This window comes from Saimiri boliviensis, chromosome 7 (assembly GCF_048565385.1).
Source record: "Saimiri boliviensis isolate mSaiBol1 chromosome 7, mSaiBol1.pri, whole genome shotgun sequence".
Classification (NCBI taxonomy): domain Eukaryota; kingdom Metazoa; phylum Chordata; class Mammalia; order Primates; family Cebidae; genus Saimiri; species Saimiri boliviensis.
The window spans coordinates 64,275,160-64,346,223 of NC_133455.1; the positions used below are offsets into that span (position 1 = coordinate 64,275,160).

The 71,064-nt window shown below is 44.8% G+C and overlaps 2 protein-coding genes, 1 long non-coding RNA gene and 1 other non-coding gene across 5 annotated transcripts; 2 read left to right on the forward strand and 2 right to left on the reverse strand.

Annotated features, from left to right (window-relative positions):
* Positions 1–220: 220 nt before the first annotated feature.
* On the reverse strand, positions 221–4,107 carry LOC101046265 (tubulin alpha-1B chain). The gene is made up of 4 exons (XM_010349772.3): positions 3,997–4,107; positions 1,954–2,176; positions 1,680–1,828; positions 221–1,375 (listed from the first exon to the last, which is right to left on the reverse strand). The coding sequence occupies exons 1-4, from the start codon at positions 3,997–3,999 to the stop codon at positions 395–397; spliced, it is 1,356 nt and encodes a 451-aa protein (XP_010348074.2). The 5' UTR covers positions 4,000–4,107; the 3' UTR covers positions 221–394.
* Positions 4,108–4,310: 203 nt separating this feature from the next.
* On the forward strand, positions 4,311–24,641 carry LOC141585109 (uncharacterized). Its single transcript, XR_012518427.1, has 2 exons — positions 4,311–7,653; positions 16,106–24,641. It is a non-coding gene; the product is annotated as an uncharacterized LOC141585109 (long non-coding RNA).
* Positions 24,642–33,229: 8,588 nt separating this feature from the next.
* Positions 33,230–37,573, reverse strand: TUBA1A (tubulin alpha 1a). 2 transcript variants are annotated; one of them, XM_039472275.2, is made up of 4 exons: positions 37,469–37,573; positions 35,023–35,245; positions 34,749–34,897; positions 33,230–34,425 (listed from the first exon to the last, which is right to left on the reverse strand). In XM_039472275.2, exons 1-4 carry the CDS (start codon positions 37,469–37,471, stop codon positions 33,445–33,447), a joined length of 1,356 nt encoding a protein of 451 aa, XP_039328209.1. In that variant the 5' UTR covers positions 37,472–37,573; the 3' UTR covers positions 33,230–33,444. The 2 variants fall into 2 exon arrangements, with proteins under 2 accessions (XP_039328209.1, XP_039328210.1); XM_039472276.2 differs by lacking the exon at positions 37,469–37,573 and adding an exon at positions 36,924–36,942.
* Positions 37,574–54,047: 16,474 nt separating this feature from the next.
* LOC120365113 (U6 spliceosomal RNA) lies at positions 54,048–54,155 on the forward strand. The gene has a single exon (XR_005580132.1). It is a non-coding gene; the product is annotated as a U6 spliceosomal RNA (small nuclear RNA).
* The last annotated feature ends 16,909 nt before the right edge of the window (positions 54,156–71,064 follow it).

A 71,064-nucleotide genomic window follows, 5' to 3' on the forward strand; every position in this document is an offset into this window, starting at 1 on the left:
CCAAACTATGGCCCACGGGCCCCCCGCTGCACTTCAAGAAGGGGCACCTCTTTCATTGGTGGTCAGTGAGAGGAGCACAGTATGTGGTGGCCCTACAACGGTCTGAGGGACAGTGAACTGGCCCACTGTGTAAAAAGTTTAGGGACGCCTGCTCTATACTGCAAGTGCAGATGAATCCCCAAAACCAAGGCACTTATAGAAAAAACACAGGAGACAAAGCTTTTGATGTTAATGACTTTACTTTGAGACATGATGGAAAAATTACAGGTACACATGGAAAAGACATGATGACTGAGTGAAAACAATCTAACCAGAAAGCTTTAATGCCTGTCAGCTATGTTGAAGCTGAAATTCTGGGAGCATGACATGCTGCAGGGCCAAAAGGAATGGATAATTAGTATTCCTCTCCTTCTTCTTCACCCTCTCCTTCAACAGAATCCACACCAACCTCCTCATAATCCTTCTCAAGGGCAGCCATGTCCTCACGGGCCTCAGAAAACTCTCCTTCCTCCATCCCCTCACCCACGTACCAGTGAACAAAGGCACGCTTGGCATACATCAGGTCAAACTTGTGGTCCAGGCGAGCCCAGGCCTCGGCAATGGCTGTAGTGTTGCTCAGCATGCACACAGCTCTCTGTACCTTGGCCAGGTCTCCACCAGGCACCACGGTGGGAGGCTGGTAGTTGATGCCAACCTTGAAGCCAGTGGGGCACCAATCCACAAACTGGATGCTGCGCTTGGTCTTGATGGTGGCGATGGCAGCATTGACATCTTTGGGAACCACATCACCACGGTACAACAGGCAGCAAGCCATGTATTTACCATGGCGAGGGTCACATTTCACCATCTGGTTGGCTGGCTCAAAGCAGGCATTGGTGATCTCGGCTACAGAAAGCTGTTCATGGTAGGCTTTCTCAGCGGAGATGACAGGGGCATATGTGGCCAGAGGAAAGTGGATGCGGGGATAGGGCACCAGGTTGGTCTGGAATTCTGTCAGGTCAACATTCAGGGCTCCATCAAATCTCAGGGAAGCAGTGATGGAGGACACGATCTGGCTAATAAGGCGGTTAAGGTTAGTGTAGGTTGGGCGTTCGATATCGAGGTTTCTACGACAGATGTCATAGATGGCCTCGTTGTCTACCATGAAGGCACAATCAGAGTGCTCCAGGGTGGTGTGGGTGGTGAGGATGGAGTTGTAGGGCTCAACTACAGCTGTGGAAACCTGGGGCGCCGGGTAGATGGAGAACTCCAGCTTGGACTTCTTGCCGTAATCAACTGAGAGCCGTTCCATGAGCAGGGAGGTGAACCCAGAACCAGTTCCCCCACCAAAGCTGTGGAAAACCAAGAAGCCCTGGAGACCGGTGCACTGGTCGGCCTGTAGGAAAAAAAAAAAAAGAAAAATATTTTAATGCCAGGAGACTTTCTCTTAGAAAATCTGTTTAAACTTCTTTAGATTATGAACCTAACATTGATGTAAGCATGAGGAATTGGTAAAACAGACATATACACAATCTGTCCATAACCTAGGGATCATCTGATTTGTAAGTCCAATTAATACAGAAGCAGCCTATTCCACATTTTGGTAGGTGCCAAAGAATGAATGATGCCAGTCACTCCACCCAACTTGCACTGGAATTATCTCACTGCACTCTAAATGCATATTTATATATGGTGTTTACCAGTTTACGAATTCGGTCCAACACGAGGTCAATGATCTCCTTGCCAATGGTGTAGTGCCCTCGGGCATAGTTATTGGCAGCATCTTCCTTGCCTGTGATGAGCTGCTCAGGGTGGAAGAGCTGGCGGTAGGTGCCAGTTCGAACTTCATCTGCAGAAGGAGGGAGAGAAGGACAGAGGGACTGGGTGAGTGAGTGAGTGACCAGCAGAGCCCCCAGGACAGACCTCCTGTCCCAGCACCCTGTGATCTCACTTGGGTTACTGAGGCCAACTCACCAATGACCGTGGGTTCCAGGTCTACAAACACTGCCCGGGGCACGTGCTTGCCGGCACCTGTCTCACTGAAGAAGGTGTTGAAGGAGTCATCTCCTCCCCCAATGGTCTTGTCACTTGGCATCTGACCATCGGGCTGGATGCCATGTTCCAGGCAGTAGAGCTCCCAGCAGGCATTGCCAATCTGGACACCAGCCTGGCCAACGTGGATGGAGATGCACTCACGCTGTGGGCATGAAAAAAAGATATCACAGCTTAATCTATTGGTGACTGTCAAGTGAAACAAAATACTCATGCAATCTTTATTTTTAGAGATAAGGTCTGTCGCTCAGGTTTGAGTGCAGTAGTGCCGTCCAAGTTCACTGCAGCCTCAACCTCCTGAGCTCATCCCCCAACTCCAGCCTCCAGGGCAGCTGGGACCATAGGCACAGGCCACCACGCCTGGCTAATTTTTTCTTTTTTGGTAGAGATGAGGTCTGGTTGTGCTATCCAGGCTATCACATAATCTTAAAAAAAAAAAAAAATTTCCGTTTTTAAAGTGACATAAGATGTATTACTCTTTTGAGAACGGCTACATTATAGGGTCTACATCGCTTTTAATGCATGCTACCTTCCCATTCTAAACGGGGGAGGCCTTCCTCCAGATCACAACAGCTTAGTCACAGCTTCCTCCTTTGGAGGACCAAGACAGGAAGGTGGGCATCCAGCCAGCGTTCCGGCCCCAGAATCCCACTTTAGACTGCGTGGCCACATTTCCGGGCAGCTCCTAGCACAGGAAGCACGTGACCAGACCAGTGCAGAAGAAATGTCTGTCTGCAGGGACAAAGGGTGGGGCTATGCGGCACAGGATGAATGAGCAATTCAGGGCGCGCGCTCCCGCGCCCCCCGGCGGCGCTGCAGAGGCACGAAATGGCCACGTCTGCAAAGGCGCTGCCCAGGCTGCCCATCCTCCCTTGCCCGCCTCGAGCTCAGCCTAACACCACCACAGCAGTCTGAGCGCAGTAGGGGATTATCGGCGGCCCAGATCTGGGCCAAGATCCGATTTCCGTTCCCTCAAAATCCCTCACTGGCACCACCTGCTTCCCTGAATTCCTAACGCAGCAGGGAGAGACAGGTGGCCTCTAAAGGCTGCTGTTAACTAACTGTCCTAATACACTGGTATAGAGTGGTACACTTCCTCACATTCCTCTTATTGCCTTTTTTTATTTTTTGAGATGGAGTCTGGCTCTGTCGCCCAGGCTGGATTGCAGTGGCACGATCTCTGCTCACTGCAACTTCCACCTCCCAGATTCAAGCGATTCGCCAGTCTCAGCCTCCCGAGTAGCTGGGACTACAGGCGTGCACCACCAAGCCCGGCCAATTTTTGCATTTTTAGTGGAGACAGGGCTTCACCATGTTGGCCAGGCTGATCTCAAACTCCTGACCTCAGGTGATCCACCGCGCCCGGCCCCTCTTACTGCTTCCATTAAAAAAAAAAAAAAAAAAGAACCCTTCAGATCAACAGGAGACACGCCCTGAAGCCCTAGTCGCGCCGCGACCAGCGCGCGTGCGCAGATCGCAGTGGCGGTTTCCCGCCCTGGAGCGGCGGGAAGGTAACGGTCGCGCGTGCGCGCTTTTGTCTGCAGCGCCTTCCCACCCCCGCTTTTCGCGATCAAGAGGAAGTGAGGGCTAGAAGAGGCCGCGCGCGCGTCCACCCAAGGCGGGGGAAGGGTATGCGCTGGAAAGGGCTGCTGGGACTCGAGGTGCCGCGCCCAGGACAGAGTTACGCGCTAAAAGAGAGCTCCGGATAAGGCGGAGGGCTGAGCCCTCCCATCCCTTCCAGAGTCCGAGAAAAAATCCTGGCGCCCCTCAACCTTTCCGGGCCCCCGCCATCTACAAAGACCGAGGTCTCACGACTCCGGATCTGGCCTCTTGTCTCGCTTTCCGCCCTCCAAACGGACGGCTCTTGGGCCAGCCCTCCCCGGCTGTATGCAGGCCCCCCGCACCCCGCCGACTCACTTATCCCTGCTGCCCTGAAAGCGGCCGGGAGCCGCGCGGCGCACTCACCATAGTGGCTAGGGATTAGGAGGCGAAGGCGACAGGAGCAGACACCGGGTCCCGGTTACCGTCCCCGACAAGCTAAGAGTCGAGGTAAGTAACGCACTGGGGCGGGGCGGGCGCTGGAGCCTCTTAAGTAGTGGCTGCGGAGGGGCGGGCGGGTACAGGCGGTGCCGCGGCCGGGAGCCCCTCCTCCGGCCCGGCGCGCCCACTCGGCGCCCGACCTGGCCGCCGCAGAGGCGGGCTCCAGTCCCGAGCCCCCTCCCCTCGCGTGGCCGCGGGGCGGGGTCCGCCGCGCCTCCGGGCCGCGCGCTCCAGTGCTGCAGTGTGCGGCGCATGGCTGCGAGGGCCTGGCGGGGGGCGGGCGCGAGTCGGAAAGACACCGATCGGGGAATGGGCGGCGAGGCTTGCCTTAATTCGGAGGAAGCCTAGGACTTGGGAGAGCCATGCAATTTGAAAGATGAGGCAGAAACTGAAATGCAGAAACTTGTGGTTCGGATAGCTCAGCTGATTAATGCATATTGCCACAGTTTGTGAGTTTTGCCCTTTTATTTTCTCAGTTCGTTCTGTACTTACCTGATAATGTGAAAAATAGGAGCTTTAGAAAACCGAATAGGTGTGCTTGGTTTACTGTAATGACTTGTTCTTGAAAGTAAGGGTACCAAACGCTGGAAGCAAATAATATTTCAGTCATTCGAAGAATAGTGCCCAAATATTTAACATTGAAGCTGTTAAAAGAGCAGAGTAGGCCCGAATTTTGGATCGAAGCCATCAACTTTATGGAACAGCCCTAGGGGCTTTTTGAAAAGGAGATTTAAAAACACATTTCAGAGGTGATAGCTGAGTTAAGGAGGTGAGAAAAAACTTGGATAGGGAGGAAATAAGTGGACACTGAAGGATGTTAGGAAGCAGGGATTCCTTGTTCAATTTAGGAGTTTTGTAAATAAGACTGCTTGGCCTTGTGTCAAGATACATCACTTGGTTATAGCTTAGTGCTTGGAGGCCCACATTATAGGAGTAGACTAGTTCTCCCTCCGCCCCGCCCGTGGAAAATCTATTTCAAGACCATAAAGCACATTGCTAATCCTTGGAAATGCAGAAGGTGGTTAGGTTTAAAATGTGACTTTAAAATGGTCCTAGCAGAAACCTATTGATGTTACTATTCAAAATATCTGCCCTGTATATGGGAAACAAAAAGGTAAAACCTAAAACACTAGAAATTCATAGTTCATCTTCAGTTACTAGCCTATTGAGATTTGGTAAAGCCTTCATTCTTAATTTCAGACAAATAAATTTATGTGGTTAATAAGCGTGTATTTTGTAATGAGGTCTGTGTGTGTGTGTGTGTGTGTGTGTGTGTGTGTGTCTACCCATCTGAACCTGACCTGGAAACCAGGAGGTTCTTGTTTATTTCTGGTAAATATTTTTGGTAGTCTTATTAAAGACATTTGATTCAAAATCCAAATTTGCACACAGTTTTCCAACTGGGTAGAGAAGGCAGGAATGTTTGAATATTGTTCTCATTTATTTTTTCCTCTTATTCTTTAAAAAAAATTAAGCCAGTCAAATTTAGAAGTGGGGGATTGTATACCAATTTTAGTGACACTGATGTTAATAAGTTCTGATAACCTACTACCATTGGACCACCCCCAGTGTTACTTATTCTTAAAAGGAGTCTGAAAATAATTAGCTTGCTTTAACTGGAAGAACGAATGTTAGGGAACCACCCTGCTGAACTCCATTTTGCTGTTGGCTCTGGATAAAAGCTATTTTATCCAGAAATATAGAAATATAGAAACCAAAATAGGTTTCTAGACATTCTGAAGCCACCCTTCTACCCTAACCACCTAATGTATTTCCAAGGATTAGTGATGTAGTTTATGATCTTGGAATAGATTTTTCTGGGGGAGGGGAGAACCTCCCTTGTAGCTCTCTGCAGATTATCAGAGTCACCACTGCAGGGATTTGCTCCTGTGGGCCTATATGTCTCCCCAGATACCTTTCTAAAATTATTAGCATTGTTATCTGTGTATTCCCCTGTAGTGAATGAGGAAGTATTTGAGGGTTTTGTTTTTGTTTTTGTTTTTGTTTTGTCCTTAATAATACGTCAGGTTTCACAGAATAATCAAACTAAAAGAGAACTTTATTTTTTGACCGAAACTCTGTATCCAAACAACAACAACAACAACAAAAAACAACCGTATATTGTTTTTTTTTGTTGTTTTTTTTTTTTTTTTTGAGACAGAGTGTCGCTCTTGTTACCCAGGCTGGAGTGCAATGGCACGATCTCGGCTCACCGCAACCTCCGCCTCCTGGGTTCAGGCAATTCTCCTGCCTCAGCCTCCTGAGTAGCTGGGACTACAGGCACACGCCACCATGCCCAGCTAATTTTTTGTATTTTTAGTACAGACGGGGTTTCACCACGTTGACCAGGATGGTCTCGATCTCTCGACCTCGTGATCCACCCGCCTCGGCCTCCCAAAGTGCTGGGATTACAGGCTTGAGCCACCGCGCCCGGCACAACCGTATATTGTTATTCAGTATTTGAACATCTGAACATTTTGTTGTCTTAGGAGTTTGTCCTTGCTGGCATTATTAAACTGCTTCCTTAGCTGTGAACACCGTATGACTGTGGGTTGTATCTGGAAAGGAATATGCTTTGCTAGTTTTATTATGGAATTGATTTTGAAATTGTGGTACCCAAGCTCTTTTTTCTTTGATAGGGAGTCTCACTCTGTCGCCAGGCTGGAGTGCAGTGGTGTGATCTCGGCTCACTGCAACCTCCGCCTCTTGGGTTCAAGCAATTCTCCTGCCTCAGCCTCTCAAATAGCTGGGACTACAGGCATGTGCCACCATGCCCAGCTAATTTTTGTATTTTTAATAGAGACAGGCTTTCACCACGTTGGCCAGGATGACCTCGAGCTCTTGACTTTGTGATCTGCCTGCCTTGACCTCCCAAAGTGCTGGAATTACAGGCATGAGCCATGGTGCCTGGCTTCTTCTTTTTTTTTTTTTTTTCCTTTGAGACAGAGTTTCACTCTTGTTGCCCAGGTTGGAATGCAGTGGAGTGATCTCGGCTCACTGTAACCTCCACCTCCTGGGTCCAAGTGGTTCTCTTGCCTCAGCCTCCCAAGTAACAGGGATTACAAGCACCTGCTACCATGCCCAGCAAATTTTTGTATTTTTAGCAGAGAGGCGGCTTCACCATGTTGGCCAGGCTAGTCTTGAATTCAGGTGATCTTCCCGCCTCGGCCTCCCAAAGTGCTGGGGTTACAGGCATGAGCCACCGTGCCTGGCCAAGTTACCCTAGCTCTTATGTTCCTGTTTCCCTAACATAATACTTCCTCTACTTATGAGAGAACTCCTAATCTTAAAGGGAGATGAAGGTCATTTTTTGTAACTTCTTCCTGCTGAGAGTGGACATTGATCTTTGGGATAGGATTCTCTCATAAGGATTTGCAGTCAGCTTCATGATGTTCTGATGGTTCTTTTCTTTGTTTTTGTTTTGTTTTGTTTGTTTTGTTTTGACAAAGTTTTGCTCTGTTGCCAGGCTAGAGTGCAGTGGCATGGTCTCAGCTCACTGCAACCTCCACCTCCCTTGCAACCTCCACCTCCCAGGTTCAAGAGATTTTCCTGCCTCACCCTCCTGAGCAGCTGAGACTACAGGTACACACCGCCATGCCCAGCTAATTTTTTTTTTTTTTTTTTTTTTTTTTTGAGACAGAGTCTTGCTCTGTCACCAGGCTGGAGTACAGTGGTGCAATCTCGGTTCACTGCAACATCTGCCTCCTGGGTTCAAGTGATTCTTCTGCCTTAGCCTCCCAAGTAGCTGGGACTACAGGCATGTGCCACCACGCCCTGCTAATTTTGTATTTTTAGTAGAGACAGGGTTTCACCATGTTGGCCGGGATGGTCTTGATCTCTTGACCTCATGATCCACCCACCTCAGCCTCCCAAAGTGCTAGGATTACAGGTGTGAGCCACCATGCCTGGTGATATTCTGATGATTCTGTGGGCATAGCCTTGCCCAGTATTAGAGGAATAAAAATCTCTGGATGCCTGATCTGTGGTACCTAAAGGCAGGACATCTTTATTTCTCAGGTCAGAAGATGGTATCGGTTGGAAGCCTTGTGCCAGCATAACCTTTATGTGGGATTGTTGTAATCTAGTAGAAACAAACTTCACCAAGGTGTTAAACAAGCAAGGGCCAAAGATTAGTAATAACAAGATAGTGATAAAAGGTCCTAGGAAGAGGACAAACCAATTGAGACTCAGGAGGGTGCTTTTTTTTTCCTTTTTCTGTTTTTCTTTTCCCCAGGTGGGGTCTTGCTATGTTGCCCAGGCTTGACTGAACTCCTGGCCTCAAGTGATTCTCCTGCCTTGGCCTTCCAAAGTGCCGAGATTATAGGCCTGAGCTACTGAGCCTTGTCTAACCTCTAAATCTCTACTTTTATAGGAGGTTTTTTTTTTGTTTTTTTTTTTTTTTTGCGGGGAGACAGTGTCTTGCTCTGTGGCCTACGCTGGAGATGGAGAGCAGTGGTATGATCACGGCCCACTGCAGCCTTGACCTCCTGGCTGAAGCTATTCTCCTACCTCAGCCTCCCAAGTAGTTTGGGCTACAGGTGCCCATCTAATTTTTATATTTTTGTAGAGGACAGCCATGTTTCCCAGGCTGGTCTCGAACTCTCCTTGCAGGCATTATTAAGCTGCTTCCCGCCGGGCACAGTGGCTTACACTTGTAATCCCAGTACTTTTGGAGGCCAAGGCGGATGGATCACCTGAGGTCAGGGGTCCAAGACCAGCCTGGCCAACATGGTGAAACCCTGTCTCTATTGAAAATACAGAAATTAGTCAGGTGTGGTGGCAGGCACCTATAATCCCAGCTACTTAGGAGGCTGAGGCAGGAGAATCACTTGAGCCCAGGAGGTGGAGGTTGCAGTGAGCCAAGATCGCACCACTGTATTCCAGCCTGGGTAACAAGAGCGAAACCCTGTCTCAAAAAAAAAAAAAAGGCTACTTCCTTAGCTGTGAACATCTTTTGACCATGGATGATAGTTGGCAAGCAATGTACCTTGCTAGTTTTAAGACTGAATTGATTTTTTTTTTTTTTTTTTTTTTTTTTTGAGACGGAGTTTCGCTCTTGTTACCCAGGCTGGAGTGCAATGGCACCATCTCGGCTCACCGCAACCTCCGCCTCCTGGGTTCAGGCAATTCTCCTGCCTCAGCCTCCCAAGCAGCTGGGATTACAGGCATGTGCCACCATGCCCAGCTGATTTTTTGTATTTTTAGTAGAGACGGGGTTTCACCATGTCGACCAGGATGGTCTCGAACTCTCGACCTCGTGATCCACCCGCCTCGGCCTCCCAAAGTGCTGGGATTACAGGCTTGAGCCACCGTGCCCGGCAAGACTGAATTGATTTTAAAACTGTGTCATCCTGGCTCCCCTATACTTCTGTTTCTCTAACTTTTTTTTTTTTTTTTTTTTTTTTTTTTTTTTTTTTTTTTTTCTGAAACAGGATCTCACTCTGTTGCCCAGGCTGGAGTGAGTGTGGCAGTGGGATCTCAACTCACTACAGCTCTACCTCCTGAACTTAAGGGATCTTCCCATCTCAGCCTCCCAAGTAGCTGGGACCATAGGCATTGCCACCACATCTGGCTAGTTTATTATTATCTTTTTTTTGTAGTGATGGGGTTTCTCCATGTTGTCCATGGATTCAAACTCCTGGGCTCAAGCAACCCACCTGCCTTGGCCTCTCAAAGTGCTGGGATTATAGGTGTGAGCCACCACACCCAACTGTAACACATTTTTATGACAGAAATATTGAATAATGATAACTTTATTTTGCCTCTTCTTTTCTTTTCTTTCTTTTTTTTGTTTCAGACAGAGTCTTGCTGTGTTGCCCAGGCTGGAGTACAGTGGCACAATTTCAGTTCACTGAAAACTCTGCCTCCTAAGTTCAAACAATTCTTGTGCCTCAGCCTCCCAAGTAGCTGGGATTACAGGCATGCGCCACAACACTGGGCTAATTTTTATATCTTTAGTAGAAATGGGGTTTTGCCATGTTGCCTAGGCTGGTCTTAAACTCCTGCCTCAAGTGATTTGCCCGCCTTGGCCTCCCAAAGTGCTAAGATTACAGGCGTAAGCCACCATGCCTGGCCTGCCTCCTCTTTAGTACCTGAAAGGAAAGTATGACTTTTAAAAAAATATGTGGTTAACCTACATAGGTTTTTTTTGTTTGTTTGTTTGTTTTTTTGAGGCAGAGTCTTGTTCTGTCACCTAGGCTGGAGTGCAGTGGAGCAATCTCGACTCACTGCAACCTCTGCCTCCTGGGTTGAAATGATTCTCCTGCCTCAGCCTCCCGAGTAACTGGGACAACTGGGACAACAGGTACACTCCACTGCACTCAGTTAATTTTTTATGTTTTTAGTACAGATGTCTAAAAACATAAAAACATGTCTAAAAACAGATAGTATGGCTGTCACCATATTGGCCAGGCTGGTCTCAAACTATTCACCTCGTGATCCGCCTGCCTTGGCTTCCCAAAGTGCTGACATTATAGGCGTGAGCCACCATGCCCAGCCTTTGTTTATCTTTAGAGATGGAGTCTCACTCTTGCCCAGGCTGGAGTGCAATTGTGTGATCTTGGCTTACTGCAGCCTCCACCTCCCAGGTTCAAGTGATTCTCCCACCTTAGCCTCCTGAGCAGCTGGAATTACAGACATGCACCACTAAGCCGGGCTAATTTTTGTAAGTTAGTAGAGACCAGGTTTCACGATGTTGGCTAGGCTGGTCTTGAACTTCTAACCTCAAGTGATCCGCCCACCTTGGCCTCCCAAAGTGCTGAGATTACAGGCGTGAGCCACCACGCCGGGCCTCTATTTGTTTTGATATTTGCGTGTATGTGTGTGTATGTGTGTGTGTAGGTATGTACACACACACACGACTGAGTAAATAGTAGTTATCAATGTCTAGAACATAAACACAGTAGTATTTACTGTCTTGACATTTTTTTTTCCTCCCCCAAGACAGGGTCTCACTCTGTTGCCTAGGCTGGACTACAGTGGCATGATCATGGCTCACTGTAGCCTCCATTTCCCAGGCTCAAACGATGCTGTCACCTCAGCTTCTTCAGTAGCTGGAACTACAGGCAAGCACCACTGTGCCTGATTAATTTTTTGTAGAGGTGGGGTCTCATTATGTTACACATGCTAATCTTGAACTCCTGGGCTTAGTCGATCCCACCTTGGCCTCCCAAAGTGCTGAGATTGCAGTATAGGCCACTGTGCCTAGTCTGTCTGCACATTTTAATTGATTATACAGGCCTTTCTTTTGTTGTACTCTTTCAGGCCTGTAACTGTTTGCTTTGAGTCTTTGGTGTAGTGGAAAACCCCATGATGCAATTAGAGTTACTCTTCTCTTTGCTACACAGTATCATCACCATTTGCTGCTGTTTTTTTTTTTTTTTTTTTTTTTTTGACAGTTTCCATGTTGTGGTTTAGACACAGAAGTTCACAAAATAATTTGTTCTTTTCACTAGCTCTACAAGTAAAAACAAACTACCAAATGGCAACAATTTACAAAGTGTTAACTATTTATAAATATTTGACCTTCATTCTTACTTATCCCAATGTTACAAATTTACATAAGACATTTTGGGTTCTGCTTTTCCACAGATAGATGGTATTAGGGAAAGAAAATTAACTTTAGGTGCCTATAATCCCAGGACTTTGGGAGGCCAAGGCCCACAGATCACTTGACGCCAGTAGTTAGAGATCAGCCTGACCAACGTGGCGAAATCCTGTCTACTAAAGATACAAAAATTAGTTGGGCCTGGTGGCATGCATCTGTAATCCCAGCTACTTGGGAAGCTGAGGCACGAGAATCACCTGAACCCAGGAGGTGGAGGTTGCAGTGAGCAGAAATCATGCCACCGCACTCCAGCCTGGGTGACAGAGTAAGACCTCTGTCTCAAAAAAAAAAAAAAAAAAAAAAAAAAGGAGGGGGAATAGAAAATTGACTTTTGGTGGTGTCAGATAAGACTAGATTCAATTCTAGCTTTGTCAGTTAATAGTGGTATGACCTTAGACCCTTTATTTTTCCTGAGCTTCATTTGTGAATGGGAATCATTATTAACTTGGAATCACCTTTTTCTCATACATTCAGTCCCATTAGTTCAATGTCAATTTGTGGAAGTCAGTCTTGGTTGCCCTTGGAGAAACTACTTTCTTCCATTCTTCCTTGCTAAAAGAACCTTCTTTACCTGCCACTGTTTAAAGGATATTCGTGTGCTCAGTCCCAGCGGACAAATCAATGCAACCTTGTTTCCCTTTTGCCAGATACTTGCTTTCTCAGTTTCCTTCACGATTGGACCTGATTCTGACCAATGGGACATAAAGAGGCGAGTCAGCTGAGGAGTTTCTGGGAATGGTTTTCCTCTCTGATAAAAAGACTTTACCCCCTTGAGGAAATCCCTTTTGTTTCACCCCTCTCCTTTTGCTTTCTGCCTTTGGAAATGTCCTTTGAAGATAATGATACCTAGAGCCAACTTAAAACCTTGAGGGTCTAATACAAAGAGAATCATAAAGATAACCGTTCTGTGCAGTGGTCTGATATTGTGAAACTATCAGCCCAACCTTAAAACCAACCTATCTCCACATTTATTAATTAAATAATAAATTAAGGAAACTAAATAAATGTTAATCAGTAAAGGAAACAGTAAATGTCCTTATAATGTAAGCTAATGCAAGCAGGCCTTATCTCTAGTGCCAAGAATAATACCTGGCACATAGTAGGTGCTTAATATATAATTTTTGTTGAAGATTGAACTTTGTGATTGGTTGGATGTGGGGTGTGAGGTAAAGTGAGGAATGGAGGTTATATTGTAGGTTTCTCTTTTTTAATTATTAATTATTGATTTATTTTTGAGACAGAGTCTCATTCTGTCACCCAGGCTGGAGTGCAATGGTGCAATCTCTGCTCATTGCAACCTGTGCTGCCCAGGTTCAAGCGATTCTCCTGCCTTGGCTTCCCGAGTAACTGGGATTACAGGCCCCTGCCATTGTGCCCAGCTAATTCCTGTATTTTTAGTAGAGACGGGGTTTCACCATGTTGGCCAGGCTGGTCTTGAACTCCTGAACTTGTGATCCACCCGCTTCGACCTCCCAAAGTGCTGGGATTATAGGCATTAGCCACGGCACCTGGGTGAAAGTGGTGCTTTTTTTTTGAGACAGAGTCTTGCTGTGTCGTCAGGCTGGAGTGCGGTGGCACTATCTCAGGTCACTGCAACCTCTGCCTCCTAGGTTCAAGCGATTCTCCTGTTTCAGCCTCCCAAGTAGCTGGGACTATAGGCACACGCCAGCACGCCCAACTAATTTTTGTATTTTTAGTAGAGAAGGGGTTTCCTGGGTTGGCCAGGATGGTCTCCATTACTTGACCACGTGATCCGCCCACCGTGGCTTCCCAAAGTGCTGGGATTACAGGCATGAGCTGAAAGTGGTTCTCTTTATAGAGAACCCTGACATAGATAGAGAACCTGGCCTTCGTAAGGAATTGAAAGAATGGGCCGGGCACGGTGGCTTATGCTTGTAATCCCAGCACTTTGGGAGGCCGAGTCGGGCGGATCACCTGAGGTCAGGAGTTTGAGATCAGCCTGACCAACACAGAAAAACCCCATCTCTACTAAAAATACAAATTAGGATGTGTTAGCACAGGCCTGTAATCTCAGCTACTCAGGAGGCTGTGGCAAGAGAATCGCTGGAACCTGGGAGGCAGAGGTTCAAGTGAGCCGAGCTGGCACCATTGCACTCCAGCGTGGGCAACAAGAGCAAAACAAAGGAAGGAAGGAAGGAGGGAGGAAAGAAAAGAGGGAAGGAAGGAAGGAAGGAAGAATCATATTTAAAGTAGAGAAAATGAGCTTATAAAAGGAGTCTGGGAGAAAAGAAGAAGGAAGAGAGAGAGAGAGAGAGAGAGAGAGAGAGAGAGATTATATTTAAAGAAGAGAAAATGAGCTTATAAAAGGAGTCTGGACCAGGCACAGTGGCTCATACCTGTAGTCCTAGCACTTTGGGAGGACAAGATGGGCAGGTCACCTGAGGTCAGGAGTTCAAGACCAGCCTGGCCAAGATGGTGAAACCCTGTCTCTATTAAAATACAAAAATTAGCCAGGCATGGCCCGGCGTGGTATCTCAGGCCTGTAATCCCAGCACTTTGGGAGGCCAAGGTGGGTGGATCAACTGAGATCAGGAGTTTGAGACTAGCCTGACCAACATGGTAAAACCCCATCTCTACTAAAAATAAAAAATTAGCTGGGTGTGGTAGTGGGCACCTGTAGTCCCAGCTACTCTGGAGGCTGAGGCAGAAGAATTGCTTGAACCCGGTAGGTGGAGGTTGCAGTGAGCTGAGACTGTGCCACTGCAGTCCAGCCTGGATGACAGAGTGAGACTCCGTCTCTTAAAAAAAAAAAAAAAAAAAAGGGCCGGGCGCGGTGGCTCAAGCCTGTAATCCCAGCACTTTGGGAGGCCGAGGCGGGTGGATCACGAGGTCAAGAGATCGAGACCAGCCTGGTCAATATGGTGAAACCCCGTCTCTACTAAAAATACAGAAAATTAGCTGGGCATGGTGGCACGTGCCTGTAATCCCAGCTACTCAGGAGGCTGAGGCAGGAGAATTGCCTGAACCCAGGAGGCGGAGGTTGCGGTGAGCCGAGATGGTGCCATTGCACTCCAGCCTGGGTTAACAAGAGCGAAACTCCGTCTCAAAAAAAAAAAAAAAAAAAAAAGGGTTAGCTAGGCATGATGGCAGGTGCCTGTAATCCCATTTACTTGTGGAGCTGGGACAGGAAAATCACCTGAACCCGGGAGAAGGTGGTTGCAGAGTCAAGATCACACCACTGCACTCCAACCTGGGCAGCTGAGCGAGACTCTGTCTCACAAATAAATAAATAAATACATATAAAAATAAAAGGAGTCTGATAAAGAATGATCAAAGAGGAAGAACTGGGAGTTTTACAATCCAAGTAAAGAGTTTTCAGAGCTGGGCACAGTGGCTGAAGCCTGTAATCCCAGCACTTTGGGAGGCCGAGGCAGGTGGATCACGAGGTCAAGAGATGGAGACCATCCTGGTCAACATGGTGAAACCCCGTCTCTACTAAAAATACAAAAAATTAGCTGGGCATGGTGGCACGTGCCTGTAATCCCAGCTACTCAGGAGGCTGAGGCAGGAGAATTGCTTGAACCCAGGAGGCGGAGGTTGCGGTGAGCCGAGATCGCGCCATTGCACTCCAACCTGGGTAACAAGAGTGAAACTCCGTCTCAAAAAAAAAAAAAAAAAAAAAAAAAAAAGAGTTTTCAGAGAGTATAGTGTCAGATGCTGCAGAGAGGTTAAATAGGGTAAATATTAGAAAGGATCCATTGTATTAAATATGTAGAAAACAATATGGTGTCTATTTTTATTTAGTTATTGGACAATATTGAGAGGGTAGCATGCCAGGTACTTTTTATAAGTGTTGGGTAGATGTAACAGTGAATAAAATAAGTCTTACTGGAGTGATGATAAGGGAGTGATGATAAGGGACATGCTTGCCTCTTTCTAATCTTAGTGGGAAAGCTTCTAATTTCTCACTTTTAAGTATAATGTTAACTGTAGGGATTTTGTAGATATTTCTTTATCAAGTTGAGAAAGTTCCCCTCTATCCTAGTTTACCAAGAGAGTTTATTATGAATGAGTGTTGGATTTTGAATCTGTTAATATAATTATGTGATTTTTCTTTTTTTCCTTGAAGGAGTCTTGCTCTATCGCCCAGACTGGAGTGCAGTGGCACCATCTTGGCTGACTGCAACCTCCACCTCCTGGGTTCAAGTGATTCTCGTGCCTCCACTACCAGAGTAGCTGGGATTACAAGTGCACGTCACAGCACCTGGCTTATTTCTATATTAGTAGAAACAGGCTTTTACCATGTTGGCCACATTGGTCTTGACCTCTAACCTTAAGCCATCCACCTGCCTCGGCCTCCCAAAGTCCTGGGATTACAGGCATGAGGCACTGCGCCCAGCCTTTTTCTTCTTTAGAATGCTGATCTGATGGATTATATTAATTGATTCTTTTCTTTTTTTTTTTGAGATGGATCTCGTCCTGTCACCTAGGCTGGAGTGCAGTGGCATGAACATAGCTCACTGCAGTCTCGATCTCCTAGGCTCCAGCAATCCTCTCACCTCAGCCTCCTGAGTAGCTAGGACTGTAAGTATATACCACCATACCCTGCTAATTTCTAAAATTTCTGTAGACATGGGGTCTTGCCATGTTGCCCAGGCTTGTCTTGAACTCCTGAGCTGAAGTGATCATCCCACTTCTGCCTCCCAAAGCTCTTGGGCTGCAGGTGTGTGCCACTGCTCCTGGCCTTATTCGTTTTCAAATATTGAACCAGCCTTATATACCTGGAATAAATTCCAGTTGGTCTTGGCATATAATTCTTTTTATACAGTATTAGATTTCATTTTCTGATATTCAATTGAGGATTTTTGCATCTATGTCTATGCAAATATTGGTCTATAGTTTTTTTTTTTTTGTAATGTCTGTCTGGTTTTGGTATTAGGGTGATATTGATCTCATACAATGAGTTAGAGAATAATTCTTCTGCTTCTGTCTCCTGAAAGAGATGGTATAGAATTGGTATAATTTTTCCCCTAAAAGTTTGGTAGAATTCAAATTAGCTAGGCATGGTGGCATACACCTGTAATCCCAGCTACTTGGGAGGTTGAAGCAGGAGAATCACCTAAACCCAGGAGGTAGAGGTTGCAGTGAGCCAAGATCACACCACTGCACTCCAGGCTCGGCAGCAGAGAGAGACTCCATCTCTAAATAAATAAATAAATGGATAAATAAGTAAAAGTTTGGTAGAATTCATCAGTTAACTGATCTGGGTCTGGTACTTTCTGTTTGGGAAGGTTGTTAATTATTGATTTAATTTTTGTTTGTTTGTTTGTTTGTTTGTTTTTGAGATGGAGTTTCGCTCTTGTTACCCAGGCTGGAGTGCAATGGCGCGATCTCGGCTCACCGCAACCTCCGCCTCCTGGGTTCAGGCAATTCTCCTGCCTCAGCCTCCTGAGTAGCTGGGATTACAGGCACGTGCCACCATGCCCAGCTAACTTTTTGTATTTTTAGTAGAGACGGGGTTTCACCATGTTGACCAGGATGGTCTCGATCTCTTGACCTCATGATCCACCCGCCTCGGCCTCCCAAAGTGCTGGGATTACAAGCTTGAGCCACCGCGCCCGGCCATCACTACACTTTTTTAACAATAGATAATACGCAGTTAAAGTAATGGAATAGCTACAAAACATTGTTGAAAGAAATTAAAGGCAGCTGGGCTTGGTGGCTCACACCTGTAATCCCAGTATTTTGGGAGGCTGAGGCGGGCAGATCACAAGGTCAGGAGATGGAGACCATCCTGGCCAACACGGTGAAACCCCGCCTATACTAAAAATATGAAAAATTAACCAGGTGTGGTGGCAGGTGCCTGTATTCCCAGCTCCTTAGGAGGCTGAGGCAGGAGAATCGCTTAAACCCGGGAGGCAGAGGTTGCAGTGAGCTGAGACTGCGCTACTGCAGCCTGGGCGACAAAGCAAGACTCCTCAAAAAAAGAAAGGTGACCAAAATAAATGGAGACATTTCATGTTTAAGGATTCAGAGACTTAATATTCTCCAGTTGGCAATACTTCCTAAATTGATAATATAGATGCTACAAAATCCCCAGCTGACTTTCTTGCAAAAGTTAACAAGCTGATCCTAAAATTATATGAAAATTCAAAGGACAAGCCGGGCACGGTAGCTCACACCTGTAATCCCAGCACTTTGGGAGGATGAGACGGGCAGATCACCTGAGGTCAGGAGTTCAAGACCAGCCTGGCTAACATGGTGAAACTCCATCTTTAAAAAAAAAAAAGAAAAGAAAATTGAAAGGACCTAAAATGACCAACACAGTCTGGAAAGAGAACAAAGAAGGTTCACACTTCCTGCTTTCACAACTTTCTACAAAGCTGCAGTAATCAAGACTGTGTGGTGCTGGCATAAGGGTAGATATAATAGATACATGAAATAGAACTGGGAGTCCAGAAATAAACTTCACATTTATGGTCAATTTTTTTACAAGAGTACTGAGACAGAACGATGAGGAAAGAATACCTTTTTTCTTTATATATATCTCTCTCTTTCTTCCTTTCTTTTTTTTTTTTGAGACAGAGTCTCACTTGGTCACCCAAGCTGGAGTGCAGTGGCCTGATCTCGGCTCACTGCAACCTCTGCCTCCCGGGTTCAAGCGATTCGCCTGCCTCAGCTTCCCAAGTAGCCGGGATTACAAGTGTCCACCAACACAGCCGGCTAATTTTTTGTATTTTTAGTAGAGATGGGGCTTCACCATATTGGCCAAGCTGGTCTTGAACTCCTGACCTTGTGATCCACCCGCCTCAGCCTCCCAAAGTGCTGGGATTACAGGCATGAGCCACTGCACCCACCCTAGTCTTTTCAATATATAGTGTTTTATATATATAATATATATAGATATAATATATTTCTACATATATATGTAGAAATATGATATATAGTGTTGAATATATATTGGATATATTTTGACTATACAATGGGATATACATATGCAAAAGAATGAAGTTGGTCCTGTGATAGTAAATTTCAGGTGTCAACTTGATTGGATTAAGGAGTACCCAGATCGCTAGTAAAGCATGATTTCTGAGTATGTCTGTGAGGGTGTTTCCAGAAGAGATTGGCATTTGAATCAGTGGGCTGAGTAAGAAAGATCTACCTTCACCCAGTGTGGGTGAGAACCATTCAATCATCTGAGGACCCAGACAGAACAAAAAGGCAGAGGCCTTTTTCTCTCTTGCTGTCTCTTTTGGAGCTGGGATACTTTTCTTCTCCTGCCCTTGGGCATTGGAATTTCAGGTTTTCTAGCCTTTGAACTGCAGGATTTACGACAGCAGTACCCCCAGATTCTCAGGCCTTTGGCCTCAAACTTAGAATTACACCATCAGTTTCCAGGTCCTCAGGCTTTTGGACTCGGACTGTGCCATGCTACTGACATCCCTGTTTTTATTTTTATTTTTTTTTTTTGAGGCGTTTGAAACCAGCCTGGCCAACATGGTGAAACCCCATGTTCACTAAAAATACAAAAATTAGACAGGCATAGTGGCATGTGCCTATAATCCCAGCTACTCAGGAGGCTGAAGCACAAGAATCACTTGTGCCCAGGAGGTAGAGTTTGCAGTGAGCAAAGATGGCACCACTGCCCTTCAGCCTGGGCAACAAGAGTGAAATTCCATCTCAAAAAACAAACAAAATCAATTGAAAACTTCTTTGCTTCAAAGGACACACTATCAAGAAAGTAAAAAGACAACCCACAGAATGGTAGAAAATTTTGCAAATCATATATCTGTGATGTTATGATATACATTGGTTTTGTCCATGGTTCCTGGCTCATAACTTCCATATCCCTTGTTACAGTCTTTTGTTAGAATGTTGGATGTGTTGGACCTCAGGGGCAAGCCTCTGACTTTCTCCTTCTGGCCTCCATTCACTCTAATCTTCCCCAACCTTTCTTTTTTTTTTTCTTCTTTTTAATTTTTTTTTAATTTTTGTGGCCCCACCCAGACCTTTTTTTTTTTTTTTTTTTTTTTTCCCCTTTAAAGACAGGGTCTCGGCCGGGCGCGGTGGCTCAAGCCTGTAATCCCAGCACTTTGGGAGGCCGAGGTGGGTGGATCACGAGGTCAGGAGATCGAGACCATCCTGATCAACATGGTGAAACCCCATCTCTCCTAAAAAAAATACAAAAAATTAGCTGGGCATGGTGGCACGTGCCTGTAATCCCAGCTACTCAGGAGGCTGAGGCAGGAGAATTGCCTGAACCCAGGAGGTGGAGGTTGCGGTGAGCCGAGATCGCGCCATTGCACTCCAGCCTGGGTAACGAGCGAAACTCCGTCTCAAAAAAAAAAAAAAAAAAAAAAATAGAGAAAGGGTCTCACTCTGTCATCCAGGCTGGAGTGCGGTGGCGTGATCTCAGCTCACTGCAACCTTTGCCTCCTGGATTCAAGCAATTCTCCTGCCTCAGCCTTGGGGCTGGGATTGCAGGTGTGCACCATCACACCCGGCTAATTTTTTATATGTGTTTTTAGTAGAGATGGGGTTTCACTATGTTGGCCAAGTTAGTCTTAAACTCCTGACCTTGGGTGATCTGCCCACCATAGCCTCCCAGAGTGCTGGGATTGCAGGTGTGAGCCACGGGGTCTGGCCTAATTTTCCCTGACCTTTCTGATTGTGGGTCTTAATACCCTCCCATGACAGGGTCCCACCCTATAACCTGGGAGAAGGAATACTGATGTCTTTACGCTTCTGTAAAAACCCAAGAGGACAGGGCTCAGTGAACTTCCAGACAGCTGAACATGTGGAGGTTCCTAGAGAGTGGTGCGCCCAGGGAGGGCATGGAATCTCCACAATCCTTGCTCTATACCTCACCCTACCTACCTTCTTCATCTGTGTCGTTTGCAATATCCTTTATAATAAACTGGTGAATGTGTTTCCCTGAGTGTTGTGAGCTGCTTCAGCAACCTAATCAAACCCAAAGAAGGGGTCATGGGAACTTCAACTTGAAGCCAGCTGATCAGAAGTTCCAGAGGCTGAACTTGTGACTGGTGTGTGTGGGGTTGGAGTGGGGGTGGGAGGCAGTTGGGGACTGAGCCCGAAACCTGTGGGATCTGACGCTGTCTCTGAGTAGATAGTGTAGGAACTGAATTAGAGGACACCTGGCTGGTATCTGCTACTTGGTATGGGCGAAACTTTCCACACATTTGGTCACAGAAGTCATCTTTTGTTTGATGATTGTTGTGGCTGGAGAGCAGAGGAAAAACAGTTTGAAGAGAATTTTTCTCTATACACATATAAGATACTTGTATCTAGAATATGTAAAGAACTCTCACAAACAATAATAATTAAAAAAAAAAAAACAAATAATAAAATTTTAAGTCCAAGAGTGGTGGCTCACACCTGTAGTCTCAGCACTTTGGGAGGCCAAGGCAGGCGGATGACCTGAGGTCAGGAGTTCAAGACCAGCCTGGCCAACATGGTGAAACCCTGTCTTTTTAAATAAAAAAAACAACAACAAAAGTTTTTTAAGCTGGGTGTAGTGGTTCATGTCTGTAATTCTAGCACTTGGGAGGCTGCAATGGGAGGATCACTTGAGCCCAGGAGTTTGAAATCAGCCTGGACAGCATAGAGAGACCTCATCTCTCTCTTTTTTTTTTTGGAGACAGAGTGTCACTCTGTCGCCCAGGCTGGAGTGCAGTGGCAATGATCTCAGCTCACTGCACATCCTGGGCTCAAGTAATTCTCATGCCTCAGCCTCCCAAGTAGCTGAGATTATGCCCAGCTAATTTTTGTATTTTAGTAGAGATGGAGTTTCATCATGTTGGCCAGGCTGGTCTTGAACTCCTGACCTCAGGTGATCTGCTCACCTCGGGCTCCCAGAGTGCTGGGATTACAGGCATAAGCTACTACACCTGGCCAAGAGACCATTTCTATTTAAAAAGTAAAATAAAAATTTTAAATGGGCAAAGGATCTAAATATAGACTTCTTCAGAGAAGATACACAAATGAGGGCCAGGCACAGTGGCTCAAGCCTATAATCCCAGCACTTTGGGAGGCCAAGGCGGGCAGATCACCTGAGGTTGGGAGTTCGAGACCAGTCTGACCAACATGGTGAAACCCCATCTCTACTAAAAATACAAAATTAGCCGGGTGTGGTGGTACATGCCTGTAATCTCAGCTACTCGGGAGGCTGAGGGAGGAGAATCGCTTGAATCTGGGAGGCAGAGATTGCAGTGAGCCGAGATCATGCCACTGTACTCCAGCCTGGGCAACAAGAGTGAAACTCTGTCTCAAAAAAATACAAAAATGGCCAATAAGCACGAGAAGTTACTCAAGTCTTTAGCCATCAGAAAATGCAAATCAAAGCCCCAATGAGTTCACACCCACTAGAATGGCTATAATTTTAAAAAGACAGAAAATAACAAGTCTTAGTGAGGATGTGGAAAAATTGGACCTTCTTACACTACTAGTAGGAATGTTAATGATATAACTCCTTGGGAAAATAGCTTGGTAGTTCCATGACATATTAAACAGAGCTATAGTAAGACCCAGCAATTCTAGTTCTAGGTATATACTCAAGAGAAATGAAAACATAGGCCTGCACCAAAACATGTACGCAAAAATTCATAGCAGCATTATTCGTAGCCAAAAAATGGAAACAACCCATCAATTAATGAATAAAGAAAATGAAATTCCATATAATGGAATATTATTTGGCAATAAATAGAGATGAAGTACTGATATATGCTACAATATAGAGAAACCTTGAAAACATTGTGCTCAGCCAGGCATGGTGGCTCATACCTGTAATCCCAGCACTTTGGGAGGCCGAGGAGTATTTTAGTACAGATGGAGTTTCATCGTGTTGGCCAGGCTGGGCTTGAACTCCTGACCTCAGGTGATCTGCCTGCCTGGGGCTCTCAAAGTGCTGGGATTACAGGCATAAGTCACTATGCCCGGCCAAGAGCCCCTTTCTATTTAAAAAGGAGGGTGGATCACCTGAAGTCAAGAGTTCAAGACCGGCCTGGCCAATGTGGTGAAACCTCGTCTTTACTAAAAATACAAAAATTAGGTGTGCGTGGTGACATGTGCCTGTAATCTCAGCTACTCAGGAGTCTGAGGCAGAAGAATCACTTGAATCTGGGAGGCAGAGGTTGCAGTGGGCCCAGATCACGCTACTGCACTCCAGCCTGGGTGAAAGAGTGAGACTCAGTCTCAAAAAAACAAAAAAAAAACACCTTTGTGCTAAGAGAAAGAAGCCCTATATTACATGATTCTATTAGTATAAAATGTCCAGAATAGGTAAATTTATAGGGATAGAAAGTAGATTTGTGTTGCCATGAGCTAGTGTGAGGAGATAATGGGAAGTGACTGCTAATGAGGGCAGAGTTTGAGCTTTTGATGAATGACAAAATTAAATTCTGGAATTAGATAATGGAAAGACAAATATAAAATTTTAAAGGGACAGATATTGCACAAGCTGGTGAATATACTATTAACTTTAAAATTGTACACTAAAGGGTGAATTTTATGGTGTGTATATATTATATATCAATTAATAATACAAACAGATCATTATATTCTAAAATTTCATGTCATAGTGGTGTTTCTCATAACAATTTGAATCACTGAAATGGAAATATTTCCAAAATATATCTACTTGAATGGATTAAGAAAATAAGAAAAAAAAAGAAAGAAAGAAGCTAGTTGTGAATGCCTGTGTATTGTGTGTTTCCTTCTATATGAAATGTCCAGAATAGGGAAATATATAGAGACAGAAACTAGATTAGTGGTTGCCTAGAGATAGTGGTTGCCTAGGTTACACAGTTTCTTTTTGGGGTGATGAAAATGTTCTAAAATTGTGGTGATGATCACACACCTCCGAATATACTAAAAGCCATTGAATTGTATACTTTAAATGGGTGAATTTGGACAGTATGTGAATTATATTTCAACAAAGCTGTCATATTAGGAAAAGAAAAAACAAGTGATAAATTGTGAGGGACTGAGTTAGCATTTGGGTAGGAAGAGTGACTATCAGCCTATCACTGTGCACTGATTTTAATGGCTCAGGATACTTAAAATAGCTACCCAAAATAGCATCTTTGGTGCTTGAAATTCTCTTCCTGAAGATTTCTTTAAAAGTCAAATCTTTAGTTTCTAAAAATTCCCTGTTTAAATGCCAGTACTTCAGGGAAAAATAACATCTTGAACAATCAGCTCCAGTTTTTTTTTTTAATCTTTCTCTGTTGCCTAAGCTGGAGTATAGTGGCACTATCACAGCTCACTGCAGCCTCTCCCTCCTGGCTCAGCAGATCCTCCCACCTCAGCCTCCTTAGTAGCTGGGACTACAGGCATATGCCTCCATACCTGGCTAATTTTTGTATTTTTTATAGTGACAGAGTTTTGCTATGTTGCCCAGGCTGGTCTCAAACTTCTGGCCTGAAGTGATCCACCTGCTTTGGCATCCTAAAGTGCTAGGATTCAGGCATGAGCCACCAAACCTGGTCAATACTATTAACATTTGATAAAGATCCTGTTAGACATCTCTCCAGGCATATACACATATATAATTTTATGTAAATACATTTATAACATATATTGTAGAAAAACAAGATTTGGTATTATGTTTGGTTATGAATCTCTTAGAGGAACTTCTTTTAGTTATTTATAATTTGCAAGCTTGGCCGGGCGCGGTGGCTCAAGCCTGTAATCCCAGCACTTTGGGAGGCCGAGGCGGGTGGATCACGAGGTCGAGAGATCGAGACCATCCTGGTCAACATGGTGAAACCCCGTCTATACTAAAAATACAAAAAATTAGCTGGGCATGGTGGCGTGTGCCTGTAATCCCAGCTACTCAGGAGGCTGAGGCAGGAGAATTGCCTGAACCCAGGAGGCGGAGGTTGCGGTGAGCCGAGATCGCGCCATTGCACTCCAGCCTGGGTAACAAGAGTGAAACTCCGTCTCAAAAAAAAAAAAAAAAAAAAAAAAAAAATTTGCAAGCTTGACAAGAGAAAACTGGATCCAGGATCTGTGATTTTTCTAAGAATTAGAGAATCTATATTATCATATATAATTATTGGTTAAATTATTATTATTATTATTTGAGATGGAGTCTCACTCTGTCACCCGGGCTGGAATGCAGTGGCAGGGTCTCAGCTCACTGCAACCTCTGCCTACCAGGTTCAAGAGATTCTTTTGCCTCAGCCTCCCAAGTAGCTGGAATTACAAGCATGCGCCACCATGTCCGGCTAATTTTTGTATTTTTACTAGAGACAGGGTTTCACCATGTTGGCCAGGCTGATCTTGAACTCCTGACCTCATGATCTGCCTGCCTTGGCCTCCCAAAGTGCTGGGATCACAGGCCTGAGCCACTGTGCCAGCCAATTATTGGTTAAATTAATACAAAGCTAGTGAGTTCATTTTAATAGCTTATTTGAGGAATGCAGTTACAATTTACGAATTAACAAAAATCCCTGAATGACATATTTATTACTCCCTTTAACTCTCCAAATCATATTATAAATGCTTTGCAGGTAACCCAAGTGTTGGAGTTAAGGGACTACATTCCAGAATGCTAAAGACAGACTCAGTAGTAAAATAGTTTCTCACACACATACAAATCTTATTTTTACATGATCTGCTAATATAATGGAGAAGACCTGAAACTTGTTATAGAGAGAATAACAGTCAAATTTAATCTTACTTAAGTCCTTTGCCTTGGCCTGATTAGTCAGATAAAAAGAATCCTTATTTAGTTTCCTGAGTCATAAATATTCTCATCTTTCAGCTTTCATAGCAGGACAGAGAAAGGCAATTTATAGCATAATGCCTAAATAAATAAAGTGCTTATACATGTGATATGTACTCAAGTCTTAGAATAATGAAGCTTGCTCCAGGTAGGTGAGCAAACATGCAAGCATTTTCTTGTTCCGTGATTCCACTATTCCCTATGCTGTATTAAATGGCCCATCTTGTAGAGTGGTTTACATAATGTAATCCCATTACTTTGGGAGGCTAAGATGGGTGTGTTGCTTGAGGCCAGAAGTTCAAGACCAGCCTGGACAACATAATGAGACTTTCTCTACAAAAAATAAAAAAATTAGCCAGGCATGCAGATGCACACCTGTGCTCCAGGCTACTCAGGAGGCTGAAGGGAAGGATCACTTGAGCGCAGAAGGATCACTCAAGGCTGCAGTGAGCCATGATCGCACCACTGCACTCCAGCCTGGGCAACAGAGTGAGACCTTCTCTCTAAAGAAATAAATAAATAAAATGGTCCACAGAGACTTTTGTTTGCTATGTGTAAAAAACATCCAGCCAGGTGTAGTGGCTTGTGCCTGTAATCCCAGCATTTTGGTAGGCCAAGGCAGACAGATCACCTAAGGTCAGGAGTTTGAGACCAGGCTAGCCAACATGGTAAAACTCCGTCTCTACTAAAAATACAAAACATAGCCAGGCATGGTGGTTTGCTCCTGTAATCTCAGCTACTCAGAAGGTTGAGGCAGAGGTTTCAGTGAGCCAAGATCACTCCATTGCACTCCAGCCTGGGCGACAGAGTAAGACTCCATCTCAAAAACAAACAAACAAACAAACTTCAAACCAAATCAAATCCAACCAAAAACATCCTCAGTATTGGGTGAAGGCCTGTAATCCCAGAATTTTCGGAGGTGAGGTGGGAGGATCACTTAAGGCCTGGAATTTGAAACCAGCCTGAGCAACATAGCCAGATCCTGCCTCTAAAGAAAAGCAAAAGAGCTAGGCATGGTGGCTCATACCTGTAGTCCCAGCTACTTCAGAGGCTGAGGTGGGAGGATGGGTTGAACCCAAAAGGTTAAGGATGTAGTGAGCTATGATCATGCTACTACACTCCAGCATAGATGACACAGTGAGATCTTGACTCTAAAAGAAAAAAAAAAAGATCTAGTATGGTGCCACGTATGATACATGTTCAGCGTCGAGTACATGATTAGATGGCATGTGAATACACATATATACATACACACACAGTCTTTGGTTGGAATTGCATTGAATCTATAGACCAATTTGAGAAGAAATGACATTTTTATGAGGTGACTGTTACAACCCATGGACTAAGTACATAATATCATTTATTTTGGTGTGCTTTCATGTTTTTATAATGAAGAATTATCAAAATATATCTTGTACATTTTTAAGTTTCTCCCGAGGCACTTTATATACCTATTTTCTTTACTATTATGAATGATATTCATTTTATTTTATTTATTTCTTTATTTTTGAGACAGAGTCTTGCTCTGTTGCCTGGCTGGAGTGCAGTGATACAATCTTGGCTCTTTGCAACCTCTGCCTCCCAGGTTCAAGTGATTCTCCTGCCTCAGCCTCTGGAGTAGCTGGGACTAGAGGTGTACACCAAGACACCTGGCAAATTTTTGTATTTTTAGTAGAGATGGGGTTTCACCATGTTGGCCAGGCTGGTCTCAAACTCCTGACCTCAGGTGATCTGCCTGCCACAGCCTCCCAAAGTGCTGGGATTACAGGCGTGAGCCACCGTGCCCGGCATATCCATTTTAAAGTTAAATTTTCTAACCATCTTTGGTTTATAAAAATGCAATTACTTTTGTATATTTTTGTATCCAGCTATCTATCTATCTTTGAGATGAAATCCTATCAATATATATCTGTTTTTCTTTTTTTGATACTATTTCCAGATATCAATATATATTTTTAATCTATCTAGCAGTATGCTTTTTGAGACAGGGTCTCACTCTGTCACTCAGGCTGGAGTGCAGTGGTACAGTCATGGCTCACAGTGTCCTCCCAGGCTCAAGAGATCCCCCCTATTCAGCCTCCAGAGTAGCTGGGACTACAGGCTCATGCCACCACTCTCAGTTAATTTTTAAAATTTTTGTAGATAGTGGATTTCAATATATTGACCAGGGTGGTCTCAAACTCCTGGGCTCGAGTAATCCTCCCACTTTGACCTCCCAAAATGCTGGGATGACAGGCGTGGGAGACACCATTTCAGAATTTCTTGAGTTTATTTCAGAAATTATTAGTTAATTCTTTGTTTGAGATGGAGTTTCCCTCTTATTGCCCAGGCTGGAGTACAGTAGCGTGATCTTGGCTCACTGCAACCTCTGCCTCCAGGCAATTCTCCCGCCTCAGCCACTCAAGTAGCTGAGATTACAGGCCCCTGCCACCATGCCTGGCTAATTTTTTCTGTACTTTTAGTAGAGATAGAGTTTCACCATATTTGCCAGGCTGATCTCAAACTCCTGACCTCAGGTGACCCGCCCGCCTCGGCCTCCGAAAGTGTTGGGATTACAGGAGTGAGCCACCACACCTGGCCAATTCCAGTATTCTTATATCCTCATGGATTAAATGGTGGGTTAAAAGTGTTTTAACATTGCCAGGTCATGGTGGCTCACACCTGTAATCCTAGCACTTTGGGAGGCTAAGATGGGCAATTCACTGGAACCCAGGAGTTCGAGAACGGCTTGGGAAACATGGTGAGACCCTGTCTCCACCAAAAACAACAAATTAACTGGGAATGGTGGGTTGATCCTGTAGTCCCAGCTACTTGGGAGGCTAAAGGGGGAAGATCACCTGAGCCTGGGAAGTCTGCAGTAAGCTGAGCTAGCATCACTGCCCTCTAGCCTAAGCAATGGAATGAGACCCTGTCTCAAAAACTATGTATAAAAATACAGTGTTTTGGCCCAGTGTAGCGGCCCACATCTGTAATCCCAGCACTTCGGAAGGCTGAGGCGGATGGATTACCTGAGATCAGGAGTTCGAGACCAGCCTGGCCATTGTGATGAAACCCCGTCTCTACTAAAAATACAAAAATTAGTGGGGCGTGGTAGCGCATGCCTGTAGTCCCAGCTGCTCGGGAGGCTGAGGCAGGAGAATTGCTTGAACCCGGGAGGTGGAGATTGCAGTGAGCCGAGATCATGCCACGGCACTACAGCCTGGGTGACAAAGCAAGACTCCATCTTCTCAAACATCAACAACTCTCTATTACCTCCTTCCTTCTAGCCTCTGATAGTCACTATTCTACTTTTTGTCTATGAATTTGACTCTAGGTACCTTATATAAGTGGAATCACACAATATTTATCCTTTTGTTTCTGGCTCATTTCACTTAGTGTAATGTTTCCAAGGTTCATTTATGTTGTACATGTGTCAGGATTTATTTTTTTTAAAGCTGAATAATATTTCATTGTATATATACACCACATTTGGTTTATTCATTTGTCCATTGATAGGGCTGTTTCCACTTTTTTTTGAGACGGAGTTTCGCTCTTGTTACCCAGGCTGGAGTGCAGTGGCACGATCTTGGCTCACCGCAACCTCCGCCTCCTGGGTTCAGGCAATTCTCCTGCCTCAGCCTCCTGAGTAGCTGGGATTACAGGCACATGCCACCATGCCGAGCTAATTTTTTGTATTTTTAGTAGAGACGGGGTTTCACCATGTTGACCATGATGGTCTCGATCTCTTGACCTCATGATCCACCCGCCTCGGTCTCCCAAAGTGCTGGGAGCTGGGATTACAGGCTTGAGCCACCGCGCCTGGCCTCTTTTTTTTTTTTTTTTTTTTTTTAAGAGACAAGGTGCCGGGCGCGGTGGCTCAAGCCTGTAATCCCAGCACTTTGGGAGGCCGAGGCGGGTGGATCACGAGGTCGAGAGATCGAGACCAACCTGGTCAACATGGTGAAACCCCGTCTCTACTAAAAATACAAAAAATTAGCTGGGCATGGTGGTGCGTGCCTATAATCCCAGCTACTCAGGAGGCTGAGGCAGGAGAATTGCCTGAACCCAGGAGGCGGAGGTTGCGGTGAGCCGAGATCGCGCCATTGCACTCCAGCCTGGGTAACAAGAGCAAAACTCCGTCTCAAAAAAAAAAAAAAAAAGAGACAAGGTTTCACCATGTTGGCCAGGATGGTCTTGATCTCTTGACGTCGTGGTCCGCTCACCTTGGCCTTCCAAAGGGCTGGGATTACAGGCGTGAGCCACCGCGCCTGGCCTTCCACTTTTTAGCTATTGTGAATAATGCTACTATGAACATGGGTATACAAATATCTATTTGAGTCTCTGCTTTCAGTTCTTTGGGGTATATACATAGAGAATTGCTGGATCATGTGGTCATTCTATGTTTTATTTTTTGAGGAACTGCCATAGTGCTTTTCTTTGAAGGGGAAGATGAAGTCTCAATATTTTGCCCAGGCTGGGCTTTGAACTCTTGATCCTCCCACCTCAGCCACATAAGTACTTGGGACCACAGCGACATACCACCATACTCACATATTTTATATTTTATTTTTTAAAAAATTTATTTTTTAATTGAGATGGAGCTTCCCTATGTTGCCCAGGCTGGTCTTGAACTCCTGAGCTCAAGGGATCTGCCTGCCTCAGCCTCCCAAAGTGCTGGGATTACAGGTGTGAGCCACCTTGCCTGGTGCATATTTTATATTTTCAATTTGTTGCAGTCACTATTGTTTTCAATGCTCATGTTGTGTCATTAGTGAGAGCCCCTTCATGTTGGCTCCTGTATCCTCCTGATATGACTGTAATAGTCTGATCTTCCTTGCTTTCTGGAATGACAAAATATTTGAGGCAGAATTTGTATATTTCCTGCATCAAGCTTGAAACCACTAATTTCTCTAAAACATTCTAGTTCCTTTAAGTGGGAAATGGCATAGAGACACCACTATCTGGGGGCTAGGGAGTATTCATTACTACATTGGTCCTAGGCCTTTTTAGTGGATAAAGTTAGAAAATCTGTTTGTTTTTTTTCCCATTTCGTAATTTAGAATCAAAGGATCATAAAGCTTCTATTTAACTTATTTGGTTGTATATCTGTATCTCTTTTATCCTATATTTGGCTCATGTAACCAACAATCACTGTACACCCACCATCTTCCTTATATTTTGCTAGGTGCTGGGAATGCACATCGAAATCTACATTTCATCTAGTTTCCATATTGTTTTTATGTGAATTAGTGAGGCTTTTTATTTTTTGTGTTGGCTTGTAGTTAAAACTGACGAGCACAATATTGGATTGGCATGGCTTTGAGATTAGTTTATCTTGATGTATTTCTTTTCTTTCTTTCTTTCTTTTTTTTTTTTTTTGAGACAGTCTCGCTCTGTTGCCCAAGCTGGAGTGCAGTGGCAAAATCTCAGCTCACTGCGACCTCCGCCTCCCAGGCTCAAGCAATTCTCCCTGCTTCAACCTCTTGAGTAGCTGGAATTACAGGTGTCTGCCACCACACCTAGCTAATTTTGTATTTTTTAGAGATGAGATTTCGCCGTGTTGGCCAGGCTGGCAGGCTGGTCTCAAACTCCTGACCAAGTGATCTGCCCAGCTCGACCTACCAAAAGTGCTGGGATTACAGGCGTGAGCCACCGTGCCAGGCCCATCTTGATGTATTTTTCTTTTCTTTTTTTTTTTTTTTTTTTGAGACAGAGTCTCGGTCTGTTGCCAGGCTGCAGTGCAGTGGCACAATCTCGGCTCACTGCAACCTCTACCACCTCCCAGGTTCAAGCAATTCTCCTGTCTCAGCCTCCTGAGTAGCTGGGACTACAGGTGCCTGCCACCACGCCCCGCTAATTTTTTGTATTTTAGTAGAGATGGAGTTTCACCATGTTGGCCAGGATGGTCTCGATCTGCTGACCTCATGAGCCGCCTGCCTCGGTTTCCCAAAGTGCTGGGATTTCAGGCGTGAGCCACGGTGCCTGGCCCCAATGTATTTCTTATATTACATTATTTCCATTAACTTACATGAACCAGATATTTCAGTAATTACAATACTATTATACCCCATAGTTGCCAGTGTCAAGGGAAAAACAGATTAAATGGGTCATTAATACCAAAAAAGGCATTTCATTGCCATTGAGTATTATCCTGATATGTTTGGCGGTGTCCCCACTCAAATCTCATCTTGAATTGTAGTTCCCATAATCCCCACGTGTGGTGGGGGGGACTCAGTGGGAGGCAACTGAATCATGGGGGCAGTTTCCACCAAGCTATCTTTGTGAGAGTAAATTCTCATATATCTGATGGTTTTATAAGGTACTTTCTACTTGGCTCAGCATTCATTTTTCTCTCTTTTGCTGCCACCATGTGAAGGACGTTTGCTTCCCTTTCTGCCATGATTGTAAGGTTCCTGAGGCCCTCCCAGCCATGTGGGACTGTGAGTCAATTAAACTTCTTTCCATTATGAATTACACAGTCTCGGTTACTTCTTCATAGCACAGAACTAATATGTATCCCAGAACCAGAAAATGTGAGAGTAGGAAGACAATTTACTGTGCTTGGGAATAGACTTTTGGTCAGTCAGACTGGGGCACAGCTGTATTGTTGGACAAATCCTAAGTCTAAAACATTTTCTGTGTTGATGCGGATGTATACAATTACACTATTAGGGTTTCCTCTGAAGTTATTGGCCCATATTAACTTGGAGAGTTAACATTCAGGTATGTAATTAACATATTAGAGTGAACAATGTACTAGGCTTTTCCAAAATGACATTTAGCTTGAAATAGATTTTGGAAGAAGGTAAAGAAGTAAGTCTAGCCACTTGCATGGAGAGCAGATTTGTTTTGGGAATCCTGGGCAAAGGAAGCATAATGGCACTAGACACATGCCAAGGAGCTGAGGGCATATGAAAAGGTGATGCATTTGCAATATTCACCATTTTATGTTAGTTACATGAGATTCAGCAGCCAACCAGATTCTGGCTGTGCATTACCAACTTTCAACTCTTAAAAAGTACTGGCAAGTAATCCCAGCACTTTGGGAGGCCGAGGCAGGTGGATCACGAGGTCAAGAGATCGAGACCATCCTGGTCAACATGGTGAAACCCCATCTCTACTAAAAATACAAAAAATTAGCTGGGCATGGTGGCACACGCCTGTAGTCCCAGCTATTCAGGAGGCTGAGGCAGGAGAATTGCCTGAACCCAGGAGGCGGAGGTTGCAGTGAGGCGAGATCGCGCCATTGCACTCCAGCCTGGGTAACAAGAGCGAAACTCCGTCTCAAAAAAAAAAAAAGTACTGGCAAGTTAAGTAACTTTATTATAATAATGAGATAAAAACTTAAGAATAGTATGAGCCACGCAAGGTGGCTCATGCCTATAGTCCCAGCACTTCAGGAGGCTGAGGCCAGCAGATCACAGGAGGTCAAGAGTTTGAGACCAGCCCAGCTAACATGGTGAAACCTCATCTCTACTAAAAATACACAGATTAGTCAGGTGTGGTGGTGGGTACCTGTAATCCCAACTACTCCAGAGGCTGAAGCAGGAGAATCTCTTGAACCCAGGAGGCCGAGGATGCAGTGAAACAAGATGGCGCCACTGCACTCCAGCCTAGGCAACAAAGCAAGACACCATCTCACACACACACACACACACACAAAAGTATGTGATGCTCTGTAATGGTAATCTTTAGATATGCATTTTATGTTTTATAAATAAAAGTTTTAAATTACTAAGATACTTTAAAATATAAACATCACTTCATAGGATATGTATAAACCACAGGCAATACTTATTCTTTATTCTCAATGCACTGAATATATGACAAATTTCAGACACCCAGATAGAAAACACAGGACTGAATTCATTTAAGACAGGGAATACTTTATTCGAAACCCATCAAAGAGATGGACAGCCTGGGTCTGTAACAAAGCATTCATGTTTTAGAGCATAGGTCAGTAATTGTATATGAGAGCATATACTGCTACATACAAATTAACTGATCAGACCACAACTTTTCAATGTTTAAAACAGAATAAGCTTCCCTGTAAAAGCAGCACCTTTGTGACATTTTAACTTTAGTATTCCTCTCCTTCTTCTTCACCCTCTCCTTCAACAGAATCCACACCAACCTCCTCATAATCCTTCTCAAGGGCAGCCATGTCCTCACGGGCCTCAGAAAACTCTCCTTCCTCCATCCCCTCACCCACGTACCAGTGAACAAAGGCACGCTTGGCATACATCAGGTCAAACTTGTGGTCCAGGCGAGCCCAGGCCTCGGCAATGGCTGTAGTGTTGCTCAGCATGCACACAGCTCTCTGTACCTTGGCCAGGTCTCCACCAGGCACCACGGTGGGAGGCTGGTAGTTGATGCCAACCTTGAAGCCAGTGGGGCACCAATCCACAAACTGGATGGTACGCTTGGTCTTGATGGTGGCAATGGCAGCATTGACATCTTTGGGAACCACATCACCACGGTACAACAGGCAGCAAGCCATGTATTTACCATGGCGAGGGTCACATTTCACCATCTGGTTGGCTGGCTCAAAGCAGGCATTGGTGATCTCTGCTACAGAAAGCTGTTCATGGTAGGCTTTCTCAGCGGAGATGACAGGGGCATATGTGGCCAGAGGAAAGTGGATGCGGGGATAGGGCACCAGGTTGGTCTGGAATTCTGTCAGGTCAACATTCAGGGCTCCATCAAATCTCAGGGAAGCAGTGATGGAGGACACAATTTGACCTATTAATCTATTCAGGTTAGTGTAGGTTGGGCGCTCGATATCGAGGTTTCTACGACAGATGTCATAGATGGCCTCGTTGTCTACCATGAAGGCACAATCAGAGTGCTCCAGGGTGGTGTGGGTGGTGAGGATGGAGTTGTAGGGCTCAACTACAGCTGTGGAAACCTGGGGCGCTGGGTAGATGGAGAACTCCAGCTTGGACTTCTTGCCGTAATCAACTGAGAGCCGTTCCATGAGCAGGGAGGTGAACCCAGAACCAGTTCCCCCACCAAAGCTGTGGAAAACCAAGAAGCCCTGGAGACCTGTGCACTGGTCAGCCTATTACAGAAGAGAGGAACAGAGGAAAGACTAAGTTTTTGTTCTTTGTAGTATAGTCACAGTAAATATATTTTCATTTTTCATATATGTCCCAGGACTTAAATCTTATTTTAACAAATGCTTTTTAAAAAGTTCTCATTAACATTTACAAAATAACACCAAATAGTTCATTTTAACTGAATTTTCAAAACCCCAAAGGAATAACTCATTCCACTCTGTACTAAAATAACAGTTCAATTCTGTGTTTTAAAAAAAAAAACAGCATTATTTCAAATATCTTTTTTAGGCTCATTAATTTACTTTATTCTTGAAAAGAAACATACCAGTTTACGAATTCGGTCCAACACGAGGTCAATGATCTCCTTGCCAATGGTGTAGTGCCCTCGGGCATAGTTATTGGCAGCATCTTCCTTGCCTGTGATGAGCTGCTCAGGGTGGAAGAGCTGGCGGTAGGTGCCAGTTCGAACTTCATCTGCAGAAGGAGGGAGAGAAGGACAGAGGGACTGGGTGAGTGAGTGAGTGACCAGCAGAGCCCCCAGGACAGACCTCCTGTCCCAGCACCCTGGGATCTCACTTGGGTTACTGAGGCCAACTCACCAATGACCGTGGGTTCCAGGTCTACAAACACTGCCCGGGGCACGTGCTTGCCGGCACCTGTCTCACTGAAGAAGGTGTTGAAGGAGTCATCTCCTCCCCCAATGGTCTTGTCACTTGGCATCTGGCCGTCGGGCTGGATGCCATGTTCCAGGCAGTAGAGCTCCCAGCAGGCATTGCCAATCTGGACACCAGCCTGGCCAACGTGGATGGAGATGCACTCACGCTGTAGGAAGGAAAAGTGAAAAAAATTATAAAGTTAAGCTGTATTAGCATTTCAAACTTTGAGTAAATTTCTAAAACTATTTCTAATGACATACAGGTATTTTTCAAAATTATTTGAGGTTATATCCCCAGCATGCTACAAAGATTAAGAAAAATCATCTGCTACAAATGCTGCATATGGGTGTGGTCTGAATAATGATGTCGCCTTGGCCCTGTTCAGCACATGGTACCAGCCCACTGTTCCTACTACCATGCTTGAATAGAAGACTTTTCATATTTAAAAGGTATTCCAGGCTGTGTGAGGTGGCTCACGCCTGTAATCCCAGCACTTTGGGAGGCCAAGGCAGGTGGATTACGTGAGTTCTGGAGTTCGAGACTGGTGTGACCAATATGGTGAAACCCTGCCTTTAAAAAAATAAAATAAAAGTATTCCATATTTGAAGCACAAATTTTGTAAAATAAATCCAATCATGACTTAATTGGGATTAATTTTACTGCTTTCTTCCCTTTTAAATAAAGATTAAAGTTTCTTCTGAATAGGACTTGATATTGTAACAGGGACATCTGTACTGCAGCTGAGGCAAGAAGCCACACCCTTCTGCAGTCTGTCTGCAGAATCCATCAATACCAGGGGTTTAGAAGCTAGACAAGGTGTGCCTTCTGCATTGCTGCATTGCTGTATTGCTGTATTTGCAGCGCCTGGTGCTAGCCTGTACTGTCTGCTACATTATTTAACAGAGCAAGCTCTATTTCCAGCAACCGCCTACATGATCTCATTGTGCTGTTTTGCCAGTTTTCCTCCTCTGACCCAGCCCGGGACCATGTGCCTGAATTGAAACGAATTAATGAAGATTCGCTAGAACAAAAGACAACGGGATTTGGAATATAATTCTTCTTTGTCTACAGCAATTTCATCACTTGTCTTTTCTTTTTTAAAAAAGGTTTTTCCAGATCTTCTCCAATGTAAAAGCTGAAAAATTATCTGTATCTCAAAAAAAAAAAAAAAAAATACAGAAAGGTTCCTAAGTTAGAAAGAAGCATCACATGATAAGTCACCAAACAAAGAATAAAAGCCCAGTGGAAGGATAATGAAATATTTAAAACAACAAAATAGTATTTTCATCTTGAGATTCTCTACCTACCACATAATATTCATATTCTTTGCATCCAGTAGAGGTTTTCTTCCTCTGTGATCTTTAGGGCTACCACTTCCATTGTCTATTCACTGATGTGGTGGGGGCCAACGGCGGGGAAGGGCGTTTCCTAGGTCCTGACTATCAGGGTACCCCGGGGGCTCACAAAGTGGGCTTTCTCTCTCGCTGAACGTGCAGCCCAGGCACCCACACACACACACACACACACTCTCTCTCTCTCTCTCTCTCTCTCTCTCTCTCCAGTCGGTCAGGGCAGACGTTAAAGAGCTTGTCAAGTGAATTGTGATTTTGCTCAGAAAAAAAAAAAAAAAAAAAAGTCATCTAACATATAACAGTGAAGAAAACCCTTTTGGAGCCTACAGTTTCGCAATGACGAAAGGCTTTTCTTAAAGTCTGCTACTGACAGAGGAGGTTCAGCGAGGGCGAACCCCGCCCCGTGGCTCCAACGCCATAGAAGCCAGAAACAAACAACCCCGCCCCTGCGCCGCCCTGACACCCGCTGCCGGGGCTCCAGCAGAAACTCACCGTGTTTCCCCGGGAAAAATCGCCAACGACCGCGAGAGGTCTTCCCACGCTAACCCCAGGCTGCGCTTTGTTCACGTCCCGATCCCCGCATCCCCCAAATCCCCCACCGTCCCCGCTCTTTTTGGGCGCCTCCTCCTCTCGCCGTCCTCAGAGAGCCACGCGAGACGGAAAGGGGCCCCTCCGCGGCAGCGAAACCGGGCGCACAGCCACGGGGCCCAGCCGGGACGCCCCAGACCCCTTGGTCGCGGCAGACGGGCTGGGCTGTCCTCAGCCCCGAAAGGCTCTCGGACAACACAGGCGCCCAGGCGCCGCCTTTGTCCCTCCCCAGCGCTCAGCTGCGCCCTGGGCGCAGTCCTGGCCCGAATCCTGCACCCGCACTGCGGCGGTGGCGGCGGGGCTTGAGGATTTGGGGCAGACAAAGCTAAAGCACACGACGACCCTCGCCCAGACAGCTTACGAAAGAAAAGAGCTTAAAAGTTTTCCAAGTAGACCCTGGGGGCGCTGACTCCACCCAACGGCCTTAAAGAGCAGAAGCCGATTCTCACCATGGTTGCTGTTTCGCGGCTGCCGAGCAGATGGCGGAGACGAGAAGGAGAGGTTGTTGCTTCTTACAGCGCGACTCTTAGGCGGTCGATGTAAGAGAACCTGCGGCACATGGGCGGATGCGGCTCCCTATATACAACTCGGTCACCATGGGGATGGGCTGGGGCCTTTTCCTGTTGGTCCAGACCCCCAATCTGCCCAGAGAAGTCATGACAGGAGACTGGTGATTGGTGCAAGCGACGTGGGATGAGGTAATCTCTCCCCCACCCTTTTTTTCTCTAGCATCCATAGACTGTTTGCATCCTTTAGACAAAGAGACCGTGCAGAAGCAGTCTGCCGAGCATCCATTATGGGGTGGGGTTGGGGAGGGGCGGAAGGAGAAGAAAGGGGACTGGGGTTGAAAGACTTTATATTGCTTAAATCTCAAACTGCGGTTAAAATTATCTATGTGTGGGGTTTTTTCCCCCTACACTTAATAACAGAATTTGTGTTCAGAGGCAATATTTAGAGGAAAATTACTGCCAGCCCCTCCTCATAGTGTATTAGACTTGACTACATTTTGTTATGGTTCAGCGTCTCTAATTGCTTTAAAAATAAAGTGGGAGAGAAAATGGGCGTGATTGCTCAAAATGGCTTGGGTAAATGTGATTTTTTTAATTAAAAAATATTTATTAATACAGTCATTCAAAATGGTTTCTCAGGTTCAACTAATTTATTTTCAGACCTTCTTTTGCAGGCACACGCACACCCAAATAGCTAAACAACTGGAAGATGGAAAGAATAACCATACTAAATGAAGAAGAGAACACATAGTTCTAACATGGCAATAAACAATAGCTAGTGAACGTAGAGTAGTTATAATAGTTTACTAGAGGTATTCCTTTATGAGAAGTCTATGTGACACATTTTGTGTGGTACATTGTCCTTGGAATGCATCATCTTTCCTGATATAGAATTGGGAAAATACAAGGAGAAATAACTGAGTTCACAAGTACTACATGTGTGCAGTTATATATATGCATTGTACTTTTGTCTGAAAAGTAACAAGCAAAATAATCATTACCAAGAAAACAAATTTAAAAGAAGAGAATAACGTAATGTAAAAAGCAGACCATTTTGCAATGTTGCCTCCATCCACAGACAACTGTGAAACGTCAGCTCAATAACTGCATTTCCTTTTTATGTAGTTCTTATGTCAATTTGGTAAATATCCTCCTGCAGATGGACTTCTAACTGTGGGAATTTTAGCCAGCCCCACACCCTTGCTATTCAGCTAGAGACTCTGGTGGTTGCTCAGTTGCCCCTTGGGACAAAAAGGCTTTGCTTTCACCCCTAGGAAATGAATTGTAGTAACATTCTCTTGCTATTTAGAAAGGCTCCATTCTCAGCAATCATGTGCTATGCAGAATAAGTCACTGGACTTCGTACCACCAGATATTGGTGATGAAATTTCAGAGGTAAATAAATAAGTTTGGCTGCAGAAGTTGAAATTTCATTTGTATTTGACAAATAATTTTTCCTTTTGGTTTTTAGTGACAGATTTTCAGGGTCTGCAGCACTACTCACACAGTACTCTGCGGAGCCCATTCATTCCTGCTGGGCTGGCAGGCTGAGCAGGGCGTGGGAGGGAGGGACTTGAGAATACAGCTGCTGCAGGTTGTGGTGTGACGATGGCGACCACAGATTTTTCTAACCTGCCATCCGCAGTTCTGCTTTACTTGTTCAATTTTGCTGCAGTAATATTCTCTGGAAAAAATATCCAAAATGCAACATCATTTTGTCTAATTATTGTATATTTCCCAGGAAAAAATAATCCTCAACATCATCTTATCTCCATCTCTTTAGCAAAAAAAAAAAAAAAAAAAAAAAAAAAAAGTATATTTCAGTAAAGAGACAGGAGGATTAGATATTTGAATGCTTCAATAATTAAATGGCGTAAGGAAGCATAAAGATTAATAAGTAGCCCATTCAAAATACTTCCACAATTTTAATAATAAAATATATCAGATACTATTGGACTATAGTAACATGTACAAGTCTTTTTGGAATGAGAAGCAGAGCTTTGAATTATTCTCTTTACAATATAAAAAGATTAATTAAGAAATATGTCATTTACCCAATCGTCTCAGTTCTTTATGCAATTTCCAGAGGATTAAATAGAAGAGAGGAGGATTCTCGCAGTTGAGTCTTTGTAATTCTATCTCAGAGGCATTGTGTTCCTTAGGTAAATGAGGGTTACTCCCTCCCCTTGGGCCTAAGTAACAACAAGATCTAGGTCAGAAATAGACTATTTGAGCACTGATAATCTCAAATATATAAACAAGAGATCAGGGGAAACAATCAATCTATAATTTTTGCTCCTTATTATCTGATTTAATAGCACTCAAACTCAAACTGTGGAAAGCAAAAAAAAGTATTTTTTACTAGTTTACCTCTTATTTTTACTGCCATTTAAAAAAGTTGACATGAATATACATGTACAAGTATTCTGCTAATGGATTCATTCTTGTGCACAGTGAGATTAGTATGAAGCATTCTTCTTTCATAATATTTGTATAATTTTAATCATTTATTTACATGTCTACATTTCTCCTCCATTAAAATGTAAGTCCTAGTTCCTGCCAAAATGCCTGACATACGGTAGATATTATACACGTTTGCTTAATTAAATGAACAGGTCTCTGTGTACTTTCTTTTCTTTCTTTTTATTTTTTTGTGATGCAGTCTCACTCTGTCTCCCAGGCTGGAGTTCAGTGGCATGATCTCGACTCATTGCACCCTCCATCTCCCGAGTTCAAGTGATTCTCCTGCCTCAGCCTCCCGAGGAGCTGGGATTACAGGTGTTGGGCACCACGCCTGCTAATTTTTGTGTTTTTAGTAGAGATGGGGTTTCAACATGTTGGCCAGGCTGGTCTCAAACTCCTGACTTCAGGTGATCCACTCGCCTCAGCCTCCCAAAGTGCTAGGATTATAGGTGTGAGCCACCATGCATGGACTATGCAGATTTTCATTCCCAATTATCATGCTTAGTAATGTAAAGATATTAGCCAGAGTGGTGGTTTACTCCTGTAATCACAGCATTTTGGGAGGCCAAGGCAGGTAGACCACCTGAGGTAAGGAGTTTGAGACTAGCCCAACATAGCAAAACCATGTCTCTATCAAAAATATAAAAATTAGCCCAGGTGTGGGGGCTTACACCTGTAATCCCAGTGCTTTGGGAAGCCAAGGTGGGGGGATAATTTGAGGTCAGGAGTTCAAGACCAGCATGGCCAACATGGTGAAACTCGATCTCTACTAAAAATAAAAGAAAATCAGCCATGTGTAGTGGCTCCTGCCTGTGATCCCAGCTACTGTGGAGGCTGAGGCATGAGAATCACTTGAACTTGTGGGGGCGGAGGTTTCAGTGAACTGAGATCACACCACTGCACTCCAGCCTGGGAGACAGAGGGAGACTCTGTCTTAAATATATATATATATTTTATAAGGTGTTTTACCATTTATAATCAGCAAGCATTTACTAAGTAAGCCCAAGATTATCCTAAGTAGAGAGGAATTCAGAAGTAATAGCTTGGTCTCTTTTCTCCAGAATCTTCCAATTTAATTGAAGAATTGAGGCACATACATTCCTATAGGTTTGAGAATGACCTGTACGTGTGTGTGTTCAGAGAGGGGCATGCAACAGATCTCAATAGAGGGATCTATTGCATGATTCCATGTATCATAACTGATGAAAGAAATGAGTTGTCGAACACTTGTTTTTACATCTTCACTTCCTATTCATCCCTAAATCCATTTCAAACTGGATTCTGCTCCTACCACGCCTTTAAACTAAAGTGCCTTCCTGTTTTGTTTTGTTTTTTATTCCTGTTTGTGTTCTGAGATGGAGTCTCACTCGAGTGCAGTGTTTTGATTGGCTCACTGCAGCCTCTGCCTCCTGGGTTCAAATGATTCTCCTCCCTTGCCTCTTAAGTAGCTGGGATTATAGGCACCCACCACCATACCCAGCTAACTTTGGTATTTTTAGTGGAGATGAGGTTTCACCATGTTGGCCAGGCTGGTCTGAAACTCCTGGCCTCAAGTGACCAACTTGCTTCAGCTTCCCAAAGTGCTGAGATTACAGGGGTAAGTCACCTCGCCCGGCCTATGCTTGTTGTTAAATCCACTGGACACATTTTAGTTCTTATTGACCTATGACACGCTGTGTCACAGTTGACTATTATCTTCCTCAAGACACTTTCTTCCCTTAGCTTCAAAAACTCTACATTTTGGCCGGGCGTGGTGGCTCACACCTGTAATCCAAGCACTTTGGAGGCTAAGGTGGGCAGATCACTGAGGTCGGGAGTTCAAGACCAGCCTGACCAACATGGTGAAACCCTGTCTTAAAAAAAAAAAAAAAAAAAACAACTCTACATTTTCTGGGTTTCCCTCCTATATTTTTGTTTCCAGTCAGTCTCTGCTGGTTCCTCCTCCTCCTTTCCCTAACCTTCAAATGTTGGGATTCCTCAAGCTTCAGTCCTAGAGCTTTTCCTTATTTTATTCTATGTGGTCTCATACATTTTTAGTGGATGGCAAGTGCATTCATTCCCAAGGCTTCAAATCCTTTCTATATGCTGATGACTTCTTTTATTTATTTATTTACTTTTACTTTATTTTTTATTTATTTTTTATTTTTAGAGACAGGGTCTCACTATATTGCCTAGACTGGGCTCAAACTTCTGGCCTCAAGTGATCGTCTCACCTCAGCCTCCTGAGTAGCTGGGATTACAGGTGGGAGCCACTGTGCCTGGTGCTGATGACTTCTTTTTTTTTTTTTTTTTTTTGAGTTGGAATTTCGCTTGTCACACAGGCTAAAGTGCAATAGCATGATCTCAGTTCACTACAACCTTTGCCTTCTAGGTTGAAGTGATTTTTCTGCCTCAGCCTCCCAAGTAGCTAAGATCACAGGAGCCCACCATCACACCCAGCTAATTTTTGTATTTTTAGTAGAGACTGGGTTTCACCATGCTGGACAAGCTGTTCTTGAACTCCTGACCTCAGGTGATCCACCTGCCTCTGCCTCCCAAAGTGCAGGGATTACTGGTGTGAGCCATCATGCCCAGCCTGATGACTTCTTGATATCTCTTCTTAGCCTCAGATCATATAGTAAATTTCCAGTCTCTGGCTTGTTTTCTCAGATATCTCAAAATGAACTAATGTTTATTTATTTATTCATTCATATTTTAATTATTTTTTTTTGAAATGGAGTTTCACTCTTATTGCCCAGGCTGGGGTGCAATGACACCATCTCAGCTCACTGCAACCTCCGTTTCCCGGGTTCAAGCAATTCTCCTGCCTCAGCCTCCAAAGTAGCTAGGATGACAGGCATGTGCCACCACACCCGGCTAATTTTTTTTTTTTTTTTTTTTTTTTTTTTTAGACGGAGTTTCGCTCTTGTTACCCAGGCTGGAGTGCAATGGCGTGATCTCGGCTCACCGCAACCTCCGCCTCCTGGGTTCAGGCAATTCTCCTGCCTCAGCCTCCTGAGTAGCTCGGATTACAGGCATGTGCCACCATGCCCAGCTACTTTTTTGTATTTTTAGTAGAGACAGGGTTTCACCATGTTGACCAGGATGGTCTCGATCTCTTGACCTCGTGATCCGCCCGCCTCGGCCTCCCAAAGTGCTGGGATTACAGGCTTGAGCCACCGCGCCCGGCAATTTTTGTATTTTTAATAGAGATGCGGTTTCACCATGTTGGTCAGGCTGGTCTTGAACTCCTCACCTCAGGTGATTCACCCACCTTAGCCTCCCAAAGTGTTGGGATTATAGGTGTGAGCCACTGCGCTCACCCCTATTTGTTTATTCTTTGCGAGGGAGTCTTGCTCTGTTGCCCAGGCTGGAGGGCAATGGCACGATCTCGGTTCCTGCAACCTCTGCCTCCCGAGTTCAAGCAATTCTCCTGCTTCAGCCTCGAGAGTAGCTGGGGTTACAGGCTCATGCCACCACACCTGGCTAATATTTTGAATTTTAGTAGAGACAAGGTTTCACCATATTGCCCAGGCTGGTCTCAAACTCCTGAACTCAGACAATCCACCCGCCTCAGCCTCCCAAAGTGTTAGGAGTACAGGCGTGAGCTACCATGACCAACCTGAACTAATGTTTATAATGGAAGCTTTTATTAGGAATGGTGGCTCTTGAATAGAATGAGAGTGGAATAAATACTCTAAATGGAAAAAATAACATTAGCAAAGATATGGTATAATGATGATCTGTTGCCTGTATAAGGGAGGGCAAATAAATTGGCTTGATTAGGGCATTCCAGGGTAGGCTGGTGATGTGTTATATGGGGAGGGTGGAGCTAGTTAACAAAATGTTTTGAACTTCAGTCTGAAGGAGTTTGGGATTGAGTCCATACACAGTGTGAAGCCTTTTATATTCTTTTTTTTTTTTTAGATGGAGTTTCGCTCTTGTTACCCAGGATGGAATGCAATGGCACGATCTCGGCTCACCACAACCTCCACCTCCTGGGTTCAGGCAATTCTCCTGCCTCAGCCTCCTGAGTAGCTAGGATTACAGGCACGTGCCACCATGCCCAGCTAATTTTTGTATTTTTAGTAGAGACGGGGTTTCACCATGTTGACCAGGATGGTCTCGATCTCTTGACCTCGTGATCCACCCGCCTCGGCCTCCCAAAGTGCTGGGATTATAGGCTTGAGCCACCGCGCCCGGCAAAGCCTTTTATATTCTTATCCAAAAGAGTGATAGGCCAGGCGTAGTGGTTCATACCTGCAATCCCAGCACTTTGGAAGGCCGAGGTCGGTGGCTTGCTTGAGCCCAGGAGTTTTCGACCAGTCCAGGTGACATAAGAGACCCCATTTCTACAAAAAGATTGATGGACCCTGGGAGGTCACGGCTGCGATGAGCTGTGATGATTGCGCCACTGCATTCCAGCTTGGGCAGCAGAGTGAGAGAGACCCTGTCTCCAAAAAAAAAAAAAATAATAGAGCGACAAATTTATGAAGAGAACAGCATTTTCATAAAATTAATGTGACTGGTATACAGAGTAGGAAAAGAGCCTGGAGAGTGAGACCAATACATTATTGCAGTAATCTAAGCAGAAGGTCTCAGGCCATCGTAATCACAGTGAGAATGGATAGAAAGGGATAAGAGAAGAGAAGAGATCATTCAAAGGAAGAATCTTGGTGGTGATTGGTTGGACATGTGGTAAAAAGGAAGGAGTCAAAATCAACCCTTGAAGTGTATTTTTCTGTTTCTTTTTTTTTTTTTTTTTTTTTTTTTGACACAATTTTGCTGTTGTTGCCCAGGCTGGAATACAGTGGCACCATCTCAGCTCATGGTGACCTCTGCCTCCCAGGTTCAAATGATTCTCCTGCCTCAGCCTCCTGAGTAGCTGGGATTACAGGCATGTGCCACCATGCCCAGCTAATTTTTTTTTTTTTTTTTTTTTTTTTTTTGAGACGGAGTTTCACTCTTGTTACCCAGGCTGGAGTGCAATGGCGCGATCTCGGCTCACCACAACCTCCGCCTCCTGGGTTCAGGCAATTCTCCTGCCTCAGCCTCCTGAGTAGCTGGGATTACAGGCACACACCATCATGCCCAGCTAATGTTTTGTATTTTTAGTAGAGACAGGGTTTCACCATGTTGACCAGGATGGTCTCGATCTCTTGACCTCATGATCCACCCGCCTCGGCCTCCCAAAGTGCTGGGATTACAGGCGTGAGCCACCGCACCCAGCCATTTGTTGTATTTTTAATAGAGATGGGGTTTCACCATGTTGGCCAGGCTGGTCTGAAACTCCTGACCTCAGGTAATCTGCCCACCTCAGCCTCCCAAAGTGCTGGGATTACAAGCGTGAGCCACCACTCCCAGCCTTCTCTTTTCTTTTATAGAGGCAGGGCCAGGCTGGAGATCAGTGGCATAATCATATCACAGCAGTCTCAAACTTCTGGGTTCAAGTGATCCTCCCACCTCAACTTCCCGTATAGCTGGGACTACAAGCCCACACTACCAAACCTGTCTTTTTTTTTTTTTTTTTTCTGTAGAGACGGAATCTCACTTTTCTTGCTCAGGCTGTTCTCAAATTCCTGGCCTCAAACAGTCCTCCTACCCGAGCCTCTGAAAGTGCTGGGATCACAGGTGCAAGCCACTGTGCCCTGCCTGACCCTTAAAGTTTTTAGCCTGAAATGAAATGGTAGTGGTCCTGTTAATAGAATAGGGAAGTTGAGAAGGGATGCAAGTCTAAGCAGAAAATGCATTTGTGTGTGTACTGGGGGAAGGTTTTGAGGGCGGGAAAGGTCAGTCCCTGTGATCTAACAAGCCGCATGCTACACCATTTTAGGTGATAGAGTAATGGAGGGCAGAGGTCTTAGAGGCCACTGGGAATCTGAGACTGGCAGTACTCAGGGAAGGTTAGGACTGAAGGGGATGGAGATATGTATTTGGTGTCTAATGACAACAGAATGGTTATAAAGCTGGTGGCATAGTATGAGAATGGAATTCTCCAACTGTAACCCATAATTTCATGTTATGCCACTGAATGGGAACAAGATAGATTTGTGGGCTATTTAGGGATATTTGGGAGGCTGACTTACCAGGCTTGGGAACAGATTTAATAAATTAAAAACAGGGTCGTGTGTGGTTGCTCACACCTGTAATCCCAGCATTTTGGAGGCTGAGGTGGGCAGATCAATCTAGGTCAGGAGTTGGAAGACCAGCCTGGGCAACATGGGGAAACCTCATCTCTACTAAAAACACAAAAATTAGCTAGGCGTGGTGGCAAGTGCCTGTAATCCCAGCTACTCAGAAGGCTGAGGCAGGAGAATTGCTGGAACCCGTGAGGCGGAGGTTATAGCAAGCCAAGATTGCACCACTGCACTCCAGCCTGGATGACAGAGCTGGACACTGTCCCCCCACCAAAAATAATAATAATAATAATAATAATAATAATAATAAACAGTAGGCTGGGTGAGGTGGCTCACGCTTGTAATCTCATCACTTTGGGAGGCCGAGACAAGAGGATTGATTGAGCCCAGAAGTTCGAGACAAACCTGGCAATGTATCAAAACCCCCATTTCTACCATTAAAAAAAAAAGTTAACTGGGTATGGTGGTGCATACCTATTGTTCCAGCTACTTAGGAGGCTGATATGGGAGGATCACTTAAGCCCAAGAGATCTAGGTTGCTGTGAGCTGTGATGGTGCCACTGCACTACAGCCTGGGTGACAGAGAGACCCTGTCTCAAAAATAATAATAATAGGCCGGGCGCAGTGACTCACGCCTGTACTTCTAGCACTTCGGGAACCCGAGGTGAGTGAATTGCCTGAGCTCAGGAGTTAGAGACCGGCCTGGGCAACACGGAGAAAGGCTGTCTCTACTAAAATACAAAAAACTAGCCAGGCTTGGCAGCATGCACCTGTAGTCCCAGCTACTTGGGAGGCTGAGGCAGGAGAATTGCTTGAACTTGGGAGGGGGAGGTTGCAATGAGCTGAGATCGCGCCACTGCACTCCAGCATGGGCGACAGAGTGAGTGAGACTCAATCTCCAAAAATAACAGTAATCATGAAAAATAATAAAAATAAAAACAGTAAAGGACTGCAAGACAAAGAAGTGTCAGAAAAGGAAAGAAAGAAGGAGTGGCCATAGGAGGCAGTAAAGCAGAACACACTGATGTCACAGAACCAAAGAAAGGAGAGTGTCGGCTGGGCACGGTGGCTCACACCTGTAATCCCAGCACTTTGGGAGGCCAAGGTGGGTAGATCACAAGGTCAGGAGTTCAAGACCAGCTTGGACAACATGGTGAAACCCCGTCTCTACTAAAAATACAAAAAATTAGCCGGGTGTGTTGGCAGACACCTGTAATCCCAGCTACTCGGGAGGCTGAGGCGGGATAATTGCTTGAACCTGGGAGGTGAAGGTTGTAGTGAGCCTAGATCATGCAATTGTACTCCAGTCTGGGTTACAAAAGTGAAACTCTGTCTCAAAAAAAAAAAAGGAAGGAGAGTGTGTCAAGAGAGTGCTGAGCAATACCAAATGCTGCAGAGGAGTTGTTAAGTAAGGACAGAAGAGTGCTCATTGAATTTAGTGACAAGGAAATCAGTATAAAGGAAGGGCTTGGCCTAAAAGACAAAAAAAAGTTTCCTGCCTCAGAGGAGCTCAAGGTGCAAGGAAGGAAACTGTTACTACAGTGTGAAGAGTGCTGTGAGATCGAGTTCAGCCTGGGAGCTGCCGCGCGGGCACAGAGATGAAGCTGGTGGTCCGGTTTTCCAGGTGCTCTTGGTTCACATTTTCCAACTTCATTTCCCCGTGGTGTTACCTGTCTCACACCACATCACCGCCTCTGCATCTTTTGTAAAATTAGCATACCTGTCCATGTCACATTGCCTCCTTAGAGCATGTTGGAGTGTAAATGGGTATAATCAAGCAACCAAATTTAAAGTTTCCCTTAAATTCTCTTGCTAAACACGATTCAAACTCTAAATGTAAACAAGGGAATGGACATGATTACAATGATACAAGGGATTTAAGTTTATCTTCATTTTAGGGTTCAGTATGGATCAATATATTGAATGAATTGGCTCCCACTATGTGTGGCTATCCACACAAAGACTATCCACTGAGTTTGCCTTGGCCAAATTCCAGCACTAACAATTTAGGTAAGAATATGGTTCCACAACTAGAATTCAGAATTGTATTTAGAGCTTAACATTCTTTTTCTCAAGATCTGGTCAACAATGCAGTATTACTAAATAATAGCTTTTTTCCTGGATTACTATGGTAAGAATTATCTGTGGTTATTTTGGTAACTGAGTTTTATCTTTTTGGGGAAGGATTTTTGTGTGTACAGCAGAGATAAATATTAATGGATTTCTATTCCAGAAGTAGGACTTATAAAATAACATAATAAATACCTGAACCCTGTAATATTAAAAATTTATCTCTGGCATTGGAATACAATGCTTTGAAGTAACTCATTAATGTTCATTTATTTACTGGAGCAGTCTTTTTCTTTCTTTTTTTTTTTTTTGAGACGGAGTTTCGCTTTTGTTACCCAGGCTGGAGTGCAATGGCGCGATCTCGGCTCACCGCAACCTCCGCCTCCTGGGTTCAGGCAATTCTCCTGCCTCAGCCTCCTGAGTAGCTTGGATTACAGGCATGCACCACCATGCCCAGCTAATTTTTTGTATTTTTAATAAAGACGGGGTTTCACCATGTTGACCAGGATGATCTCGATCTATCGACCTCGTGATCCACCTGCCTCGGCCTCCCAAAGTGCTGGGATTACAGGCTTGAGCCACCGCGCCGGCCTGGAGCAGTCTTTTTTTTAATGTGTCAGAGTCTCACTCTGTTGCCCAGGCTGGAGTGCAGTGGTAAAAATCACAGCTCACTGCAGCCTTGACCACCTGGGCTCAAGCCATCCATTCTCCCACCTCAGCCTCAGAGTAGCTGGGACTGCAGGCCCTCACCACCACACCTGGCTAATTTTTGTATTTTTTGTAGAGATGGGGTTTTGCCATGTTGCCCAAGCTAACCTTGAACACCTGGGCTCAAGCAATCAGCCCGTCTCAGCCTCCCAAAGTGCTGGGATTTCAAGTGTGAGCCACCATGCGCGGCCTCTGGACCACTCATTTAAACAAAATATTTATGTCCTGAGATACATATTTTAATTTGTAATTTTGCTCTGGTGCATTGGAGTGGTGATTTAGTCATGCCTACTGATGAAATCTGACACTTGAGGAAAGGGGACAAAACTTGAAGAGGCTCAAAGGCATCCGGAGAAGACAGGAAAGAGAAGCAAACAGAGAAGACAATAGATCATGTCAGTTTTCACGAAACACAATTTATAATTCGATTGCATCTTACACATACTCACAAGAATGCACATCGAACTACCTCTGGCCCACCCCCTTCCTTCTCCAAAGCAGATGGAAATGAGGTGGCTGACTGGGAAGGTTGCCATGGTGCACTGGCTACAGGGATTCAATTGTAATCAAAAGAGGCTCCAGGGTCCCCTCCCCCAACCTTCCAAATGTGGGTTTCTCTCTTTTCTTTCAAATCCCTGTCTTACTTTCATGCCATTCAAATCAACCAGAATGAGACTGATTTACTAGTGAACAAAAAACCATTTAGTGCCTCCAAAAGTTTACAGATACATTGATCTTGTTAGATATAAAACACTGAGAAATTAGAACTGGTCCATTTTGAGATATAGCTAGTTACACAAAAGTCAGAATTCACTTTTAAAATGTCTTACACAACATACCTCCATCTTTGAGTCTTACATTTCTTACTGGTTTTATCCCCCAGATAACCTGCAGACATCTCAAATTCAATATATCTAAATGGAATTTATTTTTCTCCATCACTCGCCTCAGTATTTTATATTCTTAGTGATCCTGTATTCTTTTTTTTTTTTTTTTTTTTTTGAGACAGAGTTTCACTCTTGTTACCCAGGCTGGAGTACAATGGCGCGATCTCGGCTCACCGCAACCTCTGCCTCCTGGGTTCAGGCAATTCTCCCGCCTCAGCCTCCTGAGTAGCTGGGATTACAGGCACGTGCCACCACGCACAGCTAATTTTTTGTATTTTTAGTAGAGACGGGGTTTCACCATGTTGACCAGGATGGTCTCGATCTCTTGACCTCGTGATTCACCCGCCTCAGCCTCCCAAAGTGCTGGGATTACAGGCTTGAGCCACTGCGCCCAGCCGATCCTGTATTCTTAATATCAGTTAATTGTCTCCATCTTTCTGGTCTACTAAACTAGATTAAAATGATAATCTTGGCCAGGCGTAGTGGCTCATGCCAGTAATCCCAGAATTTTGTGAGGCAGAGGCAGGTGAATCACTTGAGGTCAGGTGTTCAAAACCAGCCTGACCAACATGGTGAAACCCCATTTCTGCTAAAAATACAAAAATTGGCCGGGCGTGGTGGCTCACACCTATAATCCCAGCTATTAGGGAGGCTGAGGCATAAGAATCACTTCAACCTGGGAGGCGAAAGTTGCTGTGACCTGAGATCACACCACTTCACTCCAGCCTGTGTGACAGAGTGAGACTTTGTCTCAAAATAAATAAATAAATAAGTTTAAAAATTAAATATATGTATATATATAAAATAACCTCATGTAACACTGTGTTCTAGGCACTACTGTAAGTACTTTAATTCATTTAAATTAATCCTAACTGATCACTACATTCTGTTAATTACAATTCAAAATTGTCTTAATAAACATTTGCAAATGAACAATTAAGGAGCCCCTTCTGAAGCTTGACCAGTTCTTTTTTTTTTTTTTTTTTTTTTAATTTTGAGATGGAGTTTTGCTCTTGTCACTCAGGCTGGAGTGTGGAGGTGTTATCTCAGCACACTACAACCTCTCCCTACTGGGTTCAAGCAATTCTCTTGTCTCAACCTCCGGGGTAGCTGGGATTACAGGCATGTGCCACCATCCCCAGCTAAGTTTTATATTATTAGTAGAGATGGGTTTTACCATGTTGGCCAGGCTGGTCTTGAACTCTGGACTTCAGGTGATCCACCCACCTCAGCCTCGTAAAGTGCTGGAATTACAGGCATGAGCCACCATGCCTAGCCTATATTCCCTTTTAAAATGTTTTTTCTTTTTGAACTTCTCTGGAAATAATGCTGGATCTGTCTCCATTTAGATTTAGAAATCAATTATGCATGGGCAAAAGAGAAGTAAGAAAAGGCTGCATTTTTCTTCATCTGCCTAGCCTAAAAGATCATTTAGGAAACATTTCTCCCTTTCCCTGTGGATGTAAACATTGATTATGTATGTGTAGAAGAGAAAGGGTTAGAGAACGCTGCGGGTTTTTTTCCTTCATCTGCCTATGTGAACAGCAATCTGTTATTCTAATACTGTCTACAGATTATAAGAGATGTAGAGGTTCTCACAAGGTTGAGAAAGACTTGTCAGAAAAAAAAAAAGAGAGATGTAGAGGTTCACTCAAGATAGCACAGCATGAAATAAGTCCCTTACATGGCAAGACTGTTTATGGATTTAGCATATTTTAATAAATGAGCCCACTATTAATCTTTTTAAAATGATTTCAGTATTTTTAGACTTGTAAGATGGACTTCACTCTCACCCCATGTTACTAAGCAACGTATTATACAGTTGCTAGGAGACAGACCAGCAAGGTCAGAGGTATTTCAAATTTCCCTTGTCACCTTGCCTATCACATGACTATACCCAAGAGAGTTTTACAGCCTTAGAGGAAAGAGAAAAAAGTTAATGGCACGTAGAAAAGAAGGAAAGAGAAATGAGGCGGAGGAAGAAAGGAACAGAATAAGGAAAATTGCAAGGTATTTGAGAAGAGTCTGTGAACTTGGCAGGGAAAGGCTATTATGCAATTTCCTTGAATGAGTCATGGAAAAACCTTAAATTGCCAGTGCTGTATTTCATATTCTGTATGCTTCTACCTTTTCTAAAAATGAATTGGAGAATAAGCTTGGAGAAGATCTTTCAGATAGTTTTTCTGAATATTTTCAAAAGGGCAGAAATCAATTATAACTCTTACGGAAGACAGGCATTTATCAATGAGTTTTTCAAAGCCACACATAATTTAAAATCCCCAAGTCAGATAAACAACCTTATTTCCTTCTATTTCTACCTCAAAAATAGTAAAACATGACAGCAGTGAGAGGAAGGTTAGAATCCAAGTGTTCTTAGACAAATTGAGATGCACGATGGTCATGTAGGCTCTTGCGTAGTATGTGTTTCTGCACACAATTTTAAAAGTCTAATATGAAGGGGAGAAAGAAGAAGCCATTGTGCTCTATCTTGAGGACTCTGTATCTGAAATAAGAAACCAGGCTCCAGGTCTCATTGTGTGTATGTGAAAGGTTGAGTCTTTGTGTCATTGTGTCTCCGTGGTATTTACTGTTGCTAGCAACCAGGAAGCTCCCTAGTGATTGTCACTAGGTCCTCCGTGCCTCTGTCTGCCTGAAACCTTAGTAGATGTCAGAAACACCAGAGATAAAAATCATTGCAAAAAATCCAGCGCACGTCATTCCCAATGGTTTTCCAGCAAATGGTTCATCTCGTGTTCAGTGAAAATCTGTGTAAAATGGAGTCTTCACACAGAGCTCATCCCCAGCTTCCTCTTCATGAATTCCAGTCTCTCCGTGAAGAGCAGAGTGGACATTATGATGGTTAAATTAAAATAAGATTTATATCCTAGCATCATCAGCTTTAACTAAACGCATAATAAGAAAAAATCAGACAGCTGGGTGCAGTGTAATCCCACCTGAGGCAGGTGGATCACCTGAGGTCAGGAGTTCGAGACCAGCCTGACCAACGTGAGAAATCCCGTCTCTACTAAAAATACAAAATTAGCCGGGCTTGGTGGCATATGCCTGTAATCCCAGCTACTCAGGAGGCTGAGGCCAGAGAATCGCTTTAACCCGGGAGGCAGACGTTGTGGTGAGCCGAGGTTGCACTATTGCACTCCAGTCTGGGCAACAAGAATGAAACTCCATCAAAAATAAATAAATTTAAATAGTATGTCTCTTTACAGCTGATAAGTAACAAAATGAAAATTCAAGGTCTGCCGGGCGCGGTGGCTCAAGCCTGTAATCCCAGCACTTTGGGAGGCCGAGGCGGGTGGATCACGAGGTCAAGAGATCGAGACCATCCTGGTCAACATGGTGAAACCCCGTCTCTACTAAATATACAAAAAATTAGCTGGGCATGGTGGCGCGTGCCTGTAGTCCCAGCTACTCAGGAGGCTGAGGCAGGAGAATTGCCTGAACCCAGGAGGCGGAGGTCTTTTACAGCTAAGTAACAAAATGAAAATTCAAACCTGGGTGTATCTGGCTTTAGCGTTTGACTCTCAACCATTATTATTTTATTGATTTTTTATTTTTTGAGATGGAATCTCACTTTGTAATCCAGGATGGAATGCAGTGGTGCAATCTTGGCTCACTACAACCTTCGCCTCCCAGGTTCAAGCAATTCTTCTGCCTCACTCTCCTGAGTAGCTGGGATTACAGATGCACACCACCACATCCAGCTAATTTTTATATTAGTAGAAATGGGGTTTCGCCACGTTGGCCAGGTTGGACTCAAACTCCTGACCTCAGGTGATCCACCTACCATGGCCTACTAAATTGCTGGGATTACAGGCTTGAGCCACTGAACCCAGCCTAATTTTTGTATTTTTGGTAGAGATGGGGTTTTGCCATGTTGTCCAGGCTGGTCTGGAACTCCTGGCCTCCAGTGATCTGCTCACCTAGGGCTCCCAAAGTGCTGGGATTGCAGGTGTGAGCCACCACGCCTGGCTCCCCACCACCTGCACCTTGTTCTTTATTCTCCCTTACTTAAGCGCTCAGGGAACACCCAGACCCATAGTTAGGAATCGTTTGCATGCTTTTTTGGTTTAAGGAGTTCCTCAAGGTTAACTTTTCTTTCTTTTTTTACACCTTTTTTTTGAGACAGGGTCTCACTCTGTCGCCCAGGCTGGAGTGCAGTGGCATGAACACGGCTCACTGCAGCATCAGCCTCCCCGGGATCAGGTGATCCTCCCTCCTCAGCCTCCCACCTCTTGTATCTTTTAAAATCATATGTCTGTGCTCACTTCAGCAGCACATATACTAAAATTGGAACGATACAGAGAAGATTAGCATGGTCCCTGAGCAAGGATGACATGCAAATTTCGTGAAGCATTCCATATTTTTAAGACAAGGATTCCCTCTCTCACCACTCCTATTCAACATAGTATTGGAAGTTCTGCCAAGGGCAGTCAGGCAAGAGAAACGGGTGTATACAACTGGTTGTATACAATTCGTTCTCAGGGCTCTTACAAACAGGCTCCAGGACACATGGTTTGTGCTCAGTGTGTATGTAAGAAGAAATGCATTTTGAAATGGAAAAAACCACATACATGTATTAAATGTTTCTTTGTTCTAAGACTACCAATTCAACGGACTTTTTGATAATGCCAAGGGAAAGCCAAGATTTTATTCTGAAATGAAGATGTTGAGACAACATGGCTCCAAGGCACTGAACCAAGCCCTGAAGAATGTGAAACGCTGCAGTCCTCCAGACTGTTCTTCTCAAAACACATTCTTTCAGGCCACATATGGTCCTTAAAATGGATCTCCTGCTCTTTAGATAAGAAAAGGAGGGCACCTGTAATCCCAGCTACTCGTGGAGGCTGAAGCAGGATAATTGGCTTGAACCCAGGAGGCGGAAGTTGCAGTGAGCTGAGATCATGCCACTGCACTCCAGCCTGGGTGACAAAGAGAGACTCCGTCTGAAAAAAAAAAAAAAAAAGGTGGTGGTGGGAAGGCATGTGCTGGACACTATTACTGAAAGATCAATCAGATATGACTATTCTCCTTTAGGAGCTTAAAATCTAGTACATCATCACATGGAGGAAAAGGTTTTATTTTTCACTATGCCACACAGCTAGGAATAATATTTATATAGTGCCTGTGGTTTACAGAAAGTTTCACCTCTGTTATCTCATTTAACCTATACAGCAGGTATCTGGAATAGATATTCTTTATCTTATACACGTAAGAAGACAAAGACTCACATAAGGTATTGATCTTGGGTACATCTAAATTTGAGTTTAATTCTCTTTCAACTGTTTTTTTTTTTTTTCTGCCAAGGTCACTTCTGGTAAAGTGTCCACCATTTCAGAGGTATTTACTAGCAATAAACTACAAGTACTTACTGCAGGAAAAAGGCGATAAAAACAAACCAACAACAACAAAAACTGCAAGCACTAAGTGAAATTTACCTGATTAAGTTTCCTACCATGGAAGATGTGCTGGGAAAAGAGCAGGGACTTAAGAAAATTCTATAATTAAAAACAAATATCAGGCTGGGCGTGGTGGCTCACGCCTGTAATCCCAGCACTTTGGGAGGCTGAGGTAGGTGGATAACTTGAGATCAGTAGTTCGAGACCAGCCTGGCTAACATGGTGAAACCCCATCTCTACTAAAAAATAAAAATAAAAATTAGCTGGATGTGGTGACGCACACCTGTGATCCCAGCTACTTGGGAGGCTTAGTTAAAAGAATTGCTTGGGCCGGGCGCGGTGGCTCAAGCCTGTAATCCCAGCACTTTGGGAGGCCGAGGCGGGTGGATCACGAGGTCGAGAGATCGAGACCATCCTGGTCAACAGGATGAAACCCAGTCTCTACTAAAAATACAAAAAATTAGCTGGGCATGGTGGCACATGCCTGTAATCCCAGCTACTCAGGAGGCTGAGGCAGGAGAATTGCCTGAACCCAGGAGGCGGAGGAGGTTTCGGTGAGCCGAGATGGCGCCATTGCACTCCAGCCTGGGTAACAAGAGCGAAACTCCGTCTCAAAAAAAAAAAAAAAAAAGAAAAAAGAATTGCTTGAACCTGGGAGGCCGGGGTTGCTGTGTGCCAAAATTGTGCCACTGCACTCCAGCCTGGGCAACAGAGTGAGACTCTATCTCGAGAAAGAAAGAGGAAGAGAGAGAGAGAAAACTAAATAAATCCGAATAAAGTATGGACTTCAGTTAACAATAATGTATTGATATTGGCTCATTAATTGGGGAAAATATATCATACCAATGTAAGATACTAGTAATAGGGTAAACTGGGTATATGGAATTTCTCTGTATCTTTGCAATTTTTCTGTAAATTGAAAACTATTCTACAACAAAAAAATGATTTTAAAAAACTATTTACTACTACAAAGAATCAGGGCTTTAAAAAAAAATCAGAGCTTCTGGAAGAGAAAGAATCAGGGCTTTTTAGAGAAATTGCTAATTCCTGGTCTGAAGCATAAAATATTCACAGTGTGCCTGGTACATCTTGTTATGCCAGAAAGCAAAGAAGTTATCGAAAAAATTAGTGGGATTGTCAAAAGGCTACAGGAGCCAACATGAAGAAGCTACTATTGGCCCCAAACAGGACACTATAAGCATTCAAAAGAACAATGACTGCAATTGAAAGAGACACACTGATCATATTTTTCAGATCATGAATTCCTGAGATTTTTAAGAGAGAAAACAAAAAACATCTGTCAAAATATTCTGAAAATTGGCAATTTAAAGGGATAGAATTACGCTTTATACTCTCTTTTCCATATTAACTATGTTTCAGGCAACCAAATAGCACTTCTTTACAAAATCATTTTAGGTCATAAATGTAGAAAAAAGGACAGAATTAGAAAATTACCACTTTGCACCCCTTAATAGCAAATAGTGGACATCGGGCAAAGGCCATCAAAGGATGACAGCATATTACAAGCAAGGTTGAGGCATTTTATAAGGCAGGCACCAGGCTGTCACGCCTCACATATGCTGATGAGTCTTGGCATTTCTACCAGTTGGAGAACCGGAAACCGTGTGCCTTCTTAGGTGACACGGTGTGAGGTGCACAGCACAAGCTGAGGTAGGCCCTTGAATCCGGATCTAATGAAGCCTTCGAGCTACCCTCTGACGGGTAAGATGGAGAATAGAGGGCAAATTAAATAAACCAAGAAGCAAATGAGCAAATTCTGAATGTGGACCATTTTGAAGACAACTGTGTCAACCTGTTCTCGTATTGCTATAAAGAAATCCCCAGGGTGGGGTAATTTAAACAGAAACGGGGTTTCATTGACTTACATTTCTGCAGGCTTTATGGGAAGCATGGTCCTTGCTTTTGCCTGGCTTCTGGAGAGGCCTCAGGAAGCTTACAGTCACGGTGGCAGGCAAAAGGGGAGCCCCCGAATCACATGGTAAAAGCAGGTACAAGAGGGCGGGGAAGTGCCCTTTAAACAACCAGATCGCCTCAAGAGAACTCACTACGTGAAGACAGCACCAAGCCACCAGGGATCTGCCCCCATGACCCAAACACCTCCCATCAGGCCCCACCTCTGGCACTGGGATTACAATTCAGCATGAGATTTGTTTTATTGTTTTATTGTGGGGTTTTTTTTTGTGAGACAGTCTCACTCTGTCATCCAGGCTGAAATGCAATGGTGCAATCTCTGCTCACTGCAACCTCATACTCTCAGGTTCAAGTTATTTTCCTGCCACAGCCTCCCAAGTAGCTGAGACTACAGGTGCACACCACCGCGCCCAGCTAATTTTTGTATTTTTAGTAGAGGCAGGGTTTCACCATGCTGGGCAGGCTGGTCTTGAACTCCTGACTTTGTGAGCCACCTGTCTCGGCCTCCCAAAGTGCTGGATTACAGGCATAAACCACTGCACCCTGCCCCAGATTTGTTTTGTTTTGTTTTTTAATTTTTAAATTATTATTTCTCTCTTTTTTTTTTTTTTTTTTTTTTTTGAGACTCTGTTGCCCAGAGTGCAGTGGTAAGATCTCGGCTCACTGCAACGTCCACTTCCTAGGTTTAAGCAATTCTCCTGCCTCAGCCCTCTGAGTAGCTGGGATTACAGACGTGCACCATTACACCTGACTAATTTTTTGTATTTTTAATAGAGATGGGGTGTCATCATGTTGGCCAGGCTGGTCTTCAACTCTTGACCTCAAGTGATCCACCTGCCCTGGCCTCCTAAAGTGCTGGGATTACAGGTGTGAGCCACTGTGCCCAGCTGATTTTGCCTTTTTATCATTGTCTTTATAGAGGCTAAAATAAAAACCTTTTAAGAACAGGCTGGGCACGGTGGCTCAAGCCTGTAATCCCAGCACTTTGGGAGGCCGAGGCGGGTGGATCACAAGGTCGAGAGATCGAGACCATCTTGGTCAACATGGTGAAACCCCGTCTCTACTAAAAATACAAAAAAAAAAACTAGCTGGGCGTGGTGGCGCGTGCCTGTAATCCCAGCTACTTAGGAGGCTGAGGCAGGAGAATTGCCTGAGCCCAGGAGGCGGAGGTTGCGGTGAGCCGAGATCGTGCCATTGCACTCCAGCCTGGGTAACAAGAGTGAAACTCTGTCTCAAAAAAAAAAAAAAAAAAAAAAAGAACAAAACACTCTACTAAAACTACAAAAGTTAGCCGGGCATGGTGATGGGCACATGTAATCCCAGCTACTCAGGAGGCTGAGGCAGGAGTATCACTTGAACCTGGGAAGCAGAGGTTGCAGTGAACTAAGATTGTGCCACTGCACTCCAGCCTGGGCAACAAGAGTGAAACTCTGTCTCCAAAAAAAAAAAAAAAAAAAAAATTGAAAAGCAAGTTGCAGAAGACATACAGCAAGACTCCATTTTTACAGATTCCACAGCCAGTGTTACGGACACTGTGATGCACTGCCCAGATCCCTCTTTACCAGGGGGCTTGCTGTCCCTGCTGCTGGAGAGCTGTTGGCAGATGCCTGCAGCTGTCGGCCCCTGCAGACACTTTCTCAGCTTCAAGGAGCTGTAATCAAGTTAAAATGGGGTCATTAGGGTGGGCCCCGCTCCACTATGACTGGCTTCGTAAAAAGAGGAAGCTGATCAGAGACACAGACCTGCAGAGAAGGGAGGTAGACACAGGGAGAAGGTGGCCATGGAGAAGCCAAGGAGAGAGGCCTGGAACAGATCCTTCCCTCATGGGCGCTCGGAACAAACCAATCCTGCCAGCTTTTGAACTTTTAGGCTCCAGGACCGAGACAATAAATTTCTGTTGTTTAAGGCACCCAGTTTGTGGTACTTTGTTATAGCAGCCATAGCAAACTAATACAGATGGCAAGCAAAACTAAACATTTTTGTCCAAGCATGCACACATATGTAGCAAAACCATCGAGAAAAGCAAGAGAATAAGCACTGATTCTTCCGTGTAGGAGGAAAGGGCTGCATCTGGCAGGAGGCAGGGGAGCGTCACCAAGAGTCCTTCATCATGATGCGGTTCCTGACGCTCCAGTTCTTGACCAAGTGGGAAGTCCATGAACGTTGGTCCTATAATTATGATTTTTAAATTGTACATTATTTATATTCTTATTCCTATACACACACACACACACACACACACATACACACACACACACACACACACACACATATATATATATATATATATATATATATATATAGAGAGAGAGAGAGAGAGAGAGAGTCAGGGTCACTGTTGCTCAGCAGGAGTGCAGTGTTACAGTCATTGTTCACGGCAGCCTTGGCCTCCTGTGCTCAAGCACTCCTCTAGACTCAGCCTCCCAAAGTGCTGAGATTATAGGCGGGAGCCACCCTGCCTGGCTTATAATTTTTTTAAAATGTAGAAAACTCAGGCGCGGTGGCTCAAGCCTGTAATCCCAGCACTTTGGGAGGCCGAGGCAGGTGGATCACGAGGTCGAGAGATCGAGACCATCCTGGTCAACATGGTGAAACCCCGTCTCTACTAAAAATACAAAAAATTAGCTGGGCATGGTGGCACGTGCCTGTAATTCCAGCTACTCAGGAGGCTGAGGCAGGAGAATTGCCTGAACCCAGGAGGCAGAGGTTGCAGTGAGCCGAGATCGCACCATTGCACTCCAGCCTGGGTAACAAGAGCGAAACTCCATCTCCAAAAAAAAAAAAAAAAAAAAGTAGAAAACTCATCTGAATTGTGGCAGTATGCGCCAAGTTCTCTCGATGAGTTTGGCATTACAAGAGAGGCGACAAGGTCGGGCACGGGGGCTCAAGCCTGTAATCCCAGCACTTTGGGAGGCCGAGGAAGGTGGATCACGAGGTCAAGAGATCGAGACCATTCTGGTCAACATGGTGAAACCCCGTCTCTACTAAAAATACAAAAATTAGCTGGGCATGGTGGCGCGTGCCTGTAATCCCAGCTACTCGGGAGGCTGAGGCAGGAGAATTGCCTGAACCCAGGAGGCGGAGGTTGCGGTGAGCCGAGATGCGCCATTGCACTCCAGCCTGGGTAACAAGAGCGAAACTCCGTCCCAAAACAAAAAAAAAAAACAACAAGAGAGGGGACGTACGGACAAACACGAGAATCTATTTCCTTTTATAGGGACAGGGAGTTCAGATGGAGAATCTCTTTGGGAATATTCATATTTGGTCCTTCTGGGCCTCTTTCATGGCCTGTGGGATGTAAGAGGCAAAAATTTGTACTTCAATTTTTAATGCCCCAGGAAACATACTGCTCATATAAACTCAATGATGAATCAGCTGAAGTGACTCATTTATGTAATCTTGAGAATGGATTCAGCCGATTTCTTTAATTCCAACATTGACTGCAGTAGAAAATAAACGTGCTTGACCTCATTGCATAGCTTGGTGGAAAATAGGATTAATGTTTACCTCAGAACAGTCATAGGAGGCATGATGTTTCAGAGATTTTTGATGAGAGGTGTTTAAGAAATCTAACCTGTTCGAACTGCAGTCAGGGTTAACTATTTTCTTTCTTTCTTTCTTTTTTTTTTTTTTGAGATGGAGTCTCGCTCTGTCACCCAGGCTGGAGTGCAGTGGCACGACCTCAGCTCACTGCAACCTCCGCCTTGTGGGTTCAAGCAATTCTCCTGCCTCAGCCTCCCGAATAGCTGGGATTACAGGCATGTGCCACCACGCCCAGCTAATTTTTGTGTTGTTTTTTTTTTTTTCCAGTAGAGATGGGGTTTCACCATGTTGTCAGGCTGGTCTCAAACTCCTGACCTCATGATCTGCCTGCCTCGGCCTCCCAAAGTGCTGGGATTACATGTGTGAGCCACCACATCCGGCCTAATTTTTGTATTTTTAGTAGAGACAGAGTTTTGCCATATTGCCCAGGCTAGTCATGAACTCCTGGGCTCAAGTCATCTGCCTACCTCAGCCTCCCAAAGTGCTGAAATTACGGACGGACGTGAGCCACTGCAACTAGCCTTGTTCTTTTAATGCTGGTCTTAGGCTGGGCGCGGTGGCTCAAGCCTGTAATCCCAGCACTTTGGGAGGCCGAGGTGGGTGGATCATGAGGTCAAGAGATCGAGACCATCCTGGTCAATGTGGTGAAACCCCATCTCTACTAAAAATACAAAGCATTAGCTGGGTATGGTGGCGCATGCCTGTAATCCCAGCTACTCAGGAGGCTGAGGCGGGAGAATTGCCTGAACCCAGGAGGCGGAGGTTGTGGTGAGCCGAGATCTCACCATTGCACTCCAGCCTGGTTAACAAGAGCAAAACTCCGCCTCAAAAAAAAAAAAAAATGCTGGTCTTGTGCCTGGTACTCCCCCAGGGGCCAACATCCTGGCCCTCTCACCTTTTGGGGATAGTTATTAGAGTTCCTGAAGCCATGGCCAGGCAGATCACTGCCCCCACCCCTCGAGCAGTGCTATTCCGGGGCCGCCTTCCCTGCTGCTCAAAGAATCAACCCTTCCTTCCTCAGCTAACACTTTCTATACAAGAGGATTACTTAGGGCTGGGCAGCTTCAAGAGGCAATTAGCATAAAGCAGGAAAGCAGTCCAGTCTCAGAACCTGGCAACTTAAGAGACTGTAACTCACATTACACATCTAAATGTTGGGAGTGGGAAACAATGAAAGGGAGCAATTGCTGAGTGGACATTTTAAAACTATACTCCTAAAGCAGCAGCCCTGTCTGCCTTTTTTAACCCAAAGTAAAAGACATGGTTAAAAAGCTCTTCTCGGAAAGCAGGTGGGCTTGAAGAGATTTATTTATGACTTACTGGAAGCGCAGAGAGAAGCTTTTATTGTTGATAGCTGGACTGGGTAAGTGCCAGGAGACAGATCCCAGGAGAGCTGTGCTGCCAAGCACTGACACACAGAGAGCTGACCCAGTCCTTTTTTATGCTGACTGCTTGCTAAGAAATTACAGCAGAGGACCGCATGGAAAGACCCACAGTGGTTTAGAACAATGATGGAGACTTTAGAGTGATCCTGATTGTAAGGAACCATTTGAAGGGAAATAGGCAGAAGTACTGTTCAGTTCGTTCAGGGCAACTGCCTTGAAATCACTCCACATGGCCACACTTCAGTATCATCCTCCTTGTTTTTTTGAAACTACAGATTTAAATTTAAGATTTCAGCAAATGCCTACCAGAGACCTCCAGGTTAAAAAAATGTAAAGAGCACATCATTGTAACTAATATATTTAGGCTTGGGAATATTTTTTAGATTCTGATCAGAAATTCAGAGGAAGAGAGGAACAGGGTGTGCATACTGGTGGGAGAGAAGGAAAAGAGGGAGAATGATTTTTGAGGGAAATAGTAACCTACAGCCCAGAATAATGCATAGATTTTGTTAGACTCAACAGAGTCATGAAATGCCAGTGTGAAAAGAGCTTGAGCGATGGCATCCCTGTCCCTCACTGGTCATCCAACTGACAAGGAATCTTAGACCAGAAAGTGGAGTGACCGGGCCAAAGACGTAGAGCCAGGTGGTGGCAGAACCACGCTGGAAGCCAGGTGTGCTCATTCTTCTCATGACACCCCAGGCCTCCGAGACCTCGAATCCCACTTGGCCTGATGACTGTGACCCTTCTCCTTCACTTTTAGAGCTGGTGGACAAAGGGCCTGTAAAGCAGGCGGGATTGCGATTTGTGCAGATGCCTCCTAGCCTCCAGGTCCTACATCTCCACATCCTAAGACAATACAATTCCATTTTCCAAGAAGCTCTTATTTTTTAATCTTTCATTTGGAAAATATTTTAATGTAACAGAGGAGAAATATTCCCATAGAATTTCTTTTCAGAACAATTCACATTCTATAGTCTTTTTTTTTGAGACAGGGTCTCTCTCAGCTGCCCAGGCTGGAGTGCAGTGGTGCGATCTTGGCTCACTGCAACCACCATCTCCCGGGTTCAAGCAATTATCCTGTCACAGCCTCCTGAGTAGCTGGGATTACAGGCACCCACCATCATGCCTGGCTAATTTTTGTATTTTAGTAGACACGGGGTTTCACCATGCTGGCCAGGCTGGTCTTGAACTCCTGACCTCAGGTGATTTGCCCGCCTCAGCCTCCCAAAGTGCTAGGATCACAGCCCAGCCTCTACAATCTTTGCTGTTGGTGTAAATCCCACACACGTCCCATGGCCATGCAGGTAGTGTCAGCTCTGCAGTCTCATATTCCTCCCTGACAACAATTTGTTTTCTCCATAGAAACTTGAGCAATAAGGATTTTGCCAGGATGCAGTCCAGGGACCACATGAGACTCAAAGCTTTAGCTCTTCCGGATAAGCTGGTTGATGCCATTTAGTTTGTAGAGTAGGGGGAGGGGCAAGAATGGTAATTGGTAGAATATAAAATATAATAGTAGTGTGTGTCTATTAGGTTTTTTTGTTTGTTTGTTTTGTTTTGTTTTTAGACGGAGTTTCGCTCTTATTACCCAGGCTGGAGTGCAATGGCGCGATCTCGGCTCACCGCAACCTCCGCCTCCTGGGTTCAGGCAATTCTCCTGCCTCAGCCTCCTGAGTAGCTCGGATTACAGGCACGCGCCACCATGCCCAGCTAATTTTTTGTATTTTTAGTAGAGACGGAGTTTCACCATGTTGACCAGAATGGACTTGATCTCTTGACCTCGTGATCCACCCGCCTTGGCCTCCCAAAGTGCTGGGATTACAGGCGTGAGCCACCGTGCCCGGCCTGTCTATTAGGTCTTTAATTACCTTCTTCTCTCCTTTATTTTTGTCTTGCACTCTGCTAGACATCTTGTGGCCTCAACTACCAACAGGCCAGTTCAGTAACTTATGTTTGTTTCTTTGAAGTACATGCATTCAAAAACAGAAAACTACACAACCCAGGATTTTTGGTTTTTTTTGAGATAGGGTCTCACTCTGTCATTCAGGCTGGAGTGCAGTGATGCAATCAAAGCCCTCTGTTACCTCAGACTCCTAGGCTCAAGTGATCCTCCAGTCTCAGCCTCCAGAGTAGCTAGGACGGCAGGCATGCACCACCATACTTGGTTAATTTTTTTATTTTTATTTTTTATAGAGAGGGGGTTTCACTATGTTGCCCAGGCTGACCTCAAACTCCTGGCCTCAAGCCATCCTCCTGCCTCATATTTTGCTTTCTAATGCTCATGCCTGGTGTCTTTATGAAGTGAGAGAGACAATCCTCTTCCTCACCTGGGCTCCAGGGGGCAGATGAAGACATGGGGGCAGTGGTGAGATGCTCCTCAAAAATTGGGAAGTAAGCCAAGCATGGTGGCTCATGCCTGTAATCCCAGCACTTTGGGAGGCTGAGGTGGGTGGGTCACCTGAGGTGGGGAGTTTGAGACCAGACTGACCAACACGGAGAAATCCCATCTCTACTAAAAATACAAAAAATTAGCCAGGCATGGTGATGCATGCTTGTAATCCCGCTACTCAGGAGGCTGAGGCAGAAGAATTGCTTGAGCCTGGGAGGCAGAAGTTGTGGTGAGCCGAGATCACACCATTGCATTCCAGCCTGGGCAACAAGAGTGAAACTCCATCTCAAAAAAAAAAAAAAAAATTGGGAAATAAAATTGTCCTAATAAACATTTAAAAATAATAATTGTTGGCTGGTTTGAAGATAGTGAGTTATCTCAATTGATTGCTCACAGTCAGTTTACAGATCCAACTCCTCATTCTACTCTTTCCTCCTTCTCACTTCTGCACTTGACTAGTCTTTTTAAAAAAAACTAAAAAATAGGCCGGGCGCGGTGGCTCAAGCTTGTAATCCCAGCACTTTGGGAGGCCGAGGCGGGTGGATCACGAGGTCGAGAGATCGAGACCATCCTGGTCAACATGGTGAAACCCCGTCTCTACTAAAAATACAAAAAATTAGCTGGGCATGGTGGCACGTGCCTGTAATCCCAGCTACTCAGGAGGCTGAGGTAGGAGAATTGCCTGAACCCAGGAGGCGGAGGTTGCGGTGAGCCGAGATCACGCCATTGCACTCCAGCCTGGGTAACAAGAGCGAAAACTCCGTCTCAAAAAAAAAAAAAAAAAAAAAAAAAAACTAAAAAATAATAATTATTATTATATCTGTACAAATACACCTCTTTTTCCTCAACCTAAGAGTTTCTGATCTCTTAGGCATCTAAAAGAGACTTATATGCAACCTATTAAATCAGCAAAACTAAAGCATCCACTCAGTGTTTGCAGACATGTAAGCTATGTGAGAGATAATACTAGCTGGCCGGGTACAGTGGCTCATGCCTGTAATCCCAGCACTTTGGGAGGCCAAGGCAAGTGGATCACCTGCGATCCGGAGTTCGAGACCAGCCTGGCCATCATGGTGAAACCCCATCTCCACTAAAAATACAAAAATTAGCTGCGCATGTGGCGGGTGCCTGTAACCTCAGCTACTTGCGAGGCTGAGGTGGGAAAATCACTTGAACCCAGGAGGTGGAGGTTTCGGTGAGCTGAGATCACTCCATTGCATTCCAGCCTGGGCAACAGAGCAAGACTTTTCTCACAAAAAAAAAAAAAAAAAAAAAAGAAAGAAAGAGAGAGAGAGAAGAAAGAAAAGGAAGGAAGGAAGGAAGGAAAGGAGGGAGGGAGGGACTAAGACATAGAGAAGTCAAGCCATCTGCCCAGTGCCACATAGCTAGCAAGTAGGAAAGCCAGGATCTGAGCATAGTCTGATTCCAGAACATATGATCTTAAAGAAGTCTAAATTATGGTTCCTGCCCTCAACAAATTTATAATCTAGTTGTGACTAACACACATGAAAGCAGCAGTACGTTATGGAAGATGAGCATATATAATTAAGTGCTAAATTGAATGCTTCAGAAGTTCAGAGGGCACAGCAAGGCGTGGACCAGGCAAGCAGCCTTTCATGAGGAATAACCTTGAAGTTGAACCTTAAGTGGTCCCTGAGATGTGCATAGGGAACACACTGCTACAGATGAGGTGGCGGCAAAAGCGTTAGAAGCAGGAGTGAACAAGACTTTGTCCTGGAGAATAGAGCAGCCAGCCTGACCACAGCTGGGTGGAGCTGATGGGAAGGGCTGGACCAACTAGGAAGGCCTTTAAAGCAAGGCAGAGTTTAGGCTTGGTACATTAGTAACAAGATAGTCATGAAAGGCCCTTGATCAATAAAGCAATATAATAACAGATGTTATAAGACATGTTTGGCAGGATACAGAGAATCTATCTTTCTTATTAAAATTGTAGATGATGGCCGGGCGCGGTGGCTCAAGCCTGTAATCCCAGCACTTTGGGAGGCCGAGGCGGGTGGATCACGAGGTCGAGAGATCGAGACCATCCTGGTCAACATGGTGAAACCCCGTCTCTACTAAAAATACAAAAAAAAAAAACTAGCTGGGCGTGGTGGCGCGTGCCTGTAATCCCAGCTACTCAGGAGGCTGAGGCAGGAGAATTGCCTGAACCCAGGAGTCGGAGGTTGCGGTGAGCCGAGATCGTGCCATTGCACTCCAGCCTGGGTAACAAGAGTGAAACTCTGTCTCGAAAAAGAAAAAAAAAAAAAAAAAAAAAAAAATTGTAGATGATGGCCAGGCATGGTGGCTCATGCCTGTAACCCAGCACTTTTTCCAGTACTTTGGGAGGCCGAGGCAGGCGGATAACCTGAGGTCAGGAGTTCAAGACCAGCCTGGCCAACGTGATGAAACCCCATCTCTACTAAAAATACAAAAATTAGCTGGGCGTGGTGGCACATGCCTGTAGTCTCAGCTACTCAGGAGGCTGAGGCAGGAGAATTGCTTGAACCTGGGAGGTGGAGGTTGCAGTGAGACAGGATCACACCACTGTACTCCAGCCTGGGTGACAGAGCAAGACTCTGTCTTGGGGAAAAAAAAAAAAATTGTAGATGACACAAAGTCTGAAAAAAACATGAAATGACTCTAAATTGTTATCACAAATTCACTGCTTATTTTGTCTGATCTTTAGGATTTATTTTTACATTTATTTCACATAAGCAAGTTCTGCCAAATCTTCCTCTTTAATCCTTTTCCAATTCATTTATTTCTCCACATTTCCCTTGCTATTACTTTGGTTCAGACACCAGCCTAAGGGTGAGGGGATGTGGCAGAGAAGCCTCCCTGGAAGAGATGACATTTTTCCACAGTCCTAAATATTTAGCAAGAGTTAGCCAGGTACAAAGGGAGGGGCATGAGGAGATGGGGAAAAAGAAGAGGGGAAGCATTAAATAATGGGCAGAAGAAGGTGAAAACAAACAAATATAGACTTTTTAAATTATTATTTTGTATTTTTTTATTGCATTTTAGGGTTTGGGGTACATGTGAAGAACATGCAAGATTGTTGCATAGGTACACACATGGCAGTGTGATTTGCTGCCTTCCTCCCCAAAAATATAGACTTTGATGCTACAATGAGGAAAATTAAATGTGGCATTAACTTAGTGAAAAGGGTCCCTGGTGGGTGGTGTAGGCCCAAAGGATCCAGACTAGAATGTTGATGATGCCTTGCTATGCGGTATCAAAACATTTGGTCAACATGTCACTTCTTGTATCCCGGAGGGCAGACCACTCCCAGGGAAGTGGAAAGGAAAGGCCCTAGAAAAGGTGGCATGCAATCAGGGCCCTGAACACACAGACTGGCCTTCTCAATGGAAGGAACCATTTTGGCAAAGGCACAAAGTCTGATGGTGCAGGGAGGAGAATCCTGACTTCCATGAGCTCTGAGCAGATTAAACTGTCGATGGGGGTGCATAGAGCAGGGAAATGGACCCAAGTAGGGAGAACTAAGGGAGAGGACTCAGCTGAAGACTCCTCATCTCCTTTAGAGAAATGTTGACGAATGGGGAAGTGAATTTTTTATTTTTATTTTTGAGACAGTATCTTTCATTCTGTTGACCGGGCTGGGGTGCAGCGGCACAATCTTGGCTCATTGCAGCCTTGACCTCCCAGGATCAAGCCATTCTCCCACCTCAGCCTCCTGAGTAGCTAGGTCTACAGGTGTGTGCCACTCTGCCTGGTTAATTTTTGTAGTTTTTTAGAGATGGGGTTTCACCACATTGCCCAGGCTGGTCTTGAACTCCTTAGCTTAAGTGATCCACCTGCCTCCACTTCCCAAAATGCTGGGATTACAGGCGTGAGCCACTGTGCCTGGCGAAAATTTTTCATTCTCTTTCAAAATCCAGTGAGAAGTAAGCGATAGATTTTTAAATAGCTTTATTGAGGTAAAAATCAGATACTATAGCAATTCACCTATTGAAAATACACAATTCAATTATTTTTAGTATATTCAGAGAGTTTCACAACCATCATCACAATCAATGTTAGGACATTTTCATTACTCCCAAAAGAAATCCTGTACCCATTTCTATCCCTTCCTCTAGCTCCTGGTAATTACTAACCTACTCTGTCACCAAGGAGTTGCCAGTTCGGGACGTTTTATATAACTGGAATCATACAATATGTGATCTTTTGTGACTTACTTCTTTAATAAATGCTACATTTTGCAACTGCATAATTTTATTTTGAAATAAGCAATGGTTAAACTACACATTTGCAAATATATTAGGAAGAAATAATAGTAAATATTTGGAAAACAGTCAGTGGGGCAGTTTGCTAGTATAAGAATAAGGACTCTGAGCCAGGAGTAGGAAGGTTTGGTCAGCCGGGCACCGTGGCTCACACCTTGACATTACTTTGGTTCACCAGGCATGGTGGCACGTGCCTGTAATCCCAGCACTTTGGGTGGCCAAGACGGATGGATCATGAGGTCAAGAGATTAAGACCATCCTGGCCAATATGGTGAAACTCCATCTCTACTAAAAATACAAAAATTAACTGGGCGTGGTAGCACATGCCTGCAGTCCCAGCTACTCGGGAGGCTGAGGCAGGAGAATCGCTTGAACCCAAGTCTCTCTCTCTCTCTCTCACATACACACACACATACACTCTGTCAGATTCTCTGTCACACTCTGTCACAACTCACCCAGATTGGGGTGCAGTGGTGCCATTATGGCTTACTGCAGCCTCTACCTCCTCGGCTCGGGCAGTTCTCTGCCCTCAGACTCCCAAGCAGCTGGGACCACAGGCATGTGCCACCATGCCTGGCTTATTTGTTTTTTTGTGGAGATGGGGTTCTTGCTAGGCCCAGGCTGGTCTTGAACTCCTGGGCTCAGGTAACCCTACTGCCTTGGCCTTCCAAAGTGCTGGGAGTTCCAGTCTGCACCTGGGTGAGTTCCAGTCTTGATTCTGCTTTTAACTAGGTATGTGATTTTGGGCAAGCCAGCAGCCTCTCTGGGCCACAGCTTACCATCTGTAAAAGAAGGAGAACAGGATTAGAACAGTGATTCTGTCTTTAATGCACAGCAGAATCGCCTGTGATGATTTCTGAAAAATATACAGTCCTGGGTCCCCACCCTAGAGACATTTTTAAAGCTCCTAAAGTGAATTTGTTGCTTACCGAAGGTTAGAAGTTTCAGGGCTGGCCGGGTGCGGTGGCTCACGCCTGTAATCCCTACACTTTGGGAGGCTGAGGCAGGCAGATCACGGGGTCAAGAGATCGAGACCATCCTGGCCAACATGGTGAAACCCAGTCCCTACTAACCACGCTGGGCATGGTCGCGTGCGCCTGTAGTCCCAGCTACTCAGGCGGCTGAGGCAGGATAATTACATGAACCTGGGAGGCGGAGGTTGCAGTGAGCCGAGATCGCGCCACTGCACTCCAGGCTGGCACCTGGCTACAGAGCAAGACTGTCTCAAAAAAAAAAAAAAAAAAAAAGGCCGGGCGCAATGGCTCACGCCTGCTGTAATCCCAGCACTTTGGGAGGCCAAGACAGGTGGATCACGAGGTCAAGAGATCGAGACCATCCTGGTCAACATGGTGAAACCCCGTCTCTACCAAAAATACAAAAAATGAGCTGGGCATGGTGGCACATACCTATAATCCCAGCTACTCAGGAGGCTGAGGCAGGAGAATTGCCTGAACCCAGGAGGCGGAGGTTGCAGTGAGCCGAGATCATGCCATTGCACTCCAGACTAGGTAACAAGAGCGAAACTCTGTCTCAAAAGAAAAAAAAAAAAAAAAAGTTGTTTCAGGGCTCAGCTGCTCTTTAGGCTCCCTTCCAGATCTGACAAATCCATTTACCAATGCATTTTGCCTAGAGCCACACCTGTGGTTTTTGATCAAGTCCCTCTGTCTGTGATCAGTCATTGCTTCAGCTGAGAGGAGTTTATAAAGATGTTCTGGATAAAGCACTTGCTGTTAGCAGTGGTCCTGAGTCTGACTTGAACTCGCTGTGAATCCGAGTAAGAACTAGGAAGTTTGAGCCGGGCGTGGTGGCTCACATCTGCAATCCTAGCACTTTGGGAGGCAGAGGCAGGTGGAAAATCTGAGGTCAGGAGTTTGACACCAGCCTGGCCAACATGGCAAAACCCCATCTCTACTAAAACACAAAAATTAGCCAGGCATGTTGGCAGGTGTCTGTAATCCCAGCTACTTGGAAGGCTGAGGCAGGAGAATTGCTTGAACCTGAGAGGTGGAGGTTGCGGTGAGCCAAGACCGCACCATTGTATTCCAGCCTGGGCAATAAGAGCAAAACTCCTTCAAAAAAAAAAAAAAAAAAAAAAAATGGCCAGGCGTAGTGGCTTATGCCTGTAATCCCAGCACTTTGGAAGGCCGAGGCGGGTGGATCAACTGAGGTCAGGATTTCAACACCAGCCTCGCCAACATGGTGAAACGCCGTCTCTACTAAAAATACAAAAAATTAGCTGGACGTGGTGGCAGATGCTTGTAATCCCAGCTACTCAGGAAGCTGAACCTGGGAGGTAGAAGTTGCAGTGAGCTGAGATTGGGCCATTGCACTCCAGCCTCGGCAGCAAGAGTGAAACTCCACCTCAAAAAAAGTAAAAGAACT

Bases quoted from the DNA above. Each gene is read 5' to 3' on its own strand.
- LOC101046265 (XM_010349772.3), bottom strand. The intron at 1,829-1,953 runs GTGAGTTGGCCT...CTCCTTCTGCAG, and splicing joins CCTGGAACCCACGGTCATTG to ATGAAGTTCGAACTGGCACC. The intron at 1,376-1,679 runs GTAAACACCATA...TTTTTCCTACAG, and splicing joins TGGACCGAATTCGTAAACTG to GCCGACCAGTGCACCGGTCT.
- TUBA1A (XM_039472275.2), bottom strand. The intron at 34,898-35,022 runs GTGAGTTGGCCT...CTCCTTCTGCAG, and splicing joins CCTGGAACCCACGGTCATTG to ATGAAGTTCGAACTGGCACC. The intron at 34,426-34,748 runs GTATGTTTCTTT...CTTCTGTAATAG, and splicing joins TGGACCGAATTCGTAAACTG to GCTGACCAGTGCACAGGTCT.